Raw genomic sequence first — 72,089 nt, forward strand, 5'->3', positions numbered from 1 at the left:
TCCCCCCACCCCTCCACCTCCTCAGTGCTTTACAAATTACCCAAAAGGTGGAACAACATAATAAAGGATATTGATTCATAACCCTTAATATATTATCATCTATATCTTCCTCGTGTATTATTATTATTATATACATATAATTTTTTTATATATTTTTATTTTTTGGGGGGGGGGGGGGGGATGGGAATAGTACGGGCTGTCATGGTGGATTCAAGGAAACGGAATTACAGTTATGTCTAATTGCGGTTTTTCCATTTCATCCACCATGACGGCCCACAATGAGCGGTAACAAATGACTAAGTGGGTGGGGATATCGCCTGTAAAACCCTCCGGCCAAAAAGAGTCTTATTCGAGCCCGAAAGACTAAGACGATAGTGTCGCACAAAGGTATTTCCACTTGACCAGGTTGCAGCCCTACAGATCTGGTCCAGTGAGACACCTCCTTTCTCAGCCCAAGAGGAGGCAGTGGCCCTAGTGGAATGGGCTTTAATGACTCCAGGGCTGGCCTAATGTTCGCGCTCCATGCGCCGTACCTACTCCCCTGGCCGGTCACGTGATTGCAGGGAGGACGCCGAACACAGCGCACAAACCTCCATGTTAAGCCGGCCCCCCGGACTGCTTCCCGATCTGAGGAAGGAGGTCTGAGGAAAAATGATATTGAGTTCGTTGTCACAACCCTCCTGACAGGAGGGCTCTCTCCACATGTTGGCCCCTGTAGGGGCAGGAAAGCACTGAGGAGGTGGAGGGGTGGGGGGTATTTAAACTCTTCATGTGTTCCTGCCCCTACAGAGGTCAAGGGTCAATCTCATTGTGGGCCGTCATGGTGGATGAAATGGAAAGATAGAGCCTGCTCTATCTTTTTGCGGAACGGAGGGATCGCCGACCCAATCAAGTGAATGGGTCTACGATCCCCATGCGCCTGCCCCACGGAAGGTGCCCGTGCATTGCGGACCGCAATTTGCGGTTCACAGCACGGGACACCAACGGTCATGTGAACGAGCCCTTATTCCTCCTTGAAGCTTATGGATAAATGAATAACTTGCTGTTACCATTTCCCTGCATTGGAGCACTCTCGCGTGAAGAATGGCACCGGTTCTGCCCAGTTAATTACTGCCCAGCAAACCACACCCTCTTCGCCACCACTTGCCTTTGGGGTAATAAACAATACAAAATACTATCTGTACAGTCGTATCGTGCGAAGAAGTACAAAAACACTGGTTGGAAAATTGACAGAAAAGTTTCTATTTGGTTTTTGGTATAGCAGGCCTTGTCATGCATATTTATTACAGAAACGACGATCCCGTTAGAATACTTCTTCAGCAGGATGTCACTTTGTGGTAAGAGCGCTGATGTTTGTGAGGTAATAGGTTACTGTCCTCCAGGACCCGCTCCGCAGGCGCTATATACTGCTGGTCCTATAAGCGCATACACATTTTCCCATAAATAAAGATGAGAGCTCCTCCAGTCCAGCAGATGGCAGCAATTACATTGTCCTATATGTTCATTCCGCTCAGTCATGAGGGAGTAATACTCCAGTATGGATGGATCTTCTCCCCACCACTCTTTGTAGCGCCACAGTTGGGAACAGAAGATAAGGCTGTATATATACTGTAATAATGGTATAGTAACAGTGCAATTAGGAAGACCTGCCCTGCTTCAGGAAGTCCATCGTCTTCAGGCTGATGCCATAATGTCCAGGCCCGACAACATCCCACATTTTAAAGAGTTGCACAGGATTACAAAATCTGTTTCTTTGTCAGAGACAGTGCCACCCTTGTCCATGGCTGCGTTTAGTATTGCAGTATTTAAGTGAATCGGACTGGGTTGCAATACCAGGCACAGCCTAGAGAGAAGAGTGGCGCTGTTTCTCAAATAACAAGAGGTCCCCTTTTTAATCTCATACATGGTGGCCTGTTGTACAGCTATTCCCACCCTTAAAAATGTGGTCTGATGACAGCAACTTCCGGCATCCCGTGGTACAATCTGCTCAAAGCCCTGTAGTCAGCACCATGTCATACGCTTCATATAATTTATAAACCAGTTCTTTCTTTTCCTTCTCTGGTAGAAAGCTGGACATTGCTGCATTGATGTTCTGAAATCAGAGAGAAGGGTGAGCCAAGCATCCATGTCACGTAAGCAAACGCAAGAAAACTCCTGACTTGGGCCTCATGCACACCACCGCATTTTTCTTCCACGTCCAATCCGCATTTTTTTGCAGATCACACACGTACCCATTAATTTCTACGGGCCGAAAATGTGCGGCCAGCACACATCTTTGCATCCATGTTGTGGCGATTCCGCAGATTATAGGACATGTCCTATTCTTATCCCAAACCGGATAAAGTCATGTACATGAGGCCTTGGAAAAACAGCAGAACCCTTCTTTTTTTTATTTTGGTCTTGCACAACCCCTTTAAGACGGTAAGTCGCCCTCTGCGGTCAAGTTATTATTATCACCCAGAAATGCGTATAAGGGTACTTTCACACTAGCGTTTTTTTTTCCGGCACTGAGTTCCGTCCTAGGGGCTCTATACCGGAAAAGAACTGATCAGTTTTATCCCCGTGCATTCTGAATGGAGAGCAATCCGTTCAGGATGTCTTCAGTTCAGTCTTTCTGACTTTTCAGGACGGAGATAATACCGCAGCATGCTGCAGGTTTTATCTCCGGACAAAAAAACTGAACCAATGCCGGATCTGGCTCCGCCATTTTTTTTCCATAGGAATGTATTAGTGTTGGATCCGGCATTCAAATTGCCGCATTGATGGATCCGGTATTCCGGTCTTCGCAGGCGCAGACCTTTTAAAAATGTGAAGAAAAAAAAATACCGGATCCATTTTGCCTGATGACACCGGAAACACGGAACCGGTATTGCAATGCATCTTTCTGACTGGCATTTTTGTGATCAGGATCCTGATCAGTCTGAAAAAATGACATGCGTTTGCATACAGTTTGCCGTATCAGGCAGGCAGTTCAGGCAACGGAACTGCCTGCCGGAATCAAACAACGCAAGTGTTAAAGTACCCTAAGGCCTCTTTCACATGGGCGAGTTTTCTGCGCGGGTGCAATGCGTGAGGTGAACGCATTGCACCCGCACTGAATCCTGACCCATTCACTTCTATGGGGCTGTGCACATGAGCGGTGATTTTCACGCATCACTTGTGTGTTGCATGAAAATAGCAGCAAGCTCTATATTGTGCATTTTTCACGCAATGCAGGCCCTATAGAAGTGAATGGGGCTGTGTGAAAATCACCAGCATCCGCAAGCAAGTGATGATGCAGTGCGATTTTCACACAAGCTTGCTAGGAGATGATCGGGATGGGGACCCGATCGTTATTATTTTCCCTTATAACATGGTTATAAGGGAAAATAATAGCATTCTTAATACAGAATGCATAGTAAAATAGGGCTGGAGGGGTTAAAAAATAAAATAAAATTGAACTCGCCTCATCCACTTGTTCGCGCAGCCCAGCTTCTCTTCTGTCTTCTTCTTTGATGATCTGTGAGCAAAAGGACCTGTGGTGACATCACTGCGCTCATCACATGGTCCATCACATGATCCATCACCATGGTGATGGATCATGTGATGAGCGCAGTGACGTCACCACAGGTCCTTTTCCTCAAAGAAGAAGAAAGAAGAGAAGCCGGGCTGCGCGAACAAGTGGATGAGGCGAGTTAAATTATATTTTTTAACCCCTCCATCCCTATTTTACTAAACATTCTGTATTAAGAATGCTATTATTTTCCCTTATAACTATATATATATATATATATATATATATATATATATATATATATATATATATGGGAAAATAATAAAATCTACACAACACCTAAGGATGTCACACGGACGTCATCTGTATTTTTTGCGGACTGCAAAATCCAAATGGTCGCGTGCATGAGAAACTTACCGCATAAAAAAAAGAGGATGGAATTTTTAACAACCCGACAGATGAGGGCGACACCAGGATTTATATTTACTGCTATATACATAATATGGAGGCCCAACTTACCACTCGCTTAAATTCATCTTCAGTGAAGCCCATGTGTTTAGCTGCTATATTATAATCCACATCCAAAGTGGATCTGAAGATCAGCGGGTCGTCTGTGTTCAGGGAGTAATTTGCTTTGTCCTTCATAAATCTGCAGAAAAGGGAGAAACGTCTCACGTGTATTTAAACATGCCGCCATACTACACAAAGTGGTATAACAGATGCCATAGAACTGCCACTATTCACTACCTTTATCCCCGTCTCATAGACGCCATTGTGTTTAATCTTTTCCCTCTAGTTTATGTGACCGGTTCAGTAAGGTTTCTGGCGGTATTATTTAGGTTACGTATAGCACTGCAAAGTGGTAATTAGAGATGAGCGAATTTCATATTTTGAAATTCGTTCACGCTTTGTTTGGGGGTAAAAGCAGAATTGCGTTATGGATTCCGTTACCACGGGCCATAGCGTAATTCTATGACGGAATGCATAACGGAATGTCATTAAAAGGCATTTCGTTATTCACGCCGTCATAATAGAAGTCTATGGTCTGCAAAACGGATGCGTCCCGTTTCTGTTATGCAGGGGAGTTCTCTCCTGCATAACAGAAACCGGACGGATCCGTTATGTAGGCCATAGACTTCTATTATGACGGCGTGAATAACGGAATGCCTCTAAAGGCATTCTGTCATAGAATTGCGTTATGGTCCGTGGTAACGGAATCCATAGCGCAATTCCCTTTTTACCAGTAAACGAAGCGTGAACGAATTTCATAACATGGAATTCGCTCCTCTCTAGTGGTAATGTTTGGGCACTGTGTAGAAGCTTGTACATGCCACTATATAGCAGTTATATTTGCACTGTACTGGCTGTGTCATGTAGGGTCTATACGTATTGGACACTCGATAGCTGTATTTGTATATGTAGACACGATATGGTGGTAATACAGTGCAGTATTATCTTTATAGCGCTTCCTACACATGACTGCGGTCATATTGTAGGGAGAATCTTATTGGCATTCACTAGCCATGAAGCTGCAGGACTTACTGTTTCACAGGATGTTTGGTGAAGTCTGGGTCACAGGCCCCGGTGAGGTAACTGGACCATGGACAAGTCTATGAAGTACAGAAGAAGAGGGTAAATGGACATTTCCAGCTTTTAGAGAAAGATACATAAATGATGACGTGATTATACAGTAGTACTGCCCAATAGGCTCATACTACACTGTGCGCTTCACTATGCCTACATCTTATATCTCATGATAAGCGGAGCATCACATTTCATTTTGCATTCCCCACCTTCAAGGAGCCATAACTTTTTAAATTTTCCATTCACATACGGTAGCAGTGGCAGTGTGTATTATAATGTCCTCACCCTTTTCCAAAAAGTATTGACAGGATTATATTCTACATATTGCACCTGTCGGAAAACTGCTTCTTAACCCCTTAAAGGGGTTGTCTCACTTCAGCAAGTAGCATTTATTATGTAGATAATAACAACACATTAGGCTACTTTCACACTCGCGTTTGGTGCGGATCCGTCATGGATCTGCACAGACGGATCCGTTCAGATAATACAACCGTCTGCATCCGTTCAGAGCGGATCCGTTTGTATTATCTTTAACATAGCCAAGACTGATCCATCTTGAACACCATTGAAAGTCAATGGAGGATAGATCCGTTTTCTATTGTGTCATAGAAAACGGATCCGTCCCCATTGTCTTGCATTGTGTGTCAGAATGGATCCGTTTGGCTCAGTTTCGTCAGACGGACACAAAACGTTTTGGTGTCCGCCTCCAGAGCGGAACGGAGGCAAACTGATGCATTCTGAGCGGATCCTTTTCCATTCAGAACGCATTAGGGCAAAACTGATCCTTTTTGGACCGCTTGTGAGAGCCCTGAACGGATCTGACAAACGGAAAGCCAAAACGGCAGTGTGAAAGTAGCCTTAGTGAGTGGCTTGTATTGACTTCCTCTACATAATAAATGCTATTTGCTGAAGTGAGAGCATTTTTTTTGTTTTCATTTTGCCCTCCACACCTTCCTGGACCCATAACTTTTTTGTTCCGTTCCCTTTTCCGTTCACGTAGCTGTATGAGGGCTTGTTTTTTTGCAAGACAAGTTGTACTTTGTAATGCCACCATGTTATGAGGCATACAATTTAGTGGGAAGCTGGAAAAGCTATTCCAATTTGTGTGGCGTTGGAAAAAAATTTAATTTAGCCATAGTTTTCTGGGCTTCATTTTTAGATTTTACCTTCAATGTCCGGGTCAGTACGATTACAAGGATAACACAATTATATAGTTTTCTCGTGTTTAAATACTTAAAAAAATAAATGCAAACTTTGAAAAAAAACTTAAAAAAAACTCTTATTTTATTTATGTCACCATACTCTGTCCCCCCATAACTTTTTCATTTAACTTTACTGAGCTGTGTGAGGGCTCATTTTTTGTTGGATGATCTGTAGTTTTTATTGATACCATTTTGGAGTGTGTGTGACTCTTTGATCGCTCATTATAAAGGTGAAGTGACTACAAAATGGACAATCCGTCTACACTGTATGTCATCCATATTCCACATGGATTGCTAAACCAAAAAAGGGATTTCCGGAGCATCTCCTTCCAATAGGTGCCATCTGTGTTGTCAGTGGTTTTCACAGACCCTTTAGGATGGATCTACAAGGCCTAATGGGCAGGTTATTGGGATGACCGTTCCTGCGAATGCTCATTCCTGACAATCTGCCCGTCTAAATGTGCCGCCGATCACCCGATGAACGAGCAACACTCGTTCATCAGATGATTCTGTCATTCGTGCAGGCACCACCAATCATGACTTCTGAGCAGCAGATCGTGCTGTCTAAACAGAGATCTGCTGCCCAGAAACAATGGTTCTGTATGAAGACTAGGGATGGCAATAGCGATCCCTCGTGCTCCTACCATGAAGGACATTGCTGCATGTCAATACAATCGGCTGTAACATTGTGCGGTGTAAACCCGCCTTTAGATTACAATAAAGCGCACAGCAGCTCTCACCTACCAATGAATCAGGAAAAATAGAAATATCCAGCCCGAGGATGATTAAAAAATCGTAGCTTTATTGCGGTAGAAAATCGTCGACATACAGGACAAGTTTGGTTACGCATTTCAGACCATAAACAAATAGTGGTCCTTCCTCATGACACCTGGTCATGAGGAAGGACCGCTATCTGTTTATAGTCTGAAACGCGTAACCGAACTTGTCCTGTATGTCGACGATTGTATACCGCAATAAAGCTACGATTTTTTTTATCATCCTCGAGCTGGATATTTCTATTTTTCCAAACCCGCCTTTAGACAGCAATAGGCATCTTTGGTTCGCATCACAGACTAAAGAACTGCATGCCTGCTTTTTTTTTTCTTTCAACTTAGAGCCCTAAGGCCTCCTTCACGTGTTAGTAAATCATGGACGTGCCCATTGACTTTACTGGGAGTATTCACTTATGTCATTCTTTCTATTAAAGATGTAACTATGAATATGGATGACAACACAGACCAAACACAGATTCGTCATGGATGTATTCACGGTCCGATGTCATCACAGAGTCATGATAGCATCCGTGAATATGTCCATGAAGAATTGGTGGTCTTAACCTATTTCCCACTGGTCATAATTATTAGGAGGAAACAAAACATTTAAGGATACATGGAGAAATGGTGAAAATTTAGCTTCATAAGGTGAAATTTTGCTCTGGTCACAAAGGCCCAAATGATCCCCTGGTCATGAAAGGGTTAAAGAAAGAGGACGCACTGCGTGTCGGTGAGTCAGTGCTCCTGCAGAGATGCCATTACTTATGACCGTCCATGATCGTGAATACATTTCACACCTCAAAATGCATCTTCTTATTGAGTAGCTCCTTGTATAGGTGCGGGTCTTCTATGGTGTGGTAGCCGTGCCCAATCCTTTCTGCCTTTAGCACCTCCACGGCCTGGAATACAATACATCACAGTGTCACCAAGGGAGCGGTCAGGTCCGATCCGTTCCCTCCTTTACTTTCTATTCTTACCTCCTTCACAACACTTGGGGGCCCAACTTCTCCTGCATGTACTGTTCTGTGGATGCCACATCTTACAGCTTCCTGCAACCAAGGAGAAGTTAAAGGGGCCTTTTACCAGCACAATATCCCATATCTTGACCCACATGAGAAGCACAGACATCTTATTACATATCAGCTGCACCTGATGCCTGAGGGGGGACGACAAAGGTCCCACTGCCACCTATGGCATAGTTATTACAAATGGCACAGGGTAGGTGGAGGGACCAGGCGCTTTACTCTAGAGCTCATGCGCACAACCGTATCTGTTTTGCGATCCGCAAATCACAGATCCTGGCTGTGTACATTCCACCATTTGTTTTTCAAACTTTAGTACAAATGTCCTACAGTGATGGTCCGTTCGCAGTGTTCGCCAGCGAACACATGCGGGCTGCCATCTTTAGTAAGGTAGACTCACCCGTCCGGCGATGCACAGGTATGCCCTTACCTGTGCCGGGAGCCGGTCTGAAATCAAATGCAGTCACCGAGTGCAGGCAGTTCTGAGAACAGCCGCTGGGGGCCTTTATCGGGCTGTTCTCGGAACTGCCTGCTCTCGGTGACTGCATTTGATTTCTGACCGGCTCCCGGCACAGCTTAGGGCTTACCTGTGCATCGCCGGATGGGCGAGTCTACCTTACTTAAGATGGCAGCCCGCATGTGTTCGCCTGCGAACTGACCATCACTGATTTCCTGTCCTTGTCTTCAAAATGGTCAAGAATAGGACATGTTCTGTCTCTTTTGCTGGGCTGCAGAACACATGTATGATCTCTGCCTCTTTTGTGGTCCCATTGAAATTAATGTTTCCGCACCCGATCCACAAAAAAAGAGGATCGGATATGGACCAAATGTATGGTGGTGTGCATGAGGCCTTACACTGCTTTCCAGACTCTGAAATCAGGCTCAGGTTTTTGTGCCATAATATAGTGATCCCCGTAGATTGCCAATGAAAACCTTTGAACCATTTACAATTCGATATGTATTCGGGTATTATACATCATCAGCTCTTTACCCCGCTGTAAAATTCCTGCACTTATCTGTAATAAAACAGAGAATTTACAGCCATCCCATAAAATAGGTGTTCCCAGCAGGTTGGAATGTAACCATATAGCCTTGTGTCAGCAGATATAGCTAATTGAAGGTTGGCACCCGTCGCGTACGCAGGTTTTCTCAAGGGGGGGTATTCTTGCCGATGCAACATGTTAGTCCTGGTGCAGAAAAGTCAGTGCGGGCCATTTATTAAGGGATTTGCAACTATTTTAGTCGGAAAAATTGTCGCAAGTCCTTTTTTTTTTTTTTAACTGGCCGTCCGACAGTATTTAGTTGCACAGATGGTTTCACACCATGTCAGGCGGGGCAGAGTGGGGCCATATCGAGGGCCGGGTCTACTAACATTTACCAATATGCGTTAATGTTGGTGAAATATAGCGCCATCCAGGGACTGGAGTCGTTTTTTTCACCAGATGCAAAGAGCGCCATAGATACACCTAATTTATGAGGGGGCGCACGTCTCGTCATTAATTAGACAGGTCTTATAGCAGCGCAGGGGGGAAACTAAGACCAGCCCAAGAAGCCAGTCTTAGTAAGCGTACCCCAGTCTGTGTGCTACTCGGTATCTGACATTTCAATTCAGCCTCTAGTTAAGTAAATGCGATGCCAGGCTCAGCCTATGGACAGGAGTGGTGCTGTTTTCAAAAATAAGAGGGACCCATTTTCTAATCTGAGACAAACCACTTAAAATTTTGGATTATTAATAAAGAATTAGAGAGAAAGTAATTCTTTATATACTGCAATACACACAATGGACCACCAGGTGTCACCATTGTTCTGGTAAATTATTATATAGACAAGAGGTCAGCAACCTACAACTACACTCCCAGTATGCACACTGGCTTTTTCTGTTATTCCCATAGACGTGAATGGAGCATTCTGGGAGTGGTAGTTTCAGAACAGCTAATCGGCGGGCAGGGTTGCCAACCCAAATTTTATTTAATTTTTTCTGGAAAACTTATCCCAAAATTACAGACAGTAGTGTAGAGCAAATGTAAGTTCACGAAGTGGACTTCGATCCAAATTTCAGGAAAAATCTGATTCACCGCTAATCCGAATTTCCTTGTGCTTCGTGGTAACGTATTGCTTTTCCCTGAAATGGCGGTAAAAAAAAATAAAAAAATAAATCATACTTACCTCATCTATTTGAACGGAAAGAGAACGCCGCAGCCAACGCTTGAAGACCCCGGCGCGAAATCACAAGCACAGTGACGTATGACGTCATCACGCGCCACTCTGGATCTTCAAGCAAGATAACCGTGGCGACCTCTAGGCACTCAAATGGAGGTAAGTAGAAGTACCGGTACATTTTATTTTTTTGTTGATTAACCCCTGAAAGACCTTTATATTCGTCTCACATGCTGCAATCAGCGATGAACACGGCATCGGAGGGCTTCAATGACGAGGGGCGGGGCAATCGCCGTTCCCTGTCATTGCACTCGCTATTTACAAAGAAATGCGATTTGTTACAAAGTAATTTGTCACAAAGGTAATTTTTGGGGAAAATTCAACGAAGAAGCCGAATCTAATTTTTGAGAACTTCGCTGAGCCAGCATCAGCTGTAAAATGATGATAATTACCACCAAAATAATCGACTCCACCACCCTCAAGAAAATCACGGACACACTTATTTGTTCCATAGACACAGGAAAAAGGTCACAAATTTTTACGGACTGTCCAGAAATTTCTGGAGGTTGCTGATCCCTTATATAGACACTGGGTGGAATCTTCCTTTGCCCTTGTGGATTTGGGACAAGGATATAAGACCAAAGCTCCTAACTGGACGGTCAAAGAGGGGCACTTAATTGTGTGAAAGATCTATTTTTCCTGCCTATTTATACACAATAGCGCAGAAATTTCTCAAATCTAAATTGCATGGAATAATGAAAAGATATACAAGGCGGGCTTTAATGTACAGGTAGGAACCAGACCAACACTTTCTGGATCAATATTATAAATGTAATAAATGTCTACACCTCAGATGAAAAAGAGGGACATATAAGGAGGGACTTCGGTAAAAAGTAGGGACTGTCCCTTCAAACAGACTTGCTGGGCACAAGAACCTAGAATAATAAAGCGGCAGCGTATTCCACAACGCTCAACAATCGGAGACCTTCAAAACGATAAATACTGTAGTACAAATGGCTGTAAGGAGAGTCCAAAGGGCACGGACCATAAGAGCTGACGATCTAAAGCTTTGCATTGATCAGTTTGTTCTTAGACTGGATGGATACCAGCTGCCTCCATGATGGAAACACACATTTGTTATGATGTTTGGAAGGCCTGCAGCTGCTATATGTCTGGTCATAGGACACAGTGTGAGAATCTCCATCCAGAGACAAAGCTCCTGCACTCCCCCCCCCCCCCCCCCCACCCCCAAACACACACACAACACCTTCATACCAGGGCCCATTCACACAGTGTACTCCGCGGCATCTGTTTCTGCCGCGTACCCGCTTATGGCTTAGCTCTACTGAAAGGAGCAACACCACGAGTGGACAACACTCAAGAGGTGGCTGTCTACCTACCGCGCCAAGAAGGGACATGTGCCATATTGGTGCAGTTGCGGCTTTAAATCACTGGCCCTCAAAGTACAGCGCCACCTCCCAATGAAAACAATGGGAGGCAGACACCACACAGCCAATGGCAGAAGTTTGTCGCAGCGTCCATGCCAAAAGTCCACAGTGTGAACCAACCCTTGAAGTAGTTTTTGAGCACCGGGGTCTGGCTGTGACTGCAGCTCTAGTGACATGATCGATCATACATGGTGACATACCATATCAGCAGGGCTAGACCATAAGTGGGATTCAGAATGGAAAAAAATTCTATTCACAAACAGCAAGCAGAGATCCGATAAGGAATTGTTACACAAAGTTAATAGGAAGTTGCAGGACAGACTCTGTGACTACACTGCCTGTCAGTAGGATTTCCCAGCGTGTAACTTCCGCGTTCCAGTAGTCTCTGTACAATAGAGATGTACTAAGCTGTGTGTCATCCTCACGGACACGCCTGTGCTCGCAGCTTACTCTATAGTCAGTGGTAAAGCAGTCATCTCATTCTGTTACTACAGACGAGGGGAGGGTTCTGCCCAGCACCCAGGACGGCATCACTATCCTCCTGAGGGAGCGACACTTTCGGGTGAAGTTCTCACATTATGTATTTGTTCCAAAATTTCCGCTGTGGAATCTGCATTGAAATTCTGCAACAACGTACAGAATACAACGGTAGCGACATCTCAAATCTCATTCACTCACAGGGGGTCATTTATCAAAACTTGTGTAAATAGCAACCAATCAGATTCCGCCTTTCATTTTCTAAAGGACCTCAGAAAAATGAAAGGTGGAATCTCTTTGGTTGCTATGGGTAACAAAACCAGTTTTCCCTTACAACAAGTTTGATAAATGACCCCCTGTGAGTGAATGGGCAGCATGTCCTATCTAGGGTTCGGCGATATCAAAATTATTCCCACAATAACGATATACATATCGCGATAAATGCCCATTTAGAATAAAAAAAAAAAATCAAAACATGTACTGGTGTTTCCGTGTTGCCCCCATACATTATAATGTCTCCTTGATGCCCCCATACAGTAATATCTCTTAGTTGCCCCCACCAAGAACAGGGTCACCGTTTCCCCCAATCTGATGTAGCGGCCGGTCGGGCATGCGCCCTGCTGCTCCATTCATTCTCTATGGGAGTGCTGGAGATGGCAGCCATCAGCTATCTCTGGCCCTTCCATAGACAATGGAACATGCTAGCGGAAAACCCTGATAAATGGGTTGTTCAGAGTGTGCCTATCATAGGTGCACATTGTCAGGAAGGGCACACTGGCATCATAAACATGCCTTTCAGCCAAATAAAACATTGGGGGGGGGGGGGGGGGTCATTTACTAAAGACTGGCGTTTCCCATATGGGTCTTAGTCCCTAAACACTACAGCCATATTACCGCAACCCCAGAGCACACCGCCTGTTATCTCAGTCCCGGCCTCTCCGCGCAGCAGCCCGCGGAGCACAGCGACTGTTATCCAGCACCAGTCTCCTGACTCCGGGGGTTTACATCCGCTAGATGCCATTTCTTTGTGACCTAATGGACCTGAGATACTGTATTAGGCTACATGCACACGACCGTATTTGTTTTGCATAAAACACGGATACCAGCCGTGCGCTTTCCACACTTTCCCATCCCACACTATTGTAAAAATGTCTATTCTTGTCCGCAAAATCAGTTTTTGAGGAACGGACATGCGGACAAATTGATACAGACAGCATACGTCTGACATCTGTATGACGTCCGCGTTTTTGCAGCCCCCTAGAAATGAATGTGCCTGCATTCGATCCGCAAAAAATGCTGTTTGGATGCAGACCAAATATACGGTCATCTGCATCTGCATCTACGGTCATCTGCATCTGCGCGTAAAAATCGCAAGTGATCAGCAATGTGTGCAGGTAGTCTAAGGAGCTCTTCCATCATGATAACTCCTTTCTACATGGGCTATCAGTGCCCGTGGGAGACCCGTCTATTGGCCAGGGCAGACAAGGAGGCATGGGTCATTTGAATACATCAATGGAACACTATGTGGTTGCCTGTAGTTTCCCCCGATTACAGTACAACAGCTGACTAGCAGCCTGACAATCGACTTAAAGGACAACTCCGTTAACCCTAACTGGTCTGCAGATGTCCAGTCATTGCCACAATTGTCTTTGCTACTTTGGTTGTGAAGAATCATGAAGTAATGTGATACTGTAAGACGAGGTGAAACGTTGGCATCAGATAGTTATTAGTAAGGACACAAATCACAGAGCGGGATCAATGTGCTGTAAAATCCTCGTCCTCATACGTGTGCCAGGTCTGGCATCTAATCCAGGATCTTCATATCTCAAAATATTTCTTGTACAAACAACTCACTTATAAATATGAAGCCACAGAAGGTCAGAGGCAGCAGATGAACATGGTGTGGGCCTGTCCGAGCACACAGCTCTACTGTTCCCATACTGTGCACTGAAATCCTACACAAACACAACATGGCCGTGGAAAGGAACTCAATGGGGGGAGGCGAGGAAACACCCACAAACCTCTACCACAGTCATCTGCGCCTTAGGCTCTCCTATAAGCATATTGCACATGGTAAACATCCGCCTCATTTTCTACTGCTCACCTCATATGCCTTTCTGTGCCCTGGAGCCGCCTCAAGGTTCAGAGATTCATCACCCGCCAGGTCAATTGCTACTACAGTGTCGTTTTGATATTTCTTGCAGAGTTCTACCACCTCCAAGGACCAGTCTGTAAAGAGACCAGAAAGAAACATTCAATGTCAAGGTATAATAGACTTCACACCACTGAGACTGAACGTAACATGGTGTCACATCATAGGGTCAACCAGAGCAGATTCCACCTTGGAGACCTAGTGGACCTCCACCACCCACCTTCACTGGACAGTTGTTATAATCATAGAGAACCGGGGATGGAAAACCAGGTCCCCTTTCCACACAGGTCGATGTGATGCAAGGCTATTATCGCACCCACCTGGTTGGAACCATAGATCACTTGGAAAGTCTTGGGTCTGGCACTGCCTGATGCCAACATGGGTGTGACCAGCAGAGTGTGGGGGCAAATGTGGCTGCAATGAATACATGCGGCTATGGGCAGTGGAATTTTCATGAAAATCAATTATGACATGACATCATAAACATGTCAATATAATGGGCGACCAATGTCACAACTGAAATAAATACCTGTTAATATAAGTTATATAAAAGTAGGAACTTCTGGTAAATTTTATATTCCACTCCCATCATGCCTCAAAATATATCAAAAATGTCATTTAAAAGGGTATTCCATTTTGTTTTTATTATAGAATAGGAAACTTTATATATTTAAAACTATTTTCAAATATGCATGCATTTAACATTTTGCTTACTTACTTTTCTTATTTCAGGTTGTCAGCCCCTATCTGTACAGTAGAATGGTATAACCCATGTGTCAGTCAGTCCTGTGTAATGCATCCATGGCCTAACTGAAACATGGCATCAGTCATGTGACACTCCAGTGACATTCAGTAAGCAATGTGGCATATATGTGCTGGGACATCACACAGGACACTTCTATGACATAGGAGTAATGGTGTAAACCATTGTGGCTATTACAACTCCGTCATTGTATGTGTGTTTACATGGCTGCCTGTTTCCATTTGATAAGTAAAATGGTTGCCTGTCTCTAGGGGATGTAGTCCTGTTGTTAAAAAGATAACTGTAAACAAAAACAAAAAAATCACATACAGGTGAGACGGAGAATGTTTGAAGTGCTTCTACACTGACACTGGCAGGCATGATGAGGAGCTACTTCTGGCAGTAGTACTGTATGTACTTTATTTATCATATTCTTCCCTCTATAAGACGCACTTATTTCCGCCCAAAAGTGGGAATAAAATGTCAGCGTGTCTTATGAGGTAAATACTAATGGGTGCTTCTGGAAGCTTCTTATTAGTACACAGTAGGAATAGGGAACTGTGAAAACAGCGCTCCTGGTGCCGGCTGTACTCACTGCTCCGGGTGCCGCTCTGAACTGTGCCACGACTGCATACAGCGTCATGGTCACGGTTCAGTGTGGCACCCAGAGATCAGGGAGTGGGGAGTACATGAAGAGAATGCTGGATCTGTGAGTGGTGAGTGGTAGTAAGTTAATTTATTTTATGTCTAATCTGAGGTCTGGTGAAGGTAGGAGGTATGATGAGTACTGGGGTTCTGATATGAGGTCTGATAACAAATGGAGGTCTGATCTGAGGTGTGATAACTATTAAGAGCTTGATCTGAAATCTGTATTGAGAGTCTAAATATGGGGGTCTGATGAGTATTGGAGGCCTGATATAAGGTCTGATGAGGAATGGGGGTCTGATCGGAGGTCTGTTGAGCATTGGAGGCCTGATGAGTATTGGGGTTCTGATCTGAGGTCTGATAACTATTTAGGGCCATGATCTGAGGTCTGTATTTAGGGTATGATTTGGGGATCTGATGAGTATTAGGGGCCTGATATGAGGTCTGATGAGGAATGGGGGTCTGATGACCATTGGGGGTTGGAGAAAAGATATATTTTTTTTCTAATTTTCCTCCTCTCAATCCTATGTGCATCTTATGGTCAGGTACAGCAAACAATACGGTATATGTTCTGCATCTCAAGATGCTACTATTTACATGTTAGCTATCTAGACAGTAAACTGAATGTTAGAGGTCACACAACAGGATTGAGGGTCACATGACTGACACCATCTTTAGTCCTATTTAGACCTTATACTTTACAGGATTAAAATGGGGTGTACCATTTGTTTGTTTGTCAACAACCTTAAGCGAGTTCTTCTAAATTCTTCATTTCGACGTGAACACTAATCCTGTTGCCGTTTAGAGCTGTTGATTTTCCTGCCCAACTCTATAAATGACTCAGCGTTGTTGCTTTCTTTGGACTTGAACTGGTCCCATGAAAACAATTGCTGCTGACAAGAAGCGTTTTTGGACTCCTAGGTGGAGCGGGTCAGTCAGTGCAGCATCAGCCCTGGGACTGGATGACAGGTGGAATTACGGATTATATAGGAACTCCGCCTTGTAAGCGATGGGCATCATCCTATTACCTGCACGTTATGTACTGTGTATTCATAACATCACTCACTGGTTTCCAGTCAGTTAAAGAGATATTTATCTGTCAGCAAATGTAGCTTAATCCCTGCATAATAAAAGGTTACACAATGTTGGCCTTTGTGTATTGATTTCTCAGAGTTTCTGATATCTCAGCAACAGTAAGCAGAGGATGAAATTCTGTACTGAGCTCAGTCTTATAATTCTTCATTATAATTCATGAATAATCTCTGCCCCAGTCATATTTGACCAACTCAACAAAAAAAATGTATGTGAGTACTCAAAAGGGCATCTGTCACCAGATTTGTACCTATAAACCTGGCTGACCTGTTGGTCCTAGAGGATCATTTGCAAATATTAAAATACAATTTTTCTCAGCAATAAACATTACTGATCGAGCCCTAGTATTTAAGGATAGGGTCTGTTCCACAGGACCAAAGCATTGCAAATGTGGTGCCAATATTCAAAAATGGGTTAAAAGGTTATTCTGGAAACTATAGGCGAGTAAGTTTAACAGCTTTTGTGGGTAAACTGAAGGTTTTCTAAGAGATGCTATCCTGGAGTATCGTATTAGCATGGGTTTATAAGGGCTCAGTGCTGTCAAACGTAATCAGTCTCTATGAGGAGGTAAGTTGACTTGACCTGGGTGAGTCAGTGCATGTCATATACCTTGCCTTCTCCAAAGCATTTGACACTGTGCCACATAAAAGGTTAGTATATGAAATGAGAATGCTTGGACTGGGAGAAAATATCTGTATGTGGGTAAATGGGTCAGTGATAGAAAACAAAGGGTGATTATTAACGGTACACACTCAGATTGGGTCACTGTCACTAGTGGGGTACCTCAGTGGTCAGTATTGGGCCCTACTCTCTTCAATATATTTATTAATGATCTTGTAGAATTTTTGCAGATGACACTAAACTGTGTAAAGTAATAAACACGGAACAGAACCGTATACTGTACATATATCTTACAGAGGACAGTATACTGTACATATATCCTGCAGAGGACAGTATACTGTACATATATACTAAGGAGGACAGTATACTGTACATATATACTAAGGAGGACAACATACTGCTACAGATGGACCTGGATAGACTGGAGGCTTGGGCAGATAAGTGGCAGATGAGGTTTAACACTGACAAATGTAAGGTTATGCACATGGGAAGGAATAATGCAAGTCACCCGTACATACTAAATCGTAAAACACTGTGTAAGGCTACTTTCACACTAGCGTTCGGGCGGATCCGTTCTGAACGGATCCGCTCATAATAATGCAGACGGAGGCTCCGTTCAGAACGGATCCGTCTGCATTAAAATGGAAAAAAAAAAGCCAAGTGTGAAAATAGCCTCGGACGGATCCGTCCAGACTTTCAATGTAAAGTCAATGGGGGACGGATCCGCTTGAAGATTGAGCCACATTGTGGCATCTTCAAACGGATCCGTCCCCATTGACTTACATTGTAAGTCTGGACGGATCCGCTCGCCTCCGCACGGCCAGGCGGACAGGCACGGCCAGGCGGACTGTCCGTGCGGAGGCGAGCGGAGCGGAGGCTGAACGCCGCCAGACTGATGCAGTCTGAGCGGATCCGCTCCATTCAGACTGCATCAGGGCTGGACGGCTGCGTTTGGGTCCGCTCGTGAGCCCCTTCAAACGGAGCTCACGAGCGGACCGACGAACGCTAGTGTGAAAGTAGCCTAACACTGTGGAAAAGGACTTAGGAATTTTAGTGGACTTGTATTTTCTCTTGAAGTCATTTTGCTAGTCATCCGACTGGCTTTCTCCATTAGAATTTTAACTAGGAAAGCCAGACAGATGACTAGCAAAACATCTTCAAGACAAAATACAAGTCGAGTTTCTCTAAATCACTACTACTGATATACTGTACCATGACCTGGGTGAGACCCTTCACAGACAAATTGACAATAAACTCAGTGTCAGGCAGCTGCTGACGAGGCTAATAAGATTATGGGTTGCATCAAAAGGTACATAGTCCTGCCACTTTACAGATCACTAGTCAGACCACACATTGTGTTCAATTATGGGATCCTGTGAACAAGGCAGACATAGCAGAGCTGGAGAGGGTTCAGAGGAGGGCAACTAAAGTAATTACAGGAATGAGGGAATTGCAGTACCCTGAAAGATTATCAAAATTGAAAATGAATGGGTCCGCACTCGTTCCGCAAAATTGACCCAAGACCCAAGTGTGAATGGACCCTAAATATATCAGGGGTCAGTACAGAGATCTCTCCCATCATCTATTTATCCCCAGGACTCTGACAAGGGGACATCCTCTGCGTCTGGAGGAAAGAAGGTTTGTACACAAACATAGAAGAGGATTCTTTACTGAAAGAGCAGTGAGACTATGGAACTCTCTGCAAGAGAAATTTGTGATGGGGAAGTAGAGGGAATATTGGAAGGCATGAAGCCATGGTTGGCCAAGGTCTAAGGGCACTTTCACACTAGCGTTATTCTTTTCCGGTATTAAGTTCCGTCAAGGGGGCTCAATACTGGCAAAAAACGATTCCGTTTTATCCTAATGCATTCTGAATGGAAAGCAATCCGTTCAGTATGCATCAGGATGTCTTCAGTTCAGTCCATCTTACGGTATTTGGCCAGTGAAAATACTGCAGCATGCTGCGATATTTTCTCCAGCCAATATTCCAGAACACTTGCTGGAATGTCGGATCCGGCATTCATTTCCATTGAAATGTATTAATGCCGGATCCGGTTTTCCAGTCTGCGCATGCGCAGACTTTTAAAAATGCGAAGAAAATAAATACCGGATCAATTTTTTCTGGATGACACAGGAGAGACGGATCCGGAATTTCAATGCATTTGTCAGACGTATCCGCATCCGGATCCGTCTACAAATGATATCTATTTGCATACGGATTTCTGGACCCGGCAGACAGTTGCGCCAATGGAACTGCCTGCCGGATCCTCACAACGCAAGTGTGAAAGTACCCTACTGATCAAAAATAATCTAAGCTTATTTTGTCCATCTCAGACCATCAGCCCACTGCCAGTGTTCTTGGAGATACTGTATCTGACCAGAGTTGAACTTAGGACTCCCATGCATTGCGGTCTGTGTCGTTGATTTCACATCAAATTCTTTCCAACAAACATTACTTCTAGGAAAGAACACATTTCCACATGGAGAGGCACCATATTGCAGCCAAAAGGGTGTCTTCATGTATTTTCAGTCATACAGCCATTATTGTCATGGGTCTCCTGCATGTAGGTTAAGATGAAAGACCATGTATATTTAAAGAAAACCATAACTATTTCAGTATGGCACCTTTAAATATTTGCACTAGGGTTTATACAGACAGGGGCGGACTGGCCATAGATCCTACAGGGGGGCTGACCAAGCCCTTTTCATTTCTGATAGCCAGTTTGTGTTGGCACTGCCGAATTGTGCTGCACCATTTTTTGGGGCCATACATTTTTTTTCTAGGGCCACTTTAAGTTCCAAATCATCTCCTGTATACAGAACTAGAAGATCAAAACATATTGAGACAATCCTCTCTATATAGAGGATCCCAATATACAGCTTATGAATGTGTAGCCCTGGAGACTTTGAACCTCAATACTGGAGGCAAAACTGTTGACGGGTGGTTTTCAGACCCTGTTTTCATTACATAGGGTTGTTGTCTTACTACTTCCAACTATGTAGACACATGGGTCTGCAAAGGAACTGTATAGGCAAAAGTGTAGACTTTTTTTTTTATCAACATTTGCAAAGTTGCTTGATTTATCACTTTAGGTGAAATGTAAAAAATTAAAAATGTTGTCCTCCTATCACATATATCAATTTGCAAACCAAAATAGAATATTCTTCATCTAGACCCATGTACTAAGCAATAAGCCTAGTCTGTAACTGACACATGGGTTCAACATAAGGTATACTTTTCTGATATCTACAATACAATGTATGCCAGGATAGAAGATAAAACAGAGCAGCGGGGGCTGGAATACATTACTTGGCATGTGCCGCATGCAGCATAGAATAGACCTGGCTTTGATGTTGAAGGCTTTTTCTCCTTCTCGCAATCCTTGATTAACAAGGTTAACTACATCATCCGGTGTGATGTCCCCCCTGCGGAGACAAGAGCGGGTACAATGACAACATGGCATCAATAAGAGTATTGCAAAGGTCATGGAATCAAAGGGGTGCAGCTGCCACGGCTATGGCAGGTCCTAGGTGGCTCTGTGGATAACTATCTTCTCTGTCTCTATTGGATGCACCAGACTTCTGTTTTAGACCATTAGTCATACATACAGAAAAAGAATTGAGCATATTGCAAAATGGACCACCCCCTAAGTCACCATCCCCCATGCGAGATATGACAATAAGGTAATTGGCTTTAGCATGTACGTGTGTGTGTGTGAAACAGGGAAATTAGGGAATCTGCATACAGCTCTACAGAATATACTATAAAATGGTACATGAAATTAAATAGCTGGGAATATAGTAAATATTAGAAGGAGGTGGACATGCCATGAATCTTTGCGGTAAGTCTATATTAGGTCCATGGATATCTGCACCATTAGGTGAGGAATTGATACTGCAATCTAGAGGTTTGTTATAATATTAACCCAAACACTATTGGAGGAATCCACAAATCTAAAAAAAAAAAAAATCACTTACTCTTTCTGTCCCCATGGGATTGGGTCCACTTTGGAGTTGGCCAAAAAGTGAGGGCTATATCTGACCTCCACATACACTACCCCTTCCTTGGCTTTCATTTCGACAAATTCATAGGCAACCCTCTTAATGGCTTCTCTGTCACCTCTAAAAGAAGAAACAAATCGGTCACCACATATGGAGCATCGAAAAGTACAGGATTCAATTTAAACTGCTCATTCCCACCCACAAAGCTCTCCACAGTGCTGCACCCCTACATTTCCTTCTTCATTTCCATCTACCATCCTAACTGTGCTTTACACTGCAGATGACTTATGATTAACATCCACCATAATTAGATCCTCTCACTCCTCTCTCCAAGAGTTCTCTGGAATGCCCTACCCCAAGAAATTTGGTTAATTCATAACATCCACAGTTTTAGGCGCTCCCTAAAAACACATCTTTTTAGGGTGGACTGTCACATCCCCTGATCTACCTCTTCTCCGTTCCTCATCATTCCTCAGAGCCTGATCATCATCCAACTGTATCCACCACACTCCATATCGGCTGGTGAGGCTCATGCAGCTCTGTATCTACTCCCTTATTCTAATATGTCCGGACCACTGTACAAAACAAACACGTTTTACCTTTTGTCTCACCCCTATCTCCTCATAGATTGTAAGCACTTGCAAGAAGGGCCCTCATTGCTCTCATTTTAATTGTTGACTTGTTTGTTGCTATGTAAGTTATGACTATTTGTACATGAAAACCCTCATTGTAAAGCTCTGTGGAATACGTTGGGGCATTATAAATAAGGATTATTAGCACTATTAAAGGGAATATTTGGGATAAGAAAAGCAGGGCTGCAGTCTTCCAGAAAATGAACTGCAATAACAGGCACCGCAGAGGCAGCTATAGGAGGTGTAGTGGTAGCAGTTGCACCTGGGCCCTGAAGACTTGGGCAACCCAAAAAGTCTCACTGCCCTATAAGCATACACCAATATGCTAAATGCCACACAATGGGCTGGGTTCTTCTACAGATGGTCCACCAGAGTACCAGAGGATCCTCTGGCGGGCCCAGGCTCTGACACAGTCATACATTCCTAATACAAAAAGGCCCCTAAGGTCCACAACTAAAAGCTGACTTTACAGCCAGTCATTTACCACTAGTGTCTATTTTTATGCAATGGAATTAAAAATGAATAAGCGTATGTTCTGTATAACTTGATGGTGGACCTAAGGAACCCCAGTCCGACACTAATTGGCACTTCAAGTTAACCCACTGAGGCACAGTCTTCTGTACAGACGAGCCATTGTGCTTGTATAAATAATAAAGGGGGGCACAACTTTTATTTATTTTACACACTAATATAGCGCTGACATATTCCGCAGCACTTTGCAGACATTAGCATCACTCGCTGTCCCAATGAAGCTCACAATCTAAGTTCCCTATCAGTATGTCTTTGGAGTGGGAGGAAACCAGAGTACCCGGAGGAAACCCACACAAACATGGGAAGAACATACAAACTCCATGCATATGTTGTCCTTGGTTGGATTCGAATGCAGTGCTAACCACTGAGCCACCGCGCAAATTTACTTTTCCTCTGTATCCTTCACTGTGTTCAAACATTAAAGGCCTGTGCTAAGAATAATCCATCAATGTTAAAGTTCTGGAGAATCCCTTTAACAGTGACAAACAAAATGGAAGGTGACATTGCAGCCCTTTGGGATCCAAAAGCTTTACAGAGGGTCAGATAGAAGCTGTATAACTCAAGCCTAAGGTATCAACATCTGTTGCGAAAACACTCTTGTGGCCCTGACCTAATTTCCCTCCCCAAGATTTTTCATTGTATTAATAACCGCAAAAATGACATAAAACAGACCAATAATTTGCCCTGGATGTGTTTTCTTCACTGACCACTGGGAACATCTGGTGTTTAAATTGTTATTCATAAGATTTAAATGGAATAGAAACTAGAAATTGTAATGACAGAGCAGAGCTGGTGAGTGACTCACGCTATGGCAGGCATGTAATAGTTGAATTTGGTCAGAAATTCTGTGAGAGAGAGAGGTTCATCATATGATACTATCCGAAGGAGTTCTTCTGCTGTGTCTGCTGGGATTTTAATCTGCCTCCGCCTGGATTGAGAAAAAATTTAGATTAGTAGAAAATAATAATACTTTTTGAAGCCACAAGGAGGACACCACCAAACACCTCACATCTCCGAAGCACCTCCATACCATGACCAATGCATTGCTCTGTACTGATAAGGAGCAAGAATCCCAAAACAGCTGTCTGCAGATGGGTGTCTCTTCATTTTGGAGGAGACCTTGGCTTGGCTAATATTTCTATTCATGTTTCAAACCTATTTATTAGGTCAAGCATTGACTTACAGGATAGCTGCCCATGATTCACTTCAGAGAAACAGTTTCCCTCCTAGAGGATAGCTAAAAGATTAGCATTTTCCCACATTATTATATCAGTTTTGCCACCATGGACAGAAAGGCCTGCTATTAGTATTCCCCATCCATTACTTTTGGGCCAATTCCTCACCCCGTCTTTGCTATGAAAGAAGCTCTGGACCAGGTTTCCCCTAATCAAAATCAAGAGGGCTAAAACAACTAAGTCCAAGCCTCTTCTCCCCAGGACCCAATAGCAGCTACATGGTCTACTTTGATGATATATGAGTATGTGATGCCTTACTCAACTTACCCTCCTCTTTGAGCATGATGTAAGGATGTAAGGATGTAAGGATGTAAGGGGGGGGGGGGGTCTTTAAAAACAAATCTGGTGAATAATTCATGAAACAAGGAAAAAGGTGGCATAAATACAAACCGGATTCCAAAAAAGTTGGGACACTAAACAAATTGTGAATAAAAACTGAATGCAATGATGTGGAGATGGCAAATGTCAATATTTTATTTGTAATAGAACGTAGATGACAGATCAAACGTTTAATCCGAGTAAATGTATCATTTTAAAGGAAAAATACGTTGATTCAAATTTTCACGGTGTCAACAAATCCCATAAAAAGTTGGGACAAGTAGCAATAAGAGTCTGGAAAAAGTAAATTTGAGCATAATGAACAGCTGGAAGACCAATTAACACTAATTAGGTCAATTGGCAACATGATTGGGTATAAAAAGAGCTTCTCAGAGTGGCAGTGTCTCTCAGAAGCCAAGATGGGTAGAGGATCACCAATTCCCACAATGTTGCGCAGAAAGATAGTGGAGCAATATCAGAAAGGTGTTACCCAGCGAAAAATTGCAAAGACTTTGCATCTATCATCATCAACTGTGCATAACATCATCCGAAGATTCAGAGAATCTGGAACAATCTCTGTGCGTAAGGGTCAAGGCCGTAAAACCATACTGGATGCCTGTGATCTCCGGGCCCTTAAACGACACTGCACCACAAACAGGAATGCTACTGTAAAGGAAATCACAGAATGGGCTCAGGAATACTTCCAGAAACCATTGTCAGTGAACACAATCCACCGTGCCATCCGCCGTTGCCAGCTGAAACTCTACAGTGCAAAGAAGAAGCCATTTCTAAGCAAGATCCACAAGCTCAGGCGTTTTCACTGGGCCAGGGATCATTTAAAATGGAGTGTGGCAAAATGGAAGACTGTTCTGTGGTCAGACGAGTCACGATTCGAAGTTCTTTTTGGAAATCTGGGACGCCATGTCATCCGGACCAAAGAGGACAAGGACAACCCAAGTGGTTATCAACGCTCAGTTCAGAAGCCTGCATCTCTGATGGTATGGGGTTGCATGAGTGCGTGTGGTATGGGCAGCTTGCATGTCTGGAAAGGAACCATCAATGCAGAAAAATATATTCAGGTTCTAGAACAACATATGCTCCCATCCAGACGTCATCTCTTTCAGGGAAGACCCTGCATTTTTCAACAAGATAATGCCAGACCACATTCTGCATCAATCACAACATCATGGCTGCGTAGGAGAAGGATCCGGGTACTGAAATGGCCAGTCTGCAGTTCAGATCTTTCACCTATAGAGAACATTTGGCGCATCATAAAGAGGAAGGTGCAACAAAGAAGGCCCAAGACGATTGAACAGTTAGAGGCCTGTATTAGACAAGAATGGGAGAGCATTCCTATTTCTAAACTTGAGCAACTGGTCTCCTCGGTCCCCAGACGTCTGTTGAGTGTTGTAAGAAGAAGGGAAGATGCCACACAGTGGTGAAAATGGCCTTGTCCCAACTTATTGGGGATTTGTTGACACCATGAAATTCTGATTCAACATATTTTTCCCTTAAAATGGTACATTTTCTCAGTTTAAACTTATGTTCTATTCTGAATAAAATATTAGAGGTTGGCACCTCCACATCATTGCATTCAGTTTTTATTCACGATTTGTATAGTGTCCCAACTTTTTTGGAATCCGGTTTGTAGTACTAAGACACATAGCCCCATCTTAACTTAATACAAATTCACCAGTAAGGTAAAGATGTGAATAATCTCACACTGGTTGCAAAGGACTTATTGTTGGACAACCCTATAATAAAATAAAGTGCATCCATAGCACAAATCTGTCTCCAAATGAGTTCCTCTGCAAAAAGCTGGACTGAGAGCAGAAAAGAAAAAATTAAAATCAAGCTATGCCAATACAGACCAGCTAAAAGTAAGCTTTTTCACAGGACTGTGACGTGAGCAGAAGGCAAAGAGGTATGAGATTGTGTGAATATAATAGGATACTCTTTGGGGTACCGCTTAATTTGAAAACCCATATGTTGACATGTATTTCATTAGCAAGCTGCTATATAAATTTGATTATTCTAAAAGTAAATTTAGGTGGAGAGCATCCTTATGGTTCCTCAAATATTTTTTTTCTCTTATGTTTCAAAATTATCATCAACTTAAAAAAAATGAAAATTGGGTAGAGAGACTACAACGCTATCTTTGTCAGAATTGTACTTCAAGATACAGAGCACGCAAATGGTGGGATTGGTGGAGAGAGCTTTCCACACTTGGGAGAGGGAGCTTGGTGACCGGAGCATAGCTAAAAAGATGAGACGGTTTTGATTTCATTAGGAAAGCTATTCAAAATGAACAATGGAGGGAGACCCAATTACACATACTACATAGGGCCACCTATGCTTTTAATCTGTCCTACAGGGATGCTCCAGCCCAATACCTCAGACACTGCCCCAAGTGTACCCTTCCTAAGGCAGATATCACACATGGCCTTCTAACCTGTCCGAGATTGCAGTCTCTCTGGTTAAAAACGGTAGACTTTGTACACAAAGTATGGGAGATTGAAGTGGCAATTAACCTTCTGCAGTGCATTTTTCAATACATCCCCAGAGACCAGTCCGAGGAACAAGGACAAGGGGTGTCGGACGGAGGTATACACATATTGGTTATGTCTGTCAAAAAAATCAATCCTGCGAAAATGGCTACAACTGGAGCCACCCGAATGGGAGAAGGTCTTAGGCACAATGAAACATGTGCTTTACATGGAGAGATTGGAGATTGAGAGACATAAGGAAAATTCGGTAGGTAGGTTTATGAAAAAAATGGAAGAAATTCATTTCGGAAGTTCTGTCGGATGCAGAAATAGAGGAACTAATGTCTCCTTTCCAACAAACAAAGTGGTATTTAGCTTTCCAACTAAAAGGTGACCTTGGTAGTCTATCCATTGACTGAGACTGAGTAGGGAGACGTCCCGAGAGATTTCCTGTTCGCCCATCGGCCAAACGGGTTTCTTTCTTTGTTCAAATGAAACTTATTGGAGACAGAAGCACCTGAGGGGTGGGAGGGGGGGAGGGTTTTTGAAACTGGTTTTGGGGGAGGGGAAATTTTCGCATTTATCTGTTGGACTTTTTCTTCCTCTTGTGTGTTGTTAAAGAAAAGAAACTAACAAGACATTCATCCATCCATAAACTATATTTGTTTCACCATATGTCATACTTGAATTGTCACCATTCATGATGCAAAAGTGACCTATACAACATGTATAATGTCTTGTTTCAATAAAAAGATTTTGAAAAAAAAAGAAAATTGTGAGGGGAAAAGCAGTTGTCCTTCAATACATAAAATAATGTTACTAATAACAGTGCACGGCATGATAGTTACTTTGCAAATTGCATGATTGTCTCTGGTTTGAAGCTTCCATCCAGGTGAACGTGAAGCTCAACCTAAAAAAAAAAAATATATAAAATAATAATAAGATTAAAAAACACACACAAATATAAGTCAAACATCCTATGCTACAATACCTAAAAACAAAGGGGGGCATTTATCAAAGTAGAACTGGCTTAGTTGCCCTTAGCAACCAGTCAGATTCCACCTTTAATTTTTGACAGATCCTTTGGAAAATGAAAGGTAGAATCTGATTGGTTGCTATGGGCAACTAAGCTAGTTCTACTTTACACCAGTTTGAAAAATGACCCCAAAAGTCTACAATGGCGACTCCATAGATAGAATTTGTTGATCATTTCCAAAATTGCAAACACAGTACCAACTACTTGGCATTCTACTGTAAGCTGCTGATCATTTCCATGTGGTCCTGAAATAAGTCTGGAGGACTGGACCAGGAAAACTGCACTGATGCTAGATTGAAAGTGTTTCACTGTAATAAGTAAGTGTCCTCTCCAAACATTTGTTGCCCATTGGGTATGGTGTTTATATTGGTAGTGGGACACACTTTAGTTGTTGAATGGTTCTCACCAAGCCACTAGATGAACATGTCAGCAGGGTCCTCATCACTGGACTCACACAGTATGACTGGACAATATGAGCTACAGCATGTGATGAAGATATACACACAATGGCATCAGTTCTCTAGTAAGTTTTTGTATTATTCATTGTATTCAAATTAAATAGTCATGAATGATGCTCTGGTGTTTTAAAGGTATTTCTTGAGGCTCTTTATTGAAGTAAAAGATGACTTTGAATGGCAAAGAAAACAAACAAGCCAGCCTTCCATTGTGGACATATTACAAAAAATAACCAACTCATTGGAGAAGACAATTTATATTTTAAGAACTGACGGACAGCCTGCAACAGGACAAATGAAGACATTGACGGAAACAAAAAGAAGGACATTGAGGAGCATGAAGACCCAAACAGAAGACATGACATTCAGGAGAATGGTCACCAAGACCAGTGAGATTAAGGCCAGATTTAATCTACAAAAATGATGATCTACATAGTTATATTAATCATCCAGCTGCCCCTAATCTCCTAGCCTTCCTGCAGAAGTGGTAGCTGCAAATACAGTGAAGGAGTTTAAGCATGCATGGGATAGGCATAAGGCCATCCTTCATATAAGATAGGGCCAGGGGCTATCCTTAGTATTCAGTATATTGGGCAGACTAGATGGGCCAGATGGTTCTTATCTGCTGACACATTCTATGTTTCTATTTCCCCTTGACAGAACTTGGGCAAGTTGTTAATGCCATGATGAATGACCTCCAGGAATATGATTTCAGTTAACAATTAGTCATAGATAGAATTTTTGTGGAATAACATTTTTGCCACTGAATTTCGAAATGATTTATTGGCCATGAGATCTATATTAAAACAGATGTTTGGGCTCCTTACTGCCAAACTGTGAGTTCTGAATCTGGTTCCACCTTCTCACTGGGGAATACAGCTCTGCCATTAGAATTACATCCACAGCTCCCAAAGAGAAATAAAACACTCGGTCCATGGGGAGCCTCTAACTTTCCATTATGAGCATCAGCGCAAATGGTCAAATTGTTTTCTACTAAACAACAAAACAGCTGTTTCCTATATAGCAACAAAAATAATCCCGAAGATTGTGCATTCCCAGGCGCCAATATTTTCCAATTTCTCATTAACATATAACATTACTAAGGATAATTTTGTTTGTGCAGTTCACTATGAGAAGTCTACCGTGTCTTCATGGGAAGAATGACAGCTGTGCAGAGACGAGAAAACTAAAGGGCCACATTTAGAGCATCTTGTTTAATATATGAGTGCTGTCCCAGCTAACACCTTCTGCACTACTGTACAGTTCATTTAATTGTATTAAGTGTCATCTAATTGTATTCATCTGTTATCTACTATGCTTAGTGTACTTTGCTGCTATTTAGTGGCCATGGTTATTTTATTTTTTTGGGTTTTAATAAAATTTTTATTTTTCTAAAGACAAATTACATTTCACAAAGACTTGAGAAACAGTTAGACATAAAATACAAAACATGTCCTGCAAAGGAAAATAGTATTAAAACCCATCCATGATCCAGTAAATAAGTTCTATAATCACAGTTATATGTTCAAACTAGTTATAACAGGGATCTTTTATGCATCTTAAGATTTGCAATCAATATAACATAGTGGCGAAGCATTGATACATCAGTGGTGTCCTTGTTGCAGTCTACCTAATGTACCCTTTAGTTGGTCTGTTAAATACCACTGAGTAAATTTAAAGTGCTTCATTACACTCCCAATTTCTGAATCAGAAAGAATTTGTACTATAAAGCGCCTCCATTTCTTGAAGAACTTTCCCACCTTGCTCTCCTTACATCTCTCCGCTTCTCTTCGCTCTAGTGCCACCAAAGCTTTCATCTTTTGTAGGATCAATTCTCTGGAGGGAACCTTAGGCTCCAGCCAATTTTGTAATATAGATCTCTTGGTTACCATACTCAAAACATGGAAAAGAACTGGCAACCTCCTTTCTAGTGGACCCTCCTCTCTCATATTCTCCCAATAGTGGAATAGATAAATCATGGGTTGCATGGGGATTTCAAGGTCACAGATATCTTTAATAATATTCACTACGTTATTCCATAAAGAAGAGATCTGTGGACAAGCCCACAGACCATGATACAAGTCAGTCGGTGGTGTGTGACTTTTCGGGCAACTCGTCAGTCTGTTAGGTCTGCTAGATGCTGGTGGTAAGTTAAAAGCGTAAATGGCATTATGCATTATTCTAAAGTGGGTATCCCTCCAAGTTTCATTTAGTATAGACTTCCTCAGTGCCCACCAACCTTTTAATATCTTGTCACCTGCTTCCTGATCATCCAATATCCGTGCCCATGGACTGAACGCCCAAATGGGTAGTCCATCTCCCAAAGCCTCCCTGACTTGGGAATATAGGAAAGATATAGACTGAGGACCTGCCCCTCTCTGCAATATCTTGTCAAAGCTGTTCTGTTTCGTTTCTTTTGAGGGATCAGACAACCTATCGGTGAGGAACTTATAAATTTGAGCAAACTGGATGTTTTGGAAGTGACTCAAATTGCATTTACATGTATTTTTTGCCCTATAAGATGCAGTTTTTTCCCCCCGAAGTGGGGGGAAATGCCCCTGCGTCTTATGGGGCGAATACTAATGAAGCTCTTCCCTTTTGGAAGCGATTCATTAGTACCGGAGGATCGGGAAGCGGTGAATGATCTGTACTCACCGCTTCCTGGTCCTCCGCTCGGCTGTCTGCTGTACAGGGCTGCGCACTATGTGACCTCACTGTGCGCAGCCTTCACAGCTGACACCCGAGAACCAGGAAGAAGAGAGAGAGCGCTGGTGGTGAGGAGCGGCGGCGTCTAGGAGCAGGAGAGGTAAGTTATTTTTTATTTTATTTGCGCTGATGGTTGACATGGGGGGGCATGATGGCTGACATGGGGGCATGATGGCTGACAATGGGGGGCTCATGGGTGACATGGGGGCTCATGGGTGACATGGGGGCATGATGGCTGACACTTAAAATTTTTTATTATTATTATCCTCCTCTAAAACCTAGGTGCGTCTTATGGGCCGGTGCGTCTTATAGGGTGAAAAATACGGCATCTCTGGTTTCCTGGTATGTCAGCCACCTGTTCTCTAAGTCGTTCATCATATGCTGAGCCGAAAGTATATTCTGTAGATCCGACTTATTTCTACTAAGAGCACTATGGGGGGCCTTGTTACTACTGAGGGGTCTGTAGAGAGCTTTATTACCACTTGGGGAACAATAGGAGGGCTTTATTTCTACTGGGGGCTCTGTGAGGGCATAATTAATACTGGAGGGCTCTTCTACTAATGGGGGCACTCTTGGGGAGCGTTATCACGGTTGGGGGCACTGTAGTGGGCAGTATTACTAATGAGGGCATTCTAGAAGGGAATTACTATTGGTGGTACTTGAAGGAGCACTATTACTATGGGGGGCACAAATTTTTCTTCAGGATAGTATTTGGGGGTATTGGGGAGCACAGCGAGCATTAGGATAACACTGTTGGGACTCGAGGTTGGAGGATGATGATAGAAAAGTTAGGAAGCTAAGATGTCTGTGTGTCACACTCTGCAGAGACGAGGCGGCTGAAAGAAGTGTCCTGACTAAATGAAGATGATGACAAAAAAGATCTACAATCGGAGGAGACGTCATCTGGGAGATACTGGATGTGACAGGTATGTGCTGCTGTATAGCTGTATATCAAGTACAGCAAAATGTCTTCAGTGCCAGTGTTTGTGGGGGAGAGGGGGCATCAGTGTACTTAGAGAAATGGGCCATATGCATTGGGGCTTGGGCCCCGGATCTTTTGAGACCCTAGCAACGTCCCTGGCAAAAGTAATTTGTCACAAAGCAAATTTGTCTATAAAATTCGGCAAAGCAGATTAATTTAATTTTTAAGAACTTGGCTCATCTCTAATAGTATGCAGAGAAGACTGCAGCACTCTTTACTAAATGCAGTGATAGTTCATTTATATATCAGAATTAAACATAGCAACGTTTCAGCTCCTCAGCGTCTTTTCCAAGCCTTCCAGTCTTGGAATGGATGAGTATAATGGGACCAGTATGGGGTTCCATTCTCATTCCTGTATACTCCTGTTATAGATTATCTATGACTCTGATTTCAGTTTGTACAGGACTAGGGAGAATAATTAGTACGTGGTGGTATTAGGTGTCATTTAACACCTAATCATTATAGGTCATAAGAAACCTGCCCAGTTTGCTGAGCCAGGTTCCAATTGAGTGGACTATGATCCATTCTGTCTTCAAAAACACATTATTATTTGCTGAATCACACAGAAATTAGCACTAGATGATTCGTTATTGATTAAGACCAAAGGGTAAATGATAATAAATAGGAGAAAGTCAGATGTCATCTGTGGAAGGTTGTGTCCCGTGTCCCCTATAAAACCCTATAACAAAGGGGTCACTGTGCTCCCTAAAAGCACCATTCCCCTTTATCTTCTGCCTCATCAGGTGAATGGGAGAGTTCCTATTATATACTCAGAGATACGAAGAGTTTGAAGAAGGAGCATGGTGCAAATATCTCATGCTTTTCTTCTAAGGAAATAGAGATCACTGTGAAGCAAATGAGCATTAATGATACAATTAAGGCTCCATTCACACGTCTGTAGCGTGTTTTGCGGATCCACTGATCCGCAAAACACGGACACCGGCAATGTGTGTTCCGCATTTCGCGGACCGCACATCGCCGGCACTATAAAAGAAAATGCCTTTTCTTGCCCGCCGTTCCGGACAAGAATAGGACATGTTCTATTTTTTTCAGGAACGCAATTAAGGATAAGGAAGTGCAGATCTGGAAATGTGGATGTGGACAGCACATAGTGTGCTGTCCGCATTCGTTCCAGCCCCATTGAAAATGAATGGGTCCGCACCCGTTCCGCAACGGAATGGATCTGGAACATTCACACGGACATGTGAATGGACGCTTAGGTTGAGGAGGGGGGAGGTGGGCTGCTATGGGCTTATATTAGCCCAAGCCAGGACAAAGGCTCATCACCACAAACAGAGGAAGGACACACATGGAAGAGTGGACCTGAGATGAGCTGAGTAGCCCCTCCTGAAACAGAGACTATGAACATTGGCTGAGTATCATTAACCCCTGTACCCCTGCATTTACCCCTACCTTGACATAACCCTGTATTATTAACCCTTTCCCACTGCCAACAATCCATCTATAATAACCCTTTCATCCCCTGCAATCTATAACCCCTGCAATATTCCCTGAACCCCTGCAATATTCCCTTAACCCCTGCTATCACTGCCCTGATTACAATATTCCCTGCCCTGCATTAACCCCTGCAATACTCCTCTCCAACAATCATATCCCTGGCCTGCATCGTCTTGTGATATTAACCCTTGCAGTGTAACCCTTAATACCCTGTAGGAACTGTATAGAGCCAGGTGGGTGGTACGTTTACGTGTGTATGTAAGTGTATGTCTAGATAGATTTTGGGGGTGGAATGGTAGTTGGGAGTGTGTTGTGTTAGTGTAGTTAGCTGTTATATTATTATTAGTGCTGTTAGTGTTGTATTGGGTGCGTCTATATATATATATGTTTATATAACCATTGGTATAAATATATATAGATATTGCGTAAATTGACTGTAAACTTATAATTGTGTAATAAATATTTTATTGGTTATATATAGTTTATAGTCTTTTGTTGCCGTAACGCAATTTAAAGCACGTAGTTCAGGAAAGGTATTGCAACAGGTAGTTTGTATTTATAGTATAAATAGGCAGAGTCATCAATAGACAACTCACGACTATTTATGAATATTAATTATTGATATTAACCCAAAATATTAATAATTAATATTTCCTTTTACATTGGCGATCCAGGCCCACTGCTAGGAAGTTGTTTCTGTGTTTGCTTTGGTGAAGAAAATCGCTTACTCTGTGAACTAGTCAGGCGAGAGTGACGCGGTCAATGGATTATGAGATTCCAGGGCCTGATAGTTCGGACAGGTAACTAGGTTCTTCAAATCAGAGCTGAACACAGAGCAATATCTACAGCAGAGAACCTAAATCTTTTGAAAGCCATGGTCCACAGAGACCTTCCAAAGCATCAGAGAGATCTAATTGTTAAAAGGTATCAGTCTGGAGAAGGGTACAAAAGAATTTCCAAGGCATTAGATATACCATGGAGCACAGTGAAGTCATCATCAAGTGGAGAAAATATGGCACAACAGTGACTTTACCAAGAACTGGACGTCCCTCCAAAATTGATGAAAAGACGAGAAGAAAACTGGTCTGGGAGGCTACCAAGAGGCCTACAGCAACATTAAAGGAGCTGCAGGAATATCTGGCAAGTACTGGCTGTGTGGTACATGTGACAACAATCTCCCGTATTCTTCATAAGTCTGGGCTATGGGGTAGAGTGGCAAGACGAAAGCCTTTTCTTACAAAGAAAAACATCCAAGCCAGGCTACATTTTGCAAAAACACATCTGAACTCTCCCAAAAGCATGTGGGAAAAGGTGTTATGGTCTGATGAAACCAACGTTGAACTTTTTGGCCATAATTCCAAAAGATATATGTTTGGCGCAAAAACAAGACAGCACATCACAAAAAGAACACCATACCCACAGTGAAGCATGGTGGTGGCAGCATCATGCCAAGGGGCTGTTTTTCCTTCAGCTGGAACTGGGGCCTTAGTTACGCTAGAGGGAATTATGAACAGTTCCAAATTCCAGTCAATATTGGCACAAAACCTTCAGGCTTCTGCTAGAAATCTGAACATGAAGAGGAACTTCATCTTTCAGCATGACAACAACCCAAAGCATACATCCAAGCATACAAATCCAAGCATACATACAAATCCAAGCATACAAAGCATACATCCAAATCAACAAAGGAATGGCTTCACTAGAAGAAGATTTAAGTTTTGGAATGGCCCAGCCAGAGCCCAGACCTGAATCCGATGAAAAATCTGTGGGGTGATCTAAAGAGGGCTGTGCACAGGAGATGCCCTCGCAATCTGACAGATTTGGAGTGTTTTTGCAAAGAAGAGTGGGCAAATCTTGCCAAGTCAAAATGTGCCATGCTGATAGACTTATACCTAAAAAGACTGAGTGCTGTAATAAAATCAAAAGGTGCTTCAACAAAGATTTTAGTTTGTTTTTTCAATTGAGTTGTACAGTTTATAGGTCACAATAAAAGGTGGAAAAAGTTCTGAAATGATTTATCTTTGTCTCATTTTTTTTACATCACAGAAACCTGACATTTTTATATCAACTGTAATATTATATATATTCATATATATATATATATATATATATATATATATATATATATATATATACATACACACACACATACATACACATACATACACACACACACACACACACTGAACACAAATATAAACACAACACTTTCGGTTTTGCTCCCATTTTGCATGAGCTGAACTCAAAGATCTGAAACACTTTCTACATACACAAAAGACCCATTACTCTCAAATATGGTTCACAAATCTGTCTAAATCTATGTTAGTGAGCACTTCTCCTTTGCCAAGATAATCCATCCCACCTCACAGGTGTGGCATATCAAGTAGCTGATTAGACAGCATGAAATGTGCACAGTTTTGCCTTACTAGGGGATGGGGGGGGGGGGGGGGCAGAAAACCAGTCAGTATCTGGTGTGGCCACTATGCAACACATCCACGCAGTGCAGCACATCTCCATCGCATAGAGTTGATCAGGTTGTTGATTGAGGCCTGTGGAATGTTGCTCCACTCCTCTTCAATAGCTGTGTGAAGTTGCAGAATATTGGCAAGAACTGGAACAAGCTGTCATATACACCGATCCAGAGAATCCCATACATGCTCAATGGGTGACATGTCCGGTGAGTATGCTGGCCATGCAAGAACTGGGATGTTTTCAGCTTCCAGGAATTGTGTACAGATCCTTGCAATATGGGGCCGTGCATTATCATGCTGCAACAGGAGGTGATGGTCGTGGATGAATGGCACAACAATGGGCCTCAGGATCTCGTCACAGTATCTCTGTGCATTCAAAATGCCATCAATAAAATGCACCTGTGTTCATTGTCCATAACACACGCCTGCCCATATCATAACCCCACCACCACCATGGGCCACTCGATCCACAACCACAACGTTGATGTCAGCAAACGCTCACCCACACGACTCCACACACACTGTCTGCCATCTGCCCTGAACAGTGAAAACCGAGACTCATCCGTGAACAGAACACCTCTCCAATGTGCCAAACGCCATAGAATGTGAGCATTTGCCCATTCAAGTCGGTTACAACGACCAACTACATTCAGGTCCAGACCCCGATGAGGACGATGAGCATGCAGATGAGCTTCCCTGAGACGGTTTCTGACAGTTTGTGCAGAAATTCTTTGGTTATGCAAACCGATTGTTGCTGCAGCTGTCCGGGTGGCTGGTCTCAGACGATAATGGAGGTGAACATGCTGGATGTGGAGGTCCTGGGCTGGTGTGGTTTCACGTGGTCTGCGGTTGGGAGGCCGGTTTGATGTACTGCCAAATTATCTGAAACGCCTTTGGAGACTGCTCTGGTAGACATTCCTGCAGTTAGCATGCCAATTGCACGCTCCCTCAAACATTACGACATCTGTGGCATTCTGCTGTGTGATTAAACTGCACATTTCAGAGTGGCTTTTTATTGTGGGCAGTCTAAGGCACATCTGTGCAATATTCATGCTGTCTAATCAGCACCTTGATATGCCACACCTGTGAGGTGGGATGGATTATCTCAGCAAAGGAGAAGTGCTCACTAACATAGATTTAGACAGATTTGTGAACAATATTTGAGAGTAATGGGTCTTTTGTGTATGTAGAAAATGTTTCAGATCTTTGAGTTCAGCTCATGCAAAATGGGAGCAAATACCGGATCCGTTTTTCCGGATGACACCGGAGAGATGGATCCGGTATTTCAATGCATTAGTTAGACGGATCCGCATCCGGATCCATCTGACAAATGCTATCAGTTTGGGTCCGGATTGCCGGATTTGGCAGACGGAACTGCCTGCCGGAATCCTCTGCCTCAAGTGTGAAAGTACAGTGTAGTTAGCTGTTATATTATTAGTGCTGTTAGTGTTGTACTGGGTGCGTCTATATGTATATATATTTATATAACCATTGATATAAATATAGCGTATATAATCGTGTAATAATATTTTTTGGGGTTATATACAGTTTATAGTCTTTTGTCGCCGTAACGCAATAAAAGCACGTAATTCAGGTAGTTTGTATTTATAGTATAAATAGGCGGAGTCATCAATAGACGACTCAAACCTATTTATGAATATTAATTATTGATATTAACCCAAAATATTAATAATAATTAACTTCCTTTAACAACCAGACACAGTTTCCGGGGAAATAAAAGCAGAATTAACATGACCCTGCCATTGCCATCTAATCTTGAGAGTCACTTGACAGGAGATCCGATGAATTTTGGAGTCCATCCCTATATTTTTAGAATGCCCTGTGATCTCTTGCCAAGAAGCAAATATTAAAATTGTGAAGACATGATTTAACATCTGAATCTAAAACTAATTAAACAATTGCTTGAAATGTATTTACTCATCACATTGGTAGTAACCTGGGGTCACACGGAGAATTCTTACCTTACATTCCATGATTTCCATCATAGATCTCAGTCACCTTCTTGGAGATTGTCCATTAAATTGCAAAGTTATACTAGGTAAGGGATATGCTTGACCTATGGGTGGTGTGTGCCGGGCCTGCTACAGTCAGTGCTGGGACATACTGTATTTAAAACATTACAACCATCCCCGAACATTAAAGGCATTACTATTGGTGAAACAGAACACAAAATAGGCCTTTTCGTGGACGATGTCATTATTTCAGTTAAAGACCCCTTAACCTCCTTAGCAGCTGTCTTAGATATCATTGATCAGTTTAGTCGGGTGAGCTACTATAAAATTAATTCCCATAAATCGCTTATACTAGGAATGTGGCTCTCGCTAGATATCAAAAGTGCCATCTCAGCTAAATTCCCCTTCAAATGGGCCGAAGGAAGTATTCCTTACTTAGGGGGAATGTGAGTGTTATACCTAAGTAACCTCCAGTCTGTTAATTACAACGCTATCATTGCACAAATTAAAAATGACATAGTGGCCTATTCGCAATACCCTCTCTCCTGGATGGGCCGAGTTGCTGCGTTCAAAATGTTTCCTTTGCCAAAGATTTTGTACTTATTTAGGAACTTGCCTGTCATTGTGCCCCGCAGATATATTGCCTTGCTCCAAGCCCTTATATTACAATTTATATGGAAAAAAAAGAGGGCGAGAGTAGCGGCTGATATCCTATACAAGCCTGTTAAACTGGGGGGACTGGGGTGTCCATGCCTTCTTACATATTACTAAGCTACCGTGCTCAACCAACTCAAAAGCTGGTGGATCAATGACACCGCGAAAAAATGGGTACAAATGGAAACTAGCTTAACTCGTGCACCCTCATTGCAGCACTTACTTTGGCAAGGATTACTTTCCAAAACGCCCCCTCGATCTACATCTATCACTAGTCAATCTGGAATGTCGTTATGGACCAAATGCCCACTTATCCCGAAAATCCTTCCACTCAGGATTACATATGCTCCGTTGTCAGCTTTCAGCGCCTGCTTGCCGGATACTGATTTCTCACAATGGGAATCTAAGGGAATCCTTTCAGTGTCCCACAGACTTAAAAGAGCGGTATCAAATCCAGTGGTCTGATTTTTATAAGTACCTTCAACTACGCCACCTCCTAGCATCCAAGAACATTACACAAACTACACATTCCTCTATGTATGCTGTATATTTCCAGAACCCCAGAATACGGAAGGGAGGTATTTATGAGGCTTATAGGGGGTTGCAGCTCTCAGTTACTATATCAAAATTCCCGTTCCAGACTAAATGGGAGAAAGATTTAAATAAAACTTTTGCGCCAGCGCAATGGGCCTTTGTTTTCTCCCTGAGCACCAAAACCTCGAAGTGTGTCGACCACCTGGAGGCCTCAAGAAAACTCCTTTATAGTTGGTATTATACCCCTTATCGCCTATCCATCATATATCCAACCACCTCAAATGTTTGCTGGCGATGCCTATCAGCAGTTGGCAACTTAATGCATATCTGGTGGACCTGCCCTGCTGTCAACCGTTTCTGGTCCAACATATTGTCACTTATAGGTGCTGTAATAGGGAAGGCACTCCCCACATCCCCGGAAATGGCATTGCTCTCCTTGGGGCTGGAATGTTTAGATTTAAAAGACCTCACTATTGCTTGTCATATACTAACAGTAACGAGAGTCACAATAGCTAAAAGATGGAAGAGTAGGGACATCCCAACCATACCAGAAATCATTGCTAAAGTCCACTATAATTACGGCATGGAACTACTGGTTGCAAAACAATTTTGCCGGTTATCAAGTGTCAGCGTCAGGTGGCGAAATTGGGTGTCATATATCCAAACACTATCCATCGTTACCAAATCCACAAGTGTAGAAGATATATACCTCAATTCTATTGCTTGATTTTAACTGTGGCGCAGTGTTTATTATTGTTTGTTTGTTGGTCGGCCTTGTTTCTTTTTCTTTTTTTATATAAATGAAAAGTTTTCATCCGATGTCTTCTATCCTGAATACTTGCAATGTGATGAGCAAATTATACTGTAATTTACGGTAATATGACACTGTGGAAGATGTTGCATGCTCCAATTTTCAAATAAAAAATTTGTGAAGTAAAACATTACAACCTTACATTAAGAGCTCATACACACTGCTGAATTTTGACTCAGCAATCTCAGAGTGGTGCAGAGCTATAATACAGCAATCATAGAAGTCTATAGGACTCTACCGCACCTCCGAGAACCTCTAATTTCATATCAAGGAATAGTGATTTCTTATGGGAAAAAAATCATGCCATGTTCCCTTGGATGCAGTCCACAGAAGAAAACCCTAAATGTCATTGAAGAGTTTCTAGGGACTTTTTCTCCTTAAATGGGTTATACAGGGATAAAAAAAAAAAGCTGCTGTCTACTATAAACAGCACCAATTAAACCAAAAAAGGTTTGAAGAAATGCGTGAAGCAACAAATGGCATACACCCCTCTAGCAAAGCTAGCTCAGAAATACTGGGAAAACCTATAAACAAACACTGAGACTAATTAGCTATAAAATATGAATTTTATTAAAGTACATGCTAAAAAAAACATATGATGTGGGATGACAGACATATCAAAAGTGCGGTACAACCCTGGGAGATATACGTAAGGGGTATGACATAAAGAGGAGCCTGGGAAGAGGATGTAAGGATAAGTCTATTAGATGAGCATCATGAGCAATAAAGTGCCAAGTGCCATATAAGTAAAGTGCATGAGCAAACCCTAAGTGAACAACAAAAATCGCATCCCTGCCCTACTAAATGGCTCACAGATGGTACATATTGTAAACTAAATAAAAGGTATAAGTGGTCACATACCGTTAATGGGAATGATATCTCCACAGGAAGACCGCACACCCCGACGTGCGTTTCGGTGGTAACCTTCCTCTGGGGTACCTATATAAACTGCACCAACCTGGTCCTTGAGTTGTGTCTTCTATTGCAGCTCAGCTTTATTAAAGTAAATGGAGCAGAGCTGTAATTCCAGACGCAACCCATGGACCGGTGTGGCGCTGGTTTTTGGAAGAAAACCTATGGTACAGCACATTTGGCCAGTAGGGATCATGCTTCCATTACTGTACCCTATGATTCAGGGGGGTCTGAGCTAATGTGTTCCCTCAGCAGTATTAGTTTCTTTCAGACTCATCCTTTTATAGCGATGCATGTTTGTTCACCCCAGGTGTGCATGACCATGCATGGTGAACCGAAGCATTGCACCATGTACACAGATCATTTGCAAGACCTATTCAGATTAATGGTAGTGTTGCAGAAATTTCTGCTGTATGTGAATATCCTCCTATAGATCCAGGAGAATCTTCTAGTAGGCCAGTCGGACTCCAAAACTGGAATATTACCCTCAAGTCTTCTGACTTGGAGGAACAGCACACAGACATACTGAATTAGCAAGCATGGAAGCTGTCAGTTTAATTGTTAGCATTCCAAAATATACAGTATAATCCTGACCCTTGCACTGTTCCAGGTGCAGCATTGTGGGGGATGTCCTCTTACATGGGAATCGCACTAAAAGCCAGAAGTGCTTCATGGGCAAAAGTAAATAAATAGGACATTCTTCTTCCAGACCTCTGACTTGTGTACTGAAGGCTTCATGTTGTCAAGAACGTCAGGGTCAGCATGTTCAGAAACGACCCAGCTATGTAAATATCACCTACGTGTCTTTGTTCCTCTAAAATTTCCTTCTTTGCAGCCACATTGCAAGAGCTCAGGCCACTATACACTACCATGGCCTTTGATATAAGAGGGAAGAAATCTATCAATTTTTTCGCCCACTGGCCGCTATTTCTGATAGGAGTTGAAGCGAGACATTAACCTTTACTCCAAATCCAGAAAAAAATTATAATTCTTTCTTACATGTATCCTCTATTAACAACATATACAAACAGGTTGTCACTCAACACTCATTTTGTCATACCTCCAGATTGACATTAACTTCTGGCGTCCGAACTCCTTGGTGACAAAGTCACTGGTGACACATTGCCCAGTCCCAATTGACTTACTGGTATTGGGTACAGTAAATAATGAGCCAGTGCCATTACTACCCCAGAGGGGCTATGTTCATCCACTAGTGATAGAGTAGTGCTTATTTATCCCTGGTGACACAATGATAATTCAGAGCCCTGGTGAGCCAGTTGTGGTGTGTGCAGTATGTGGATATTCAATAGTGACCTAAAAGTCCTGCCCTAGCACTGCTGTGTTAAATCCATTGAAGCCCAGTTCCCTTGTGTCCTATTTCTGAAGACTAATTGTTCATGTGTCCTGGTGGACCAGTTGCATTATGCCCAAGCATTATTGACCTGGTAGTGCTGCAATCACTACCTATTAAACATTTCCTTGAAAGAAAGAGGTGCCCAGTAGTGTGATGACCATTCTTAAGTGTGGAGTGGCATGTGAAGACCATGGTGACCCAGTGATGCGATTCAAATGCTAATTGGGGCTGTGCTACAGCCTCTGATGACCAGTTATAGTTCTGTATGGTTCAGATGGTGTTGTGTTAAGTCTCTGATGACCCAGTACAACAAAGTCTATTCAGCCAATTAATACAGCAGTTAAGCATATCATTGCAGCCTAACCTACTGAACTAAAGAACACATTCTTCTGCTAGGCCACTGCAACAAAAGTGCTTACTAAACATAAACTACAACAAGTTAAAAAAAAAAAAAAAAAAAAAAAAAAAATTTTGCAATCATGTGAGAAAAAGTAACCTTAATCATCACTTTCTGGATATTTGTAGAGAACAACAATATGATAGCTTTAACAAACTACATATCTTGAAAAAAAATTGCAAACATAACAAAACATGAATAACCGTAAAAATACTAGTGTAATGTTTTTTGGGGTTGTCCAGATTAGTAAACCCTCTTGCATATACCCTATTGGGGAGTTATAAATCAATAGAAAAGGGTTCCCTGTTCAGGATCTGCATATCATATCACATCTATCGCTTTGGAGGACCTTTCCTGTCCACACAAGACAACATATTGGTATCAATGGGCACTGTGTAATGCTCAAATTTTCCCTGTGGTGGAGCTGCAGGAAAATTAAACACTTACTTTGCGGTTCCGTCACAGATGAAAACTGACTGCTGGGGGGGTCAAAGCAGGAAGACATTTGTGTTGAGCTTATATTCAAGGGACCCTTCTCAAAGTAGGTTTGTTCAAAGTAGACAACCCCTTTAATGATTAGTTTCAACTTGGAGGATATACTAGGTGTTGTTCCATCTGTCCAATTAAGGTGTATGGAGGTCATAGAAGGAGGTTTCCATTCCACCAAGGACAGCCCCTAAGGAGCCACAACAAAGAGTCATTCCAGCTTCTTTATTTGAATGATACCACTTCCCCCAACATTCTTGGGTACACAGGATCCACGACCTAAAAACGCTAAATGTGATGACGACCCAGCAACTCCACTTTCCGTAAAACTTTACTTTTTTTTCCAAAATGATTAAAAACTTACGTTTATAATCATTTTGGAATACAAGTCAAATTTTACAGAATGTGAAGTGCTGGATCATCTTCTGCATGTTTTACTACATCTCTGCCATAGCAGCTCCTGCTGTGTAAAGATGTGGTCTGCTTCAGGATAACAGCTGATAACTGTGATGGATAGCAGCTGCCAGCATTAGATTGTGCCCATTCAGATAAGGCGTCCATGTCTGACTACTAGAGGTGAGCTCCCCTCCCTCTTCTGTCACATTCACTATACTCCCTAGAGCAGTGTTTGAGAAATGACAACTCTCAGCATACCCCAACAGCCAAAACAGCTGGAAAGCCACAGGTTGGGGACCACTGCCATAGAGTATATGAAAATGGATAGGGCCAGCTATTCTCTTAAGCTGCATCTGGCATGGTTCTTGGACCTGGAAGACTTAAACAATCTACAACTGAAAACAGATGCACATTAGGTTCATCAGCGATCTGCAATGCTTCAAACTAAACTATATCTATCTCATATTTATATATCTATCTATCTCACATCTATTTATCTCTCTATGTACTAGGTATTTGCATTAGGTATTTTGATGCATGATATTTTCAGGTCAGCGTATATTGCATTAGACTGTTTTATAGAAACATTAATTACCGCTGTCATTCCTTCCGGTAATTAGTAATTAGTCCTGGCTAATACGTTCCTAGTCATTTTCTTGCTTCTGACAAGTCTTTTTTATTTTCCAGACGCACAACAGACCTTCATGTGAACTTCAAGCAATATGACAGTATATTAGGCTCCTATAATATACATGAGTACTATAGTGGGGTTCTGGTGTTGAGTCTCCTCCCTGACCTCACCCCAGGGTGGTGTGGTAAAACACAGGGGTCAGCAACCTCTGGCGCTCTGTTGTGACACTACAACTCCCAGAATGCCCCATTCTCTTCAGTGGATATTCAGCAAGTGTGCATGCTGGAAGTTGTAGATTCACAACAAAGTGAATGCTGGAGGTTACTGATCCCTAACCTATACTATAAAATCAAACACTGCCAACTGGGCTACACAGCGCCATGCTGTCACCTCTAGTCCATGGGAAACAAGCCACTCTAATGAGAAGCGATGTTATTTTTGGCAAAATTTACCATTCTTATGTGTTGACTGTATTGTATGTTACTTGGCACTCTATAACGGTATTATGTTAGGGCTGTAGAATGCTTTTACTTGGCAGTGTATAGTGGGTTTATTGACGGTTAGTACTAGTTAGTGCTGTTGTTTGCTTTGGCAGCATTTGTCTTTATTTCCTCTCTTTCAAATCGTTAGAGGAGGGGGGAAGGAGGGGCTCCCCCAGATTTTGATCTGCCCTCAGTGATGTCAGCGTATAGCAAAGGCCTATGATTATACAGCAATCGACCATGACATCAAAACCACTGACAGTTGAAGTGAAATGAATAACATTTTATTTTGTGCCAATGTGAGGGATACTTTGGGCAGCACATGATCAGTCACCCCTTAGAGTTGATCTGAAGCAAGAAAAATGGGCAAACAAAAGGATCTGAGCCTCCTTTATAAGAGCCAGTGGGCAATGGAAAGTGGTTTCCTGACCTTAAGAATCACGTTTTCTTGTCTGTCATGTGGACACTGGGTGCCTGTGCATCGCTTACCTGGGGAAGAAATGGCACCTGGAGGCACTATGGGAGGAACACAAGCCGGCCGTGGCAGTATGGGCAAGGTTCTGCTGGGAAACCTTGGGTACTGGCCTTCTTGTGAATGTTATTCTGACATGTACCACCTACCTAAATATTGTGCAAAAGAAGTACCCCTTCCTGGTAATAGTAGTCCCTTTCAGCAAGATAATGCACCCTACCACACTGCTAAATTTGTTCAGGAATGGTTGAGGAACATGAAAAAGACTTTAAAGAGTATCTGTCACCATTAGTGTTGGGTGCGGATATTCAAATTGTGAATTTTAATTGCGAATATCGCCACTTCGAGAATTCGCAAAGATTTAGAATATATTGCTACATATTCGTATTCGCAAATATTCAAGATTTTTTTTTCCCATCTGACCCCATGATCCCTCACTGCTTCTTGCTTGTGGGCCAATGAGAAGGCAGCAATGTCTTTGTCTGAGCTTAGCAACATCCCTAGCAACCAATAGGAAAGTTGCCTACCTCCTACTATATAAGAACCTCCCCAGCAGTCATTTTCTACAGTTGTTTGCAGTTCTGAGAGAGAGAGAGAGCAGTGTCATTGCTGTGCTCTGTGCTTTACTGTTTAATTACATAGTCAGTTAGATAGCATATATATTACAGATAGTTAGTGGGAGATAGTCAGTGTAGGTTATATCCTGATATAGTGTAGATGATAGGTTCTGCTGTTCATACATACATGCTGCAGACATAGCGCTGTGATGTCATAACAATACTTAGTGCACCAATCAGTAATATGTAGTCAGACCTGCTAAAATGTGAAGTTGCACGTATTGTGCCAAAATATGCGCATCATTAATTGCCAATTTGCGCAATCGCGAATATATTGGAGCACTCTAACGACATATAAAGGTATTGTAATGTTCTGCCGTGCCAACCATTTTCTCCAGTCCCAGGAAACTTCTAGCAGCTTGAAAAATGTAGCAAAAGTGACCCACGCCTGTATTGCGCGCGCAATACGGGCATATTACATTGCCGATTTTTGCAATCAAGAAAATAATGGCGAATTCTCAGATTTGCTAATTTATGACGAATAGTCGCGAAATATCACAAATTCGAATATTGCCTCTGCCACTCATCATTAGTCACCATGACTAACCCTATTAAACTAGGCATAGTGCCTGATAGGGTTGATCATGAGCACTTTTTCTCTGCCATCAGTATTACTGATAGAGAGACATTCTTACTCTCAGTTATATGTAAGTGAGGTGCTCAGAGCACTGAACGACTGACCCAACCCCTGGTAGCACCGCTTCATTTCCATCTCTCCTGTTGCCACTATCCCCTTCCAGTGAGATTGACAGGGCCAGGGATCCTCACTGCTTCAATGGCTGGGCCTGAAATCTTAGGCATGCTCAGACAACAGTACCATCATCGCATGTACAGTGAGATCTCAAAGCGGGAACGACCACTCTGAGATCATCAATGCGCCACAACATGTGTGAGATTTCAGGGCCAGCCATCAGGATGCCTTGGCCTTGTCGATCTCACTAGAAGGGTATTGTGTATATGTAATAAGAATAGATGACGCCAAGGTGCAGAGAGAATGGGGGTGCAAAGGGTTAAAGAAAGTATTGCAGCGCAAAGGGTTAAAGAAAGCATTGCAGCCTGGTTAGAGTGGCACAGCCCGCAGGGGTGTTCTGGTTAGCAGGCTGGTAAGATAAAAGGCATTTCAGTAATCAAGCTTCCCTCTCCCCCTTCAATCCTGGTTGTCTAAAAGGGGTGGTGGTGGCCATGTGTAGAAAAGGGGAAGGGCCAGAGGACAGCCTCTTTCTCCGACACCTCAGTGAAAGCTCATCAAGCTGCATTAGGTATGGCGGACGAAAGGGCATTAATAGCGGCTATGGCAGCTCACTTACAAAATAAAGGACCAGCTTTTCTATCTCGCCTGCTGCATGCAGTACTTTTAGTCTGGCCGCCTCTCATCAATGGGAATGGATCAGCAGTCCAGTGGCACACGTGAACTAGCATCAGGACGGATCTGACAGGCTGTTCACTCGCCGGAACAGCCTGCCGAAGTCCCCTGCCACTAGAATGAAACTAGCCTTAGACCCTAGTTCCGCATTGGCGGCGCCCTCCGCCCCTGCCCCTAAACCGGTTACGCTGCTTAGAGCTAGTGACCATAAGGAATCCCTGTTTTGTGGCCTTAGCCCCTTAGGTTCTCATTTAGATGAGGAGACAAGAAAAAAAATACATATATATGGGCGAGCCAGTATGTAGATATTTGATAAAAAGCGTAGACTAAATTCTGATAGATTTATTAATCTTAGACCAAAAGTTGCTCATACTATAGGTAATTGGTTGCAAGCATTTTCCGTACTGGGATATAGTATGGCCCTCCGCCACCCTGAACGGTCGACTGAACTTTTCGTATATATGGATTCTATCTATAGCACATATAAGTCTCACGCATGCTCTGCACGGTGGAGGTATGACGAAGAGTTCCGTCGGCCTTAGCGCTACATCCGGAGATAGGCTGGGGGGTTAAGGTGACTGATTTGTGTCTCCGCCTTATGATGGCGCAAAAAGCGCATCCCTTTCCTTCCATGGCCGCTAGCTCCTCTAACGTACAGGGGCCAGTGGCCGTACGCAGACCTTGAGCATGCTGGCTGTATAAGGGACATTGCTAATTTTTTGCCCCGTGTAAATACAAGCCTGAGTGTTCTGTCTGCGTCGGATCTCATGCCGCGGTCTGTTGCTCACGCAACCCCCCCAGGTCCAAGCCCCCAGCTCCACTAGTGGGAAAGACTCCGGTGAGCGTGGCCGCCATGTGAAAGTGGTTAGATCTGTACCCCAATAAAGAAGCCACGGGCCAAATTCGATGTGGGTTTTCTTTATTTTATTTTTATGCCATTTTTCACGTTCCCCTACTTTTGCTAGCAATTTAAAGTCTGCTAGAGACAACCCCAACTTGTTGCGAAAAAAAAAAATTTGGCCCATTTTCATCCCCCCCCCCCCCTTTATATAATATCCGAGTTTTGCCATTAGGCCTCATTCCCAAACGGGAACCGGGCAAATTCCAAATGATCCACCATTTGTCCTGTTAACGTCTGTCAACGACGGCATCTCCAAGGATGACGCCTCGGTTTCTTAGTTGCCTTTTGATAGGGCGGTGGTTCTGGTCAGAGCGGTGAGACAAGGAGCCTAGCTCGCTAAGTCAGACATCGAAGCAGCTTTTCGTCTGCTTCCGGTGCACCCGCATAGCTACCATCTTCTGGGATGTATGGTGGACGACTTGTATTTCTATGACACTTGCCTACCGATGGGCTGTTCCGTCTCCTGCCATTTTTTCAAACTGTTTAGTACCTTCCTAGAATGGGTTATCCATTATGAAACGGGTTCTCATTCCATCATCCATTATTTGGATGATTTCCCGTTTGTTTACCCAGGAGATTCCCCCCATTGTCGGGGGGAATGGCGGTGCAAAGGGTTAAAGAAAGGCTTGCAGCCTGGTTAGAGTGGCACAGCCCACAGGGGTGTTCTGGTTAGCAGGCTGGTAAGATAAAATAGGCATTCCAGTAATAAAGCTTCCCTTCCCCTTCCCCTTCCCCCTCAATCCTGGTCGTCTAAAAAGAGGTGGTAGTGGCCATATGTAGAAAAGAAGGGAAAGGGCCAGCCTTTTTCTCCGGCACCTCAGTGAAAGCTTCCCGCCCATCCACCCCTTGTTTCGTTGTTTTTTCTTTATTGTTCTTCTCACTGCTGGTGTTCAGTTTTCATATCTACTCCTGTTCAGAAGTCACAGCGGAGGTCAGTTGAGTCATTTAAGAGGGAGAAGAAGGCAGACTTGCCCACGGATGAATTCTGTGGGGCATACTGCTTCTTATACTACAAGGCAATTTGTTTGGTATTATAAGAGTTGGATGGTTGAAGAAAAATAACTAAGGGTACTTTCACACTTGCGTTAAACTTTTCCGGTATTGAGTTCCGTCCTAGGGAAAAAAAAAACTGATCAGTTTTATCCTAATGCATTCTGAATGGAGAGCAATCCGTTCAGTATGCATCAGGATGTCTTCAGTTCAGTCACTGTACGGTTTTTAGACGTCCAAAATTCCAGAACACTTGCCGGAATGCCGGATCTGGCATTATTTTCCACTGAAATGCATTAATGCCGGATCCGGTCCTAAGTGTTCCGAAAAAATGGATCCTGTTTTGCGGTCTGCAGTTTGTGAAAAAGATAAATACCGGATACGTTTTTCCGGATGACAACTGGAGAGACAGATCTGGTATTGCAATGCATTTGTGAGACAGATCCGCATCAGGATCAGTCTACAAATGCTGTCCGTTTGCATACAGATTGCTGGATCCGGCAGGCAGTTCCGGAATCCAGCAACGCCAGTCTGAAAGTACCCTAATAAAGCTGTGACCGACCTTCACCCAACAAGATGGTTGTCAAGCGTTGATATTTATTATAGACTGCAAGACGGACAAGCGTTTGGGGGCAAGGGTATAATTCTCGGTAGTCAGTGACAAACAGGTCCAGTCATAAGTGTAGTGTGTACAAAGAGCAAATCGGTTCTCGAAGAGTTTGTAAAACATAAAGAAAGGCCATAATATAGCTTTAACAAGCGCTCTGGTATAAACACTAGTTGTTTGTTCTTCTTATAAGTACACAGTCATTTGGCAGGCGAACGCAATGGCACAAGGTCTCACTAAGCAGGTTCCTATACAGAATATGGACACATTAACATCAGGATGGTTTGATGATGGAAGACTCCCATACATCAAACTTTATTGTAGAGGGGGCACATTTCCAGTAAGTGAAGCCCCTCGATTGTTCATACTTACATTTGTCACCCTCAGGGTCAGCTAAAGACTCATGGGCCCTGGTGCAAGAGTTCAGCTTGGGCGCCCCTTCCCTCAGTGCTTTGTGGCCAGGGGCAGAGAAACACATAGCCTTTGTGCTGTCTGAGGCAAAAATTGAAATGGCACCCCCCCTCCATGCCAAATTCTTGACCTAACCCCTTCCCTCGAGCCAGAGGTGTAAATTGACCAGCATGCAGTTTCTATAATACCAGTGTCCTCTTATGCGGCACAAGGGTCTTTAGGCCCCTCAGGCTCTTGGCCTTGATAGCGACTGCTACCTCTGCACCCCCTATAGCTACACCCCTGTCCTCAACCCTTGTAAGGGAGATTTGGCATCAACCTCAGGCATCACGTTTTTGGAGAATAGGGCTAGTCTGAGATATGGTCTCCCTGCCATGGGCCCAATAGCAGCACATGCACCATGATTATTGGGTGATTATGTATGAAGCCTTGCGCAAAGAATAATGGGAGATGTTACCTATACCAGCTAATTGGGTCTTTTCATTTTCCAACCTACAGTATAAAATGAGATTGAAAATCCAATTGGTTGCTGTGAGCGAGCTGCCATTGATCATACAATCGGCATTGGATGTGGTCAAATTTCTGACACCTTGTGGTCAAATAAATACAGAATACGAAAATGAATGACCCTTGTTATTTCCTCTATAATAGATATTTTGCGGTCTATGACCCTTTGATAAACCTTGTCCTGATGTACTCAAAATTCAGTTTACAGCTACCATAGCTGTATAACCAAATACCCTGTACAAGGCTTATTGTTGCCCCTACATCACCAAGCAGTCGGGGCACATGCTCGTAAGCCTCCCAGCTGCCACCCCACACATAGCACTATTCCAGCTATGTGCTTTATACATGAATCACAGCTCCAAATACTGAAATTTTGTGTTCTCAGCAGCATCTGAGGAATCTGCCAGCTCTACATGAACAGGTCCTGTGCTAATCTATTCTGTACTATCTATAAAAATCTCCGGCCCACTCACCTGCCAGGAATATTTCTATCAGGAAATTCTGACTATGATTGGTATATGGAGGAGGATGATACATACTGAGCAATTATCATGCGAAAGACAGAAGCTCATCAATGTGATGGATCTGATGACATCACTAAAACATCATCGCCCTCCCACTTTTTAGACAAATGGAGAGCACAGCATAAAAGGGGTAAAAGTTAAAAATTATTCTCTGCCAGAAAACGGACGCGCGGGCATTAATACATTCCCAACTATTCAGGACTGGGACTTCCACTCCCAGGCAGTTAGCTGATGGCGAGGAAGAATAGACACTACCGGTTCTTCTACTAAGTTCTTGACTTTTTGACAAATACTTCATCAGATGCTGCAGTCATGTCGCATTTTTTGCTAGATTATGACAAAACCACATTGTGCCGATGTGATTATGCAAACAACGTGGAAAATAAAACCATGATATGACTGCTACGTGTGAATACTCCATAAGAGACACGCCATTATAATGACTTGCATTAGGGAATTCCCACCTAAGACATTTAAGAGACATTGCGGCCATAAATGTCATAGATGGAAAAAAACAAAACACAATAGAACGCCAACACTTTTCTCAGTTCACCCAGAATTACAAACACTTTTATGTTGTCTAGTGCTACGCTGTAGTAGGTGCTGTAACATGGCAGACCTGGGGCATTCAGAAGGCCTCTGGCTGCCATAGTAACTGATCAGTACCCCATGATTATGTTGCAAGGGTGCGCATCGGTGGACGCAACTGCTCAGATGATGCAGTCACTATTGACTGTGGAATCTGAGGGGTTATATGGCTAAGATAGGCATTATCTATGATCTCATTGCTGAGGGTTTGAAGGGGTTGGTGCCAAGTTTTAATGTTATCCCCTATTGACAGGTCCCCTCTCCTAATAGAGCAGCCGATTGAGCATGCGCCCTGCTGCTCCACTGACTTTATGTGGGACTGCCATCGAGAGCCAACGTCTGTACGCAGCTTTCTCTGGCAGTCCCATAGAGAAGGAATGCTTGACCTACATCTCCATCAGGATGGGGGAACAAAACGAGGGTTGGACTGACCAGAGGCTCATAGTCCCAGGCTGTTGCAATAGTGGACACCAAAAGTCCAGGAGAAAAAACCCATTTGGAGCTGCCTCTTGAGTTAATCTCTTGCTGCCACGGTCTATTTCTTTGATTCAAAACCAGTTAGACTTTATTGATGATATAGGGATTGGGCACCGAGAATATTTTTCTCTGGTGAGCCCAAGGAACCCCAGTCTGACACTGAACAGGACTCGGACTTGGTGGGGATCCCAGCAGGTGGCCTCTTGATCTATTAGTTCAATCCCTTTAAAGGTGTATTGTAACCACAATCTTAGATTGATAGGGTTCCTACTGCTGGGGACCTCCAGGACTGCTGTGATCTGACAAATTTGAATGAAGCGGCGGGACCCATGCTTAAAGTGGTTGTCCCACGAAAAATATTCCACAGTGGATCTGAATATATTTGTAATTAATTAAATATTTTGTATAGCTACTAAGTTATTTAATAAAAAGTATCTGGATAGCGCCACCTGCTGTTAGTTTGTTTTCTTATTTCTTTGTCCTGCTCACTGACAAGGCCGCACATGCTCAGTGACATCCTTCAACTGCCTCCTGAGCTGTGATAGGGAGACAGCTACAGAAGAAAGACACGCTCCCTTAGAAAGGATGCTTCCCTTGAGCTGCCAGCTTGATACAAATCTAGCAGATTCTCCTACATTAATTAATGCTGTGAGCAACAGATCATTATGTACCTGGGCTTCGGCCCACCGGGAAATTTCCCTGTAGGTGTATGGCTAGTCCGCCCATGGGTACAGGGCTGGTTCTAGCTTTGTTAGAAAGAAATTGTCATGTTCTATATGATGTCCGATTTTCATTTCTACATTAGTCATGGAATAACCCCTTTAAGTACCGCTCCGTTTAAACTCCTCCATGGTCGTGAGTCAGGAGATCAGGGTCCCTCCCATATTTATAACCTATCCAGCAAATAGGTGGTTAAAATTTGTACCTGGAATATCTCAAATTATTATACAATTTCAGCCGATTCACGCGTTATAACAGGGTAGAAGGGGCTCATATATATCCGACCGCCATATTATCCGACCCACAAAATTGGTTATTATAACACACATCCATACTATAATGTTGATGTCTACCACCCTCATTAGCTAATGTCCAGTCATAATTAAGAGATAATAGGGGTCATTTATCAAACCGGTGTAAAGTAGAACTGGCTTAGTTGCCCATAACAACCAATCAGATTCCACCTTTCATTTTCCAAAGGAGCTGTCCAAAATGAAAGGTGGAATCTCATTGGTTGCTATGAGCAACTAAGTCAGTTCTACTTTACGCCAGACATTACCAAAATGGGCATTGCTGCTAATACCAACCAATCACAGGGCAGCTGTCAGTTCCCCACAGCAGGTGCTGAAATGTAAGCCAAGCTCTGATTGGCTGCTATAGTTAGTGATCCAATGTTAATCCTTTAACTAAAGGAAACCATGTTGTCTTGTATTTCACTCAAGATTTACCATCACCTCCTGAAAGAGGAAATTCATTGGGACAGATTTCCTCATGCACGGTTAAAATGTACAGTAATTGTATTGGGTAATGCTGTCAGCAGATACAATGCTGAGTGTATTCCAGAAATATCATATGCCATTATATAGATTTGGTATTTCCTCATTTCCCCTGGACGTTCCCGCATCTGTACAGTTACCAGCACGAGACCTGATCCCCAGCCCAAATATTACTTTTTCTGTTACAGCATTAGGCTACATGCACAGAAGCCGCCCGTGTGCTATCCGCAATTTGCGGAACGGAATGGGCGGCCCATTGTAGACATGCCTATTCTTGTCTGCAAAACGGATAAGAATAGGACATGCTATATTTCTTTTGCTGGGCCTCGGAATGGAGCAACGGATGCGGACAGCATACCGAGGGCTGTCTGCATCTTTTGCGGCCCCATTGAAGTGAATAGGTCCGCACCCGAGCCGCAAAAACTGCGGCTCGGATGCGGACCCGAAAAACGGTTGTGTGCATGAGGCCTAAGTTTAAAGTGCCAAATATAATTCACCAAAATAACACATAAGTCTGACAAGAAAAAAACAAAAATAACCCTCACACAGAAAGGGAAGCAAGATCATAGATTATTATGTATTTATTTAGGTTTTTCTTGTCAGACTTATAGTTCACCAAAAACACATATTTGACACTTTAAACTTATGCTGTAACAGAATAGGTCTGTTTAATATTGAGCCCACACAGTCCCTAGATGTGACCTAATTATACATTGACCTCTTGTCCCTCAGTGGTACCGCACCTTTGTGGTTGTGTTTTTCATCTTTTTATTGTATTGTTATGTATTTAATAAAGAATATTGTTATTTTTATACTTATGGCTATTTAAAGACTTTGTTTCTTGTAGGTTTAAACAGTGTGTGTTATGCCTAGTGCAAGAAGGGAATATAAACCAACCCCTGATTTTCACATGTGGTGGATTTTCTCCACTGCAGCACTCAGCGCAAATCCACGGTGAGTCTGAATTCCCCATGGATTCCACCTCTCTACATTCAAGGGATGAAATTTGTGATGGAAACCTGTAGCAATCTCGTTTTTCTGTGCTACATGTGGATCCATCTGTATGGTACTGTAATGTGGTGCAGAATCCTCATGGCAAACCCGCCACTGTTGCGCAGGCTCAGTTAGCTCTTATAGGATACATCCCTGGCGGCACTATGTTCACAGTACAAGAGGAGCTACCCTTACAACCCTTTTTCAGAATGCAAGCTACCCAGACTAGGGCATATTTTGTGCACGAGACATGCTGAATTTTGTGTAATTAAAGCAAAACCACTGCACATTTTACAAATATTGATTCAGCTTTTGCAGCAAAAAAGAATTGCAGAACAAAACTGGAAAAAGTCACATTTACAAACTGGTCACTGGGTTCCTCTGTCATCAACTATTAGCTCCAAAGAAACTGAATTCACATATATTACACAATACAGGTGAAACTTGAAAAATTTGAATATTGTGCAAAGTTCAATTATTTTTAGTAATGCAACTTAAAAGGTGAAACTAACATATGAGACTCATTACATGCAAAGCGAGATATTTCAAGCCTTTATTTGTTATAATTTGGATGATTATGGCTTACCGCTTATGAAACCCCAAAGTCACAAGTCTCAGGTCCCCTTTGCTCAGGGGGTATGGATTAATTAGCTGACTAGAGTGTGACACTTTGAGCCTAGAATATTGAACCTTTTCACAAAATTATAATTTTAAGCTGCATTAATGCAATTCCTTTTCATTTGCATTACTGAAATAAATGGACTTGTGCACAATATTCTAATTTTTCGAGTTTTCCCTGTACTCAGTGGTGCCTTGCAGGGCTGGGGTCCTAAGTTCGAATCAGACCAAGGAAAACACCTGCACGGAGTTTGTATGTTCTCCCCACGTGTTTGCGTGGGCTTCCTCCGGTTCCTCAGGTTTCCCACACTCCAAAGACATACTGATAGGGACCTCCGGTTCTTATCTCACTGAGGCCAGGAACCTCGGTGACACGTACCTTCCGTCAATGACGGATCCTTGCGCCCTCCTACAGTATTCACTGGGCATCTACTCATATTCCTATAAATTCTAACCCAATCTATCTGTACTAATCCAGGAGTCTCACGTCCCCACCTCAGCCCCATTGGGGACAGTTGGATGCTAATGTCTGTAAAGCGCTGCAAAATATAGTAGCGCTATATAAGTGCGTAAAATAAATAAATAAAATCACTTACCATCCATGCCATTTGTCTGTCCTGCACAACTTCAACTTAACTGGAGGGAACCCAAGCAAGCATAGGGAGAACATACAAACTCAATGCAGATGTTGCAGGAGGATGCAAACCCAGCGAGAAGCACTGAGCATCCGACCTGGCCGTATCCACATTGGATAGAGCAGCCGGCAGGGTATAAATCAGGACTCTTCCACCTATCAGGCATATAAAAAGGGGCGACTAACAGACCATCTCTTCCAGATGATGCAGTTGTTGTGCCTGCAGTCCTATGCAAAGCCACAAAGTGAGATGACAACGTACCTAATTTACTAATGAAATGGTTAAACACATCTGCTATAACTTTGCAAAGGTGCTCAAGTAATAATACTTCCATCTGTTAGGTGGCCAGCACTAGCCATATTTGCTCTCACCATAGGCAGTGAATGCAGTCCATGCGCTCTTACCAGGGGTAATGCCTATTGCATTCTTGCCTATGTATAACATTGCCCTGATAGTGTCTTTGTATTAGGCACACGCTTTGCTGCAGTCCTATGCAAGTGTGAGAGCACAAAGCAGAAGCAACGGAATAATGCTATTACCTTGGGTCTATTCAAGTAGCAAGCCTTCCCTTCCATCCTGCTAGTAGAGTTTCCTCTTTGTGCTGCCTGACAGATAAGGCTGTCAGGTTTCTCCTGCCCTCCCTCCCCTGTGCTGGGCCAGCCCATTGGAGGCACTGACAGCCCACAGTGCTGGGCCTATGGAGCATGGGCTCTCTAGAACACAGCCCATCCTGGGCAGAGATAACCTGCATGGATCAATGTGTGCGCTGCACAGGATTTATAGAGGGTAATTATAGCTGATCATTAATAACCTCGCTGTAGCATTATACAGCCATTACGTTACATGACTCCACAGATTAGAGGCACAAGCCTCTGTCCCTGAACTGTCACAGACAGTGTAAGGTGCAGATGTAGGCAGTGTGCTCCTGGGACTTGGGCATTTACAGCAGCTCCGGTATGGGGAGGGTTACGTATTAAAAGAAGATAACTCAAGAATTTTGTTTTAGAAGGTGAATAATTACACCAGTTTAATCTTCTGGGAAGGATTGTTACAATGTCTGAAGTAGATAGAAAGAGACTGATGAAAAAGGAGGAAGGAAAGAGAGTGAGGAGGGAGGAAACAGAAAAGAGATAGAATAGAGGAAAGACGAGAGAGAAGAATAGAAAGAGAAAGGAAGAGAAGAGAAAGAAGAGAGTGAAAAGAGGACAGAAGGAAAAGAGAAAGTGGCGAGAGAAATGAAAGAATGGAGAAGTGAAAAAAAAAAAAAAAGTAGTAAGGAAAACATAGAAGGAAAGAAGGAGAGGGGACAGACAAAAGAGAATAATAAAAATAAAAAGACACAAGAGGGAGAAGAGAGGGAAGACAAAAAACAGAGAGGAAGTAGAAGAGAGGAAAGACAGAAAACAGAGCGGAGATGATAAAGAACAAAGGGAAGACAGAAAAGAGAGAGGAGAAATCAGAGACAGACGGATATAGATAGCTATATAGATATGGGAGGTCACACCTAATATTGATTTTAGATTATTTTTTTTGTACATTCACTTTGCATTTTGTTAAAAAAAAAATGTTTATTTCATAAAAATAAACAGTTAAAAAAAATTCCATATTTTTTTCCCTTTATTATTAAAGCAGTGGAGTTATATCACATATATAAAAAATCTGGTTACTCAATCAAACCCCCTGCCAAATAAAAACCAGCTCATAAAAGTAACCCCATAATCTCCCTGGTGAAGCGAGGTAAAAAAATAAAATAAAAATAATATGTACTGCAACCATACAATCTACCATAGAGACCATTCTTCATCTAATCTTTTCATAGGCCTTCACTTTATTAACCAGATTGACCCAGTTATTAATTTCTGGGGGAGCTCTTGCCATCCACATAAACACCATAGAAATTAATTTAAACTTATGAGATGAACCCTGGTCTGTTACAATATCCCCTGATATGGCCACTTGAACATTAAAAGGCAGCTGTACCCCAATCCTATTTTTTTACAATTCCATATACACCTTGCCAAAATACCTGAACACATCTGCAGTACCAACAGAAGTCAGCGAACTCATGGTACCCGCAGAGACGCATGAAGTCGGCAAACTTATGGTCCTCCCTAGGGCAATCAGAGTTAGGGCCCCCATGCAGCCCCGCTATTTGGGCAGGAGATAAGTATAGCCGATGTACAAAATGAAATTGTATTACAGTATGATTTGTATTGTAGGGATTTGCTCTGGTAGGCAGGGTAAGTGGACGCAATACAGAGGCAAGACCATGGTTGAAAAAACAAAAGTGTTTACTCACACAGAAAAGAAAAACAATGCTTTACAGGGTCCTGGTGTTAGTTCACACAGCAAGAGTTCCCCAAAATAACATAAGTCACCTGGCGGACCACAGCAGGCTTTAGGGCGCCTGACTCCCAGCAGGTGGATCTCCTCAGCTCCAAAAAACACAGCGCTTTCACATCTCCACTATCACTTGGAGGAACATACCACCCCCAGCTGAGCTGCTGGCTGGGTTTTTAAACCCCAGCCCAAAACCTGGCCTGGACTTAGGGAACAGCCACCCACCCTGCAATTCGGCTGCTCCCAATAAGAACCGGCCCGGATCAACTTTATAGATACACTAAGTAAAACAGTGTCAGCGAGCACTAGCTGCCGCTGACACAAAATTACCGATTCTTATCTCACCGAGACCAGGAACCTCGGTGACACGTACCTGCGTGACAAAAAGTTGCGCGACAGATAGGGCGCAACATTTGTCGCACTAATGTCGCGCAACAATTTTTATAATGGCAGTCTATGGTGTCGCACTGCAACATGCGACATGCTGCGACTGCGACGCAACAGTCGCAGAAAAATCCATCTCGAATGGATTTTCTGCGACTGTCGCGTGGCAGTTGCAGCATGTCGCATGTTGCAGTGCGACACCATAGACTGCCATTATAAAAATTGTCGCGCGACATTAGTGCAACAAAATGTCGCGCGACAAATGTCGTCGTGTAGACCTAGCCTTATAGAGGAAAAGAGTTGACAGAATGAAGCCCTAATAGGAAGTCTAGAGGTGTTACCTAATGTGATAGAATAGAATGGGAGTCCTGCTCTCACCCCTAGCGGACTCTCTGCAGCGACTCAGGGGCCTTTGTCCCTGGCATATGCTCACACAAAACACATTCTGTCCCAAATAAATGGTCTACGCCACGTGATTGCTGTGCCCATTGACACGACACACAGGAAACATCTGGAAGGTGTTTGCTGAAATCCTGATTGTGCTGATTGAAGCCTAGTGTCACTCATTGTGCAAGATATCAGATATAAGCCGACTACGCCATACTGTGAATATATTCATGAAAATGACATGCAGCTAAGTAATGCTATTAACAATAGTACACTAAGGCTACTTTCACACTAGCGGCACGGACCTCTGGCAGGCTGTTCCGTCGGGTGAACAGCCTGTCAGATCCCTCCTGCCTCTAGTGAACGTGGGCCCCCGGACTGCCGCTCTGGCCCCATTGACTATAATGGGGGCGGGGCGGAGTTCCGGCAGAGACACGGCAGCGCGCGGCGAGAGGCTGCCGGAATAAATGTCGGACATATAGTTGTTTTATTCTGGCAGCCTCTCGCCGTGCGCTGCCGTGCCTCCGCCGGACCTCCGCCCCGCCACCATCATAGTCAATGGGGCTGAAGCGGTAGTCCGGGGTTACATGTTCACTAGCGGCAGGACGGATCCGACAGGCTGTTCCGTTGGGTGAACAGCCTGTCTGATCGGTCTTGCCGCTAGTGTGAAAGTAGCCTAAGCAATAATCCTGCAGAACCTCAATGCAGCCTACTGCTAAGGGCAAGTTCAAACACGACGCTTTTGTGATCACTACTACTAGTACTACAGCGATACAGTTTAGTTAGTGAATGCTATTAACCCTCCCAACCAGAAGACCCTTTAACCCCTCAATCCTGGAGGATGTTTTTTACTTCTGGCCTTCCTGGAGCCATAACATTTTTATTTTTCCATTCACAGGACAAGTTGTACTATTAAAGTGGCACCATTTATTTGCATACAATGTAGTAGGAGGCTGTAAAATTTCAAATGGGGTGGAATTGGGAAAAAATCCAACTCCGCCACAGTTTTATGGGTTTTGTTTTCACGGTGTTCCCTGTGGAGTAATACTGACCTGTTCCCTTCATTCTCCAGGTCAGTACCAGTACGGCGATACCACATTTGTATAGTTTTCTTGTATTTTAATACCTAATTTTTTATTTGCATCACCATATTCTAACACAGATAACTTTTTTATTCTTACTTCTACAGAGTTGTATGAGGGCTAATGTTTGTGTGGGGTGAGCTATACTTTTCAAGGATATCATTGGCGTGTGTATGGCAATTTGATCACTTTTTATTCAGTTTTTTTTGGGGGGAGGTGAAGTGACAAACCAAAACCACAGAATCAGCCTTTTTGAGTTTTTTTTTTTCCATTATGAATGTAGGAGAAAAATATTACATTTTATTAGAACGGGCGTTTTTGGACGCAGCAATGCCCATTATGTTTTATTTTTTTATTTTAAAAAATTCTAGGGGAAGGCGGGTGATTTGAATTTTTATATTTTTTAAACTTTTGTTATTCTAAGTCAAGTCACCCTAGGTGACTATAACATGTAATCATTAGATTGCTAATTGTATTCTGTAATGGGTATCTATCCATTACAGAATACAGGATTCAGTATATTCCAATGCAGTGCTGCCACCTGAAGACAAGCATTGGAAAATACTAGTAATTAGCATGGATGCCTTGTACAGGCTCGGGCCTATTACTACCATGGAACGCCTTCCCCAATCTCAGCCAGAGGAAGGTGTCCGGGGCTGGGATGTGCACACTTCCAGTTTTAGGCCCCTTTCACACGGGTGAGAATTCCACGCGGGTGCAATGCGTGATGCGAACGCATTGCACCTGCACTGAATCCGGACCCATTCATTCATGTTCATTCATGTTTTTCACGCGTTGCGTGAAAATCGCAGCATCTTCTATATTCTGCGTTATTCACGCAGCCCTGGCCCCATAGAAGTGTATGGGACTGCGTGAATAACGCATTGAATCCGGATGTCATCAGCGCGGAAAAAATGCTAACACTGAACGGAATCACAGTCAAAACCGACTTATTTTGAGAGCAAATCGCACATTTTTAATTGAACGCATCCAGAACGCATCCGGACCTAATCTGGACATGCTCTTCTGCAAGGGGCCTTAGTGCTGTCAGACTCTTATCACATTAGACCACTGCATCTGAGGGGTTAAATGGCTGCAATCAGAGTTATTGCTGACTGCGGACATTAGCCCCGGGTGTCTGCTGTTTGAAAAAAAAGATGTGGAGTCAAGTATATGCTCAGGGACATATACTTTGCTGTGGTGTTAGAGTTGCCACCCTTTCCCCCTCAAAAAAGTTTAAAGGGCTTCTGTCACCCCACTAAAGTGATTTTTTTTTTTTTGGGCTGGTGAAATTAGTTATATTGCGATATATGACAATATAATTGTGTTACTTACTTTGATCCAGCAGTTTCTTCAAAAAACGAAGTTTTATCATATGTAAATTCGGTCTCTAACAGCAAGTAGGGCGGCTACTTGCTGCTAGCTGCTGCAGAAATCCGCCCCCTCGTCGTGTTGATTGACAGGGCCAGCCGGGATCTCCTCCTCCGGCCAGCCCTGTCGGCATTTCAAAAATCGCGCGCCTCTGTTGATTCGGCGCAGGCGCTCTGAGATGAGGAGGCTTGTCTCCTCAGCACTCCCTCAGTGCGCCTGCGCCGATGACATCACCGAAGACGTCATCGGCGCAGGCGCACTGAGGGAGTGCTGAGGAGACGAGCCTCCTCATCTCAGAGCGCCTGCGCCGAATCAACAGAGGCGCGCGATTTTTGAAATGCCGACAGGGCTGGCCGGAGGAGGAGATCCCGGCTGGCCCTGTCAATCAACACAACGAGGGGGCGGATTTCTGCAGCAGCTAGCAGCAAGTAGCCGCCCTACTTGCTGTTAGAGACCGAATTTACATATGATAAAACTTCGTTTTTTGAAGAAACTGCTGGATCAAAGTAAGTAACACAATTATATTGTGATATATCGCAATATAACTAATTTCACCAGCCCAAAAAAAAAAAGGGGGTGTGGTTTTGGGGCTTGGCTCAACCACTTCCAGAACGGGCCATTTGCCCCCTTCCTGACAGAGCCTAATTTTGCAAATCTGACATGTGTCACTTTATGTGGTAATAACTTTGGAACTCTTTTACTTATCCAAGCCGTTCAGAGATTGTTTTTTTTGTGACCCATTGTACTTGATGTTAATGGTAAATTTGACTCAAAATATTTCACCTTTATTTATAAAAAAAAAATAAAAATCCCAAAGTTTTCTAAATTTGAATCTTTGCAAACTTTGGATCGCCCCCCCCCCCCCATATTTTTGCAAAGAGGCGCCAAATTCACTAAGCCCAATGCACGGCTACGCTCACCCAGTCCTATCTAATAAAATCTGGCCCTACCTTATCCAGGGTGTCGCTGGCGTCGGCGTGATGTCCACTGGATCCAGAACAAGGTCCCTGTGGTGAGAAAAATAGAATAATCACATAAGGAAGGGATGGTGACTGCCCCTGTGAAATCCCAAGCAGGGGGCGCTGTGCTGGCCTGTAAGACTGAGCCATGCCAATGTATAGCAGGGTAATCTTGGACATTTCTCCTAAGTGCTACCACACAGTACTAATGCCCACATTGTTGCCCTTCAGAGTACTAATGCCCATCTTGTGGTTCCTCACAGTAATTAAGCCCACCTTGTGGCCCCATCAAAATAGTTATGTCCTACTTGTGGCCCCTCACAACAGTTATGCCCATCTTTGTTCCTATCACAGTAGTTCTGCTCACTTTTGTGGCCCCTCACTGTAGTGATGCCCAGATATGTGCCCCCCACAGTAGTTATTCCCAGATATGTGCCTCCCTCACAGAAGTTGTCAGATTATGTGCCCTCTCACAGTAGTTGTCAGATTATGTGCCCTCTCACAGTAGTTATGCCCAGATATGTGCCCCCTCACAGTAGTTATGCCAGATATGTGCCCCCGAGAGTAGTTATGCCAGATATGTGCCCCCTCACAGTGGTTATGTCCAGATATGTTCCCCATCACAGTAGTTATACCCAGATATATTTCCCCTCACAGTAGTTATACCCAGATATGTGCCCCCTCACAGTAGTTATGGACAGATATATGCCCCCTCACAGTAGATATGCCCAGATATGTGCCCCTCACAGTAGTTATGCCAGATATGTGCCCCCTCACAGTAGTTATGCCAGATACAGACGTGGACAAAATTGTTGGTACCCTTTGGTCAATGAAAGAAAAAGTCACAATGGTCACAGAAATAACTTTAATCTGACAAAAGTAATAATAAATTAAAATTCTATAAATGTTAACCAATGAAAGTCAGACATTGTTTTTCAACCATGCTTCAACAGAATTATGTAAAAAAATAAACTCATGAAACAGGCATGGACAAAAATGATGGTACCCCTAGAAAACACAGAACATAATGTGACCAAAGGGACATGTTAATTCAAGGTGTGTCCACTAATTAGCATCACAGGTGTCTACAACCTTGTAATCAGCCATTGGGCCTATATATATGGCTCCAGGTAATCACTGTGTTGTTTGGTGATATGGTGTGTACCACACTCGACATGGACCAGAGGAAGCAAAGGAAAGAGCTGTCTCAAGAGATCAGAAAGAAAATTATAGACAAGCATGTTAAAGGTAAAGGCTATAAGACCATCTCCAAGCAACTAGATGTTCCTGTGAGTACAGTTGCACATATTATTCATAAGTTTAAGATCCATGGGACTGTAGCCAACCTCCCTGGACGTGGCCGCAGGAGGAAAATTGATGACAAATCTAAGAGACGGATAATCCGAATGGTAACAAAAGAGCCTAGAAAGACTTCTAAAGAGATTCAAGGTGAACTTCATGCTCAAGGAACATCAGTGTCAGATCGCACCATCCGTCGTTGTTTGAGCCAAAGTGGACTACATGGGAGACGACCAAGGAGGACACCATTGTTGAAAACGAATCATAAAAAAGCAAGACTGGAATATGCCAAACTACATGTTGACAAGCCACAAAGCTTCTGGGAGAATGTCCTGTGGACAGATGAGACAAAAATCGAAGTTTTTGCCAAGGCACATCAGCTGTATGTTCACAGACGAAAAAATGAAGCATATCAAGAAAAGAACACTGTCCCTACTGTGAAACATGGAGGAGGCTCTGTTATGTTCTGGGGCTGCTTTGCTGCGTCTGGCACAGGGTGTCTTGAATCTGTGCAGGGTACAATGAAATCTCAAGACTATCAAGGAATTCTAGAGAGAAATGTACTAGCCAGTGTCAGAAAGCTTGGTCTCAGTCGCAGGTCATGGGTCTTGCAACAGGACAATGACCCAAAACACACCGCTAAAAACACCCAAGAATGGCTAAGAGGAAAAAATTGGACTATTCTAAAGTGGCCTTCTATGAGCCCTGACCTCAATCCTATTGAGCATCTTTGGAAGGAGCTGAAACATGCAGTCTGGAAAAGGCACCCTTCAAACCGGACACAACTGGAGCAGTTTGCTCATGAGGAGTGGGCCAAAATACCTGCTGAGAGGTGCAGATGTCTCATTGACAGTTACAGGAAGCGTTTGATTGCAGTGATTGCCTCAAAAGGTTGCGCAACAAAATATTAAGTTAGGGGTACCATCATTTTTGTCCATGCCTGTTTCATGAGTTTATTTTTTTACATAATTCTGTTGAAGCATGGTTGAAAAACAATGTCTGACTTTCATTGGTTAACATTTATAGAATTTTAATTTATTATTACTTTTGTCAGATTAAAGTTATTTCTGTGACCATTGTGACTTTTTCTTTCATTGACCAAAGGGTACCAACAATTTTGTCCACGTCTGTATGTGCCCCCTCACAGTAGTTATGCCAGATATGTGCCCCCTCACAGTAGTTATGCCAGATTATGTGTCCCCTCACAGTAGTTATGCCCAAATTTCAAATTTCCCCCTCCCCACAACCCCAGTTTTACAAAGAGGCGGCAAATTTTATTTACACTAAACCCAATGCATGGCTAAACTCATCCAGTCCTAACTAATAAAATCTGGTCCTACCTCATCCAGGGTGTCACTGGCGTTGGCGTGATGTCCACTGGATCCAGAACAAGGTCCCTGTGGTGAGAAAAATAGAATAATCATATAACGAAGGGATGGTGACTGCCACTGTGAAATCACCAGCAGGGGGCGCTGTGCTGGCCTGTAAGACTGAGCCATGCCAATGTATAAGTAATCTAGGACATTTCCCCTAAGTGCTACCACACAGTACTAATGCCCACATTGTAGCCCTTCAGAGTACTAATGCCCATCTTGTGGCCCCTCACAGTAATTAAGCCCACGTTGTGGCCCCTCACAGCAGTTATGCGCACCTTTGATCCTGTCACAGTAGTTATGCCCACTTTTGTGTCTCCCTCACAGTAGTTATTTCCAGATATGTGCTCCCTCACAGTAGATATGCCCAGATACTGTATGTGCCCCCTCACAGTAGTTATACCCAGATATGTGCCCACTCATAGTAGTTATGTCCAGATATGTGCCCCCTCACAGTAGTTATGGCCAGATATGTGCCCCCTCACAGTAGATATGCCCAGATATGTGCCCCCTCACAGTAGTTATGCCAGATATGTGCCCCCTCACAGTAGTTATGCCAGATATGTGCCCCCTCACAGTAATTATGCCCACATATGTGTCCCTTCACAGTAGTTATGCCCACATATGCGCCCCCTCACAGTAGTTATGCCAGATTAGGTGCCCCCTCACTCAAAGTAGTTATTTCAAATTAGGCACCCCCTCAGTTGTTGCCCCCCTTTTGCCTCCAGTCTGCAGCTTTATGGAAAAAAAACAAAAAACACATACTTACCTTCTTCCCTGATGACGTGCTCCCACACTCTGCTGGAGGCCGATTCCTGAGCTTTCAGCACTCCTCCGATAGCCACAAGCGTGATGTGGGGCCTGCAGGGGGAGTGCCGGAGCTCAGAAGAACAGTGAAGCAGGGAGTAGAGAGGGCTCCCTGCTTCACTCTGGCGACAAACAGCCCGACAGTTTTACATAATAAGGGTACTTTCACACTAGCGTTTAAGTTTTCCGGTATTGAGTTCCATCATAGGGGCTTAATACCGGAAGAAAACGCTTCAGTTTTGTCTCAATGCATTCTGAATGGAGAGCAATCCTTCAGTTCAGTCACTTTTATGGTATTTGGCCGGAGAAAATACCAGAACATACATTGAAATGTATTAATGCCGGATCCGGTACCAAGTGTTCCAGAAAAATGGATCCGGTTTCCCGATCTGCGCATGAGCAGACCTTCAACCCCTTAGTGACCAAGCTTGTTTGGGCCTTAATGACCAAGCCAAATTTTGGAAATCTGACATGTGTCGTTTTAGCTTAGAATAAGGCCTCATGCACACAACAGTATTTTTTCACGGTCCGCAAAACGGGGTTCCGTTGTTCCATGATCCGTGTCCGTTTTTTCTTCCGTGTGTCTTCTGTGATTTTTGGAGGATCACCAGACATGAAGGAAAGTTAAAAAAAATGTAGTTTTGGTGTCCGCCTGGCCGTGCGGAGCCAAACGGATCCGTCCTGACTTACAATCAAGTCAATGGGGACGGGTCCGTTTGACGTTGACACAATATGGTGCAATTGCAAACGGATCCGTCCTCATTGACTTTCAATGTAAAGTCAGGAGTCCCTATCGGATGGTATATTTTAACTTGAAGCGTCCCTATCACCATGGGAACGCCTCTATGTTAGAATATACCATCGGATTTGAGTTACATCGTGAAAACTCAGATCCGACAGTATATTCTAACACAGAGGCGTTCCCATGGTGATGGGGATGCTTCAAGTTAGAATATACTAAGAACTGTGGACATAACTGCCCCCTGCTGCCTGGCAGCATCAGATCTCTTACAGGGGGCTATGATCCGCACAATTAACCCCTCAGGTGCCGCACCTGAGGGGTAATTAGGCATATCATAGCCCCCTGTAATAGATCAGGTGCTGCCAGGCAGTAGGGGGCATACACCCCTCCCTCCCTAGTTTTAAATTCATTGGTGGCCAGTGTGGCCCCCCTCCCTCCCTCCCCTGTATTAAATTAATTGGCGGCCAGTGCGCCCCCCCCCCCCCTCCCTCCCCTGTATTAAATTCATTGGTGGCCAGTGCGGGCCCCCCTCCCTCCCTCCCCTGTATTAAATTCATTGGTGGCCAGTGCGGCTCCTCTCTCCCCCCCTAATTAAAATCCCCTCCCCCCCATCATTGGTGGCAGCGGAGAGTTTCGCTGGGGCTCCGATCGGTAACCATGGCAACCAGGACGCTACTGCAGTCCTGGCTGCCATGGTTACTTAGCAATTTTATAAGCATTATACTTACCTGCGCTGTCTGTGACCAGCCGGGCGCTCCTCCTACTGGTAAGTGACAGGTCTGTGCTATAAGCAATGCACCGAACAGACCTTTTACTTACCAGTAGGAGAAGCGCCCGGCTGGTCACAGACAGCGCAGGTAAGTATAATGCTTCTAAAATTGCTAAGTAACCATATAAAAAATCATGTTTTTGTGTTGCCATTTTCTTAGAGCCATTTTTTTAAGTTTTTATGGCTATGGTCTTGTGTGAGGGCTTGTTTTTTTTGCGGGATGAAGTGACTTTTTTATTGCTACCATTTTGGGCTACGTACTTTTTGGTTTGATTGAAAAGCTGTTTTGGCATAATTTTTGATGGGGTAGATCATGTGATATTTTTGTAGAGCGAGTTGTTACGGATGTGGCAATACCAAATATGTCTTTTTTTTTCTTTTACGTTTTACACAATAAGAGCATTTTAAAAAAAAAAAAAAGAATGTTTTTGTGTTGCAATTTTCTTAGGCTGGGTTCACACGGGCAAGATTTCCGCACGGGTGCAATGCGTAAGGTGAACGCATTGCACCCGCACTGAATCCGGACCCATTCACTTCTATGGGGCTGTGCACATGAGCAGTGATTTTCACGCATCACTTGTGCGTTGCATGAAAATCGCAGCATGCTCTATATTGTGCGTTTATCACGCAACGCAGGCCCTATAGAAGTGAATGGGGCCGCGTGAAAATCACAAGCAGCCGCAAGCAAGTGCGGATGCGGTGCGATTTTCACGCATGGTTGCTAAGATGTCTATTCGTTGTATTATTTTCCCTTATAACATGGTTATAAGGTAAAATAATAGCATTCTTTAATACAGAATGCTTAGAAGAAGGTCAATTAAGGGTTAAAAATGTTTTAAAAAATTACTCACCTCCTCTTGATCGCGTAGTTGCCAATCTCTTCTTACTTCTTTATTCATGAGTTGCCGGCTAAAGGACCTGTGGTGATGTCACATCACATGGTCCAATCACATGGTCCATCACCGTAGTGATGGACCATGTGATTGGACCATGTGATGAGCTCAGTGACGTCACTGTAGGTCCTATGACAGGTCCTGAAGAAAGAACAGGAGATCGGCAGCTACGCGATCAATTGGAGGAGGTGAGTTAATTATTTTTTTAACCCTTAATTGACCTTCTACTAAGCATTCTGTATTAAAGATAACCATGTTATAAGGGAAAATAATTACATCTACACAACACCGAACCCAAACCAGTTCGGGTCTGGGTACCACATTCAGTTTTTTATCACGCGCGTGCAAAACACATTGCACCCACGCGATAAAAACTGAACAGCGGAACGCAATCGCAGTCAAAACTGACTGCAATTGAGTACCTACTCGCGCTGGCTTGCCGCAATGCACCCTGGACGCATCCTGAGCCAAAACGTGACACCCGTGTGAACCTAGCCTTAGAGCCATATTTACAAAAAAAATCTGGCTATGGTCTTGTATGGGGGCTCATTTTGGGCGGGATGAGGAGATATTTTTATTGCTACCATTTTGGAGTACATACGACTTTTTCATCGATTAACATTATGTTATTTGGGAGGTGAGGCAACTAAAAAAGCTGTTTTAGCAATTTTTTTATTTTTTTTTACAGTGTTTACCCGATGGGGTAAATCAAGTGATATTTTTATAGAGTCAGCCGTGACAGATACAGCAATACCAAATATGTCTATTTTATTTATTTTTTTCAATTACATTTTTTTTTTTAAATGACTTAATTGGGGACATTTTTTTTATACATGTGAAACATTTTTTTATAAAACACTTTATTTATTTAATTTTTTTTTTTTTACACTTTGTGTGCCCCATAAGGTCATACAAGACCTCTGGGGGACATTTAACTTCACTTTATTTATCAGTATTTATTTCTCCTGTAGCCCCAGTTAGGGGGGGAAATACACCCTCCAGAGAGGCTGTACAGCAGAATACTATGCTGTACAGCCTCAGTGCATGGCTTATTGAGGTCTATGGAAGACCCGACAGCTCCTGAACTCCCCCGGCCCTGGCGGTCACATGACCACCGGGCCGGGACAGGAAGCGGCATAGCGCTTCCTTGCTGTATACACAGCTCTCGTTTAGCACTGTGTATACAGCTATCTAGAAGGAAGGGAAACGCCTTCTTTCTGGGGTACCCTGCTGTCACTGACAGCGGGCCCCCCCCCCCCCCCCGTTCCAGAACGTTCATTCAGAGATAAACCTAACCGCCCAGAACGTTTATAGTCAATGGGCGGTCGGGACATGGTTAACATTGGGTGTTATTTGACACTAATGAGCTGGTCATATTTTGGTTTTGTGGCATTTAAAAAAAGAAAAACTTTTTTCCCTGTCATTTTTAATATAAAAAGCAGCAAAAAACAATGCAGAGGCCTCACGTGTGAGCAGGTGTAATTGTATGAGTACCGCAAATAATGCAAAGCAAGGAAAATGCATCCTTCTAATCTAGCTCACTGCTGCCCCAGAACTAACCCTATACAGCCCAGTTTGCCAGGGCTTGTCATACTGGTTTATTTTGCAAAAGACAAATTAAAAATTATCGTTTATGGTGACTGCCAGTGATAGAAAATGTCTTGTCTGATGGACGGAAACCTTTTCTGTGTGTCAGAACTATATTAGATTCCTCTCTGGTGATAATAGTTATTGCTATTACTGTAGCATGTAACAGGTATCAGCATGGAAGCGGTCAGCATATTATATACTAAAGATCAGGTATGGACAGGAGGACAGTGTAAAATAGAGACTTTAGTGATGTCTGTGCGACTAATCTGTGTGACTAAACTGGTTAGACGTCTGGGTGTCAATAAAACGGCCTAATTAGGTGCAGAGGGGATTAGATGGGCAAGTAATCATCTTCTCACTTCTTTTCTGGGAAAAAAGACCTAGCGTACGTGCTCTGGTTGATTGATTAGGCTGAGTACACATCTAAATTCCTTGATAAAATAAAGCAGCATTCTGCACTCTTTTGTCCATTAAAATCCGGGTTTTCTAATTCCATTATAGCCAGTGAGGTCTGTCAGGTGGCGCTAGTTTCCATCATTTGACAGAAACGTCTCTTCTATTATTTTCATTGTTCTGCTTCTATAATGGCAGAGAACAATGGAAATGAGAATGTTAATGTGAATCCAGCCTAACCCCTCCCATGGAGTCATGTGCAGATACAGGATGATCTATACCTCTCCTTCTGTTCTTGCAGCCTGCCAGCACTGAAGACCACTCTCCTTCTCCGTGCTAGCCAGCTGAGGGGGGCTGCTTCAACCTGGAATATCTGAGGCTGTATAGCACCTACCGATAGGAGCCAGGTCTTGTTTTAAAGCTAAGAATGTAAGCTTTAAAACCAAGAATGCACCACTAGCCACCCTAAAGCCCGATATATAACTCTTAGAAATCAGGTTGGGAGTGAGATCTGGCTTTATTTTCAAGCTTAGATTCTTAGGTCTTATTAATTCAAGACCCCCATTAGGAGGGCACTCTGAACCTCAGCGTATCTGACTTCATAACATAAACAGGTGACCTCTAGTAGCCTACTGAAAACTCTGAAACCTAGAAAGAGACAGATTTTCATAGAGTTGCCTGCAAAAAAGATACTCTACAGTGCCTACGTGTCACAGATGAGGTATAGGAGGAAACACCAAACTAACAACCAGGAGGGAAAGGAAAAGCCACTAGGCCTCAACACTAGGGAAAGGAAAAGGTCACCTCCTAGTAACCCTACTCCTGGCCCTGACTCCTGTATGGGCACCCCTTGAAGGTAGAAATGCCCATACCCTGGAGAGCCCTAAGAATATTGTCAGGGCTGAGGCGACCCGTTCCTTCACCGATGAAGGAACGGGCGTGACTGAGGCCTAGTAACAAAAGGCAAGGAAGGGAAAACAAAACACAAACAAATGCGACACTTAACTTCTGTAGTGATGAAAGAGCAAGAACACCAGAGAGGACCACACACCATCTCTGCCAAACCCAAATGAAGCTATCTACCGCACAGTCAGAAGGGTGGGGCAACACTAAATAGGGTAGAGTAATGAGTACTAAGCTACACCTGAAACAGGGGATGAGGTCACAAACAAACATTGAATAAAGAGTAATCAAAGAGGCTGTTAGATTCCTCCACGCTCTGCTAGTCTCCTTGATCTCCTGACATCTGTCACAGAAGGGACGTGACACTACGTAGCATTGACGCACAATGTAAATACCACCATATAGTGCTCAAATAATACCAGCAGTACAGTGCAGTGTCCAAGTAACAGCACCATACATAAAGTATTCAATCATATTAAGGCCTCATTCACACGTCAGTGTTTTCGTCAGGGACTTCCATCAGTGATTGTGAGCCAAAACCAGGATTGGAGCCTCCGCAGATATAAGGTATAAGGGAAAAATCTGCTCCTGTTCTGTGTTTAGAGCCGCTCCTGGTTTAAAGTCCATTCACACGTCCGCAGTGTTTTAGCGCCCCAATAGAAATACCTATTCTTGTCCACAGCTGCAGACAAGAATAGGACATGTTCTATTTTTTATTTTTATTTTTTGCGGAGCCGTGGACCGGAAGTTCAGGGCCGCGGACCAGAAATGCGGATGCGGACAGCACACTGTGTGCTGTCCGCATCTTTTCCGTCCCCATTGAAAATGAATGGGTCCGCACCCGTTCCGCATAATTGCGGAACGGATCCAGACCCAAAGTGCGGACGTGTGATTGGACCATAAGGCTCAAAATCACTGATGGAAATCACTGACTAAACACTGACGTGTAAATGTGGCATAATACTGATGGTGGGTGCAAGGCTCTGTTGCTAGGCCATATGCTGTACCCCCTTCAGCAGGGGTGGGAGGTGCGCTGTTGCACCCTGTGCAGCTACCCAGATCACACATCTCTAAAGCAGGATCGCAAACTGCGTATCCGCAAAACACGGTTACCAGCGTATGCATGCCACATCGTATCTTGTGGCCCAGAATAGGGCACGCCCTATCTTTTGCGGCGCAGCTACACTGACCCAGAAGCACAAAGAAGCGGTTTTCAATCCGCAAGACGTACACAGTCATGTGCATGGG

General features: G+C 43.3%; 1 protein-coding gene across 1 annotated transcript; it reads right to left on the reverse strand.

Annotated features, from left to right (window-relative positions):
• Positions 1–1,218: 1,218 nt before the first annotated feature.
• Positions 1,219–56,175, reverse strand: ADA (adenosine deaminase). The gene is made up of 11 exons (XM_044297251.1): positions 56,089–56,175; positions 27,461–27,522; positions 23,379–23,501; positions 21,387–21,530; positions 20,719–20,834; positions 14,261–14,385; positions 8,030–8,101; positions 7,850–7,951; positions 5,036–5,103; positions 4,013–4,142; positions 1,219–2,092 (listed from the first exon to the last, which is right to left on the reverse strand). The coding sequence occupies exons 1-11, from the start codon at positions 56,122–56,124 to the stop codon at positions 1,988–1,990; spliced, it is 1,083 nt and encodes a 360-aa protein (XP_044153186.1). The 5' UTR covers positions 56,125–56,175; the 3' UTR covers positions 1,219–1,987.
• Between the last annotated feature and the right edge of the window lie 15,914 nt (positions 56,176–72,089).

The sequence above is a fragment of the Bufo gargarizans genome, chromosome 6 (assembly GCF_014858855.1).
Source record: "Bufo gargarizans isolate SCDJY-AF-19 chromosome 6, ASM1485885v1, whole genome shotgun sequence".
Lineage (NCBI taxonomy): Eukaryota > Metazoa > Chordata > Amphibia > Anura > Bufonidae > Bufo > Bufo gargarizans.

What these genes read in the sequence shown, in the direction of transcription:
- ADA (XM_044297251.1), bottom strand. Translation starts at nt 56,124, where the DNA reads ATGGAAGGGAAGGCTTGCTACTTGAATAGACCCAAG. An exon ending in ACAATCATGCAATTTGCAAA is followed by an intron (nt 23,502 to 27,460) that starts GTAACTATCATG and finishes TTCTCAATCCAG; the next exon opens with GCGGAGGCAGATTAAAATCC. An exon ending in ACCAAACATCCTGTGAAACA is followed by an intron (nt 4,143 to 5,035) that starts GTAAGTCCTGCA and finishes CCTTTTCTGCAG; the next exon opens with ATTTATGAAGGACAAAGCAA.